This window comes from Sebastes umbrosus, chromosome 14, assembly GCF_015220745.1.
Source record: "Sebastes umbrosus isolate fSebUmb1 chromosome 14, fSebUmb1.pri, whole genome shotgun sequence".
NCBI classification, from domain to species: domain Eukaryota; kingdom Metazoa; phylum Chordata; class Actinopteri; order Perciformes; family Sebastidae; genus Sebastes; species Sebastes umbrosus.
This window is the reverse complement of record NC_051282.1, coordinates 21,132,176-21,204,006: the sequence shown is the minus strand read 5'-3', so window position 1 is coordinate 21,204,006 and position 71,831 is coordinate 21,132,176. Positions and strand designations below refer to the sequence as shown.

The window sequence follows — 71,831 nt, the reverse complement described above, 5'->3', positions numbered from 1 at the left end:
GCAATGTTCAAAGTTGTTGATGCGGATAATGCTGCATCATATCGGATACTGTTAATGTCCATTAGCGTAAGTGGGATCAGAGTCACTAAAGTAAACAAACAAACATTAATAAAAAGTAGATCAAACAACATGTAGGCGATACTGGTGAATCAAAATTCACCTGAAACAGCGGTTACTGCTGAACAACTGATTGGTAAAGGCATAGCTGCTACTGCAAATGAACAACATTAGAGACACTACGATATTTCACTCCTGGTGTCCACGGTTCCTGCTCCTTACCTGTTGTTGAGCAGTATGTTGGAGCATTTGATGTCTCTGTGCAGGAAGTTGTTCTTATGGCAGTAGTCCAGACCCTCCATCAGCTGGCGCATGAAGCTGCGGACGTGCTCATGGGAGAACTGGACCAGGCCCGACTCCAGCAGGCCCATCAGGTCGTGGTCCATGTACTCAAACACCAGATAAAAAGCACCTAAACACAGAGGGACGGTGCATTTAGAAATCAGAAACATGAACCACAAGGCTGGAGGTTAGAGAATTGGGCCTGTGACGAGAGGGTTGCTACGTACTTTGACCAGCTCAGAAAATTTAAACTAGCTTTAAATTTGCTTCTCAGTAGGTTAGAATACTCTACAGTGAATACTCTACTGAAATTGTGCAAACCATTGTGCTTTGTCATAACTGCACAGCCAGCTACAGTACAACGCAATGTATATTTCCATCCATTCATTTTCGTCCGCTTATCAGGCTAAGGCTAGCAGGCTAAGCAGGGAATTCCAGACGTCCCTCTCCCCAGCAACGATTTCCAGCTCTTCCTGGAGGACCCCGAGGCGTTCCCAGGCCAGCCAAGATATATAATCTCTCCAGCGTGTTCTGGGTCTACCCCAGGGCCTCTTACCAGTTGGACGTGCCCAGAAAACCTCCAAAGGGAGGCGTCCAGAAGGATCCTGATCGGATGCCCGAACCACCTCAGCTGGCCCCTTTTGACGCGAAGGAGCAGCGGCTCTACTCCGAGCTTACTCCGGATGTCTGAGCTCGTCCCCCTATCTCTAAGGCTGAGCCCAGCCACCCTACGAAGGAAACTAATTTCGGCAGCTTGTATCCGCGATCTCATTCTTTCAGTCACTACCCAAAGCTCATGACCATAGGTGAGGGTCGGAACGTAGATGGACCGGTAAATCAAGAGCTTGGCCTTCCGGCTCAGCTCCCTTTTCACCGCAACAGTCCGGTACAGCAGTTTTCCCTCACTTGTGAACAATACCCCGTGATACTTAAACTCCCTCGCTTGGGACAAAGACTCACTCCCCACCCAGAGGGCGCAACTCTCGGGACAGTTAACTACACTCACGTAATGTGTTTCCGTCATGGCAGTGCAATCAAAGGAGCAGCAGCCACTGTGTGTTCCATCAGCGCCTCCAAAGTCAACTTGACAAGCAAGCGTTGAGCAGTTGCAAGCGTGCAGGGAGGGTCGAGCTCGCGCTCATTACAGCCATGTGCTTGCGGGCCCGCATTTGTGCATGCGGAGCAGAAATGTTCCCTCTCGAGAATGCTTTTCCACTTGCGCGTACTGTTCTGTGCGCTCTTTTCAGTCAGACAGCAGTTTGTTCTTTATTATTATATGCACATTAATTACAACGAAGCAGTCGTTGGCTTTTGAATCTCAGGCTCCCTTCAACAATGCTCCCTAAATATGTAGGCCAATATAAAAAAGAAAAATCACACAAGTAAAAGCAAACTGAGAATCTAAGACATAAAATAGTGCAAGTTCAAATATAGTGCTAAAATATAAACATAAATATAGAATAAAGTAATATTAATTTTGCGGTAGACAGTATTTCAAATGGATAAATATAAAATGTAAACAGGAATGTAGTAATGTATATGCATATGAGAAGTATTATATAGGCCCATATATACTAGTTTATTTTAATCTGTGTGAATTGAGCTTCTCTTGTGAAGTGTGAACTTGCACAGCACTGCTTTATGTGGGATGAATCTTTAAAGAAAGGATGCTCAAGTGAATCATCACTGTGGACTTCATCTGCTGCCAAAGCCAAACCAACTGTAGTAATTATATCAGTCCTAGTTGTTGTGGGTTTTCTTCCAGACGCAGATTAAGAGTGGGTTGAATAAGAAAAAACACTCCACATATTTCCTGAATTTCTTTGTAAATGAGAAATGGTTGAACTTCTGCTATAAATCTGAGTTGTTAAGGTTTTCTGATGATGCCAAACATTTGTTTACATTAGTAAGGTTTGTAAAAACTGGAGTAAATCTATGATTTTCCATGCACACGTCAACCTCCAAATAATATTTACAGGGGCGTGTATTTATCACTCTCAGATAATTAAATACACATTTTGAAACAAGACCTACAACCCGATACACTGCGTTATAAAGCTGATCTGATTCAAATCACCTCAAATTCCCTATTCAGCTTAGATTAACTATGATTTGATACTTTTAACTATACATGAATTTAAATGTTTAAGTTTTTGACTGACATTATCTTAACTCCCAAACAAGAGTAAATTATGGGCAGTGATATACGTGGTAGGGATACAATGGGCAAAATGATACATAAGAGGTGTAGAAATGTGTGTTGTCCTGTTTTTGCATCAAACAAATCTGTGTCTTTTACACAAGGTATTTACAGGTCTGTCTTTTATATAATAAATTAGTGAGTTTTTCTTTATTCATTTTCATGGTATTATTTAACCTGTGATTATCACTGCAGCTCTGAGCAATGTGCACAACGGTGGTGGAAGAAAATCCACACGACCGCCCTTCTTTCAGACATGTTGCAGTTCACAGCTGGTGTTTCAATGGAAAACATTTCCATCAACATGTGTCACTGATAATAGCCAGAAGTACATCATGTCTCAAAGCTTCAGTTAGACAGCAGTGGAGAAGGATTTTTCCATTTTACCCAGCTCTGGCTGATAATATCTAACCTTCTTACCTTTGTCCTTTTTAAAGTCAAGTGCATCCTGCTTGTCGGTGACGATCTCCTTCATGTTGACAACACTGCGGTGCTTGAGCTGCCGCAAGATCTTGATCTCTCTAATGGCTGTGATGGGAAAACCCTCCTTTTCATTGTCCAAACGCACTTTCTTCAAAGCCACCAGTTCACCTGCCATGTTAAAAAGAGGATTTAGAGAAACAGACAGAATGAGAATTGGCCTTAGCCTAAAACAAATGAGTACTACAGTGACTAAAGTCCAGATAATAATCCCTTACCAGTGTCTTTGTCCTTGGCCTTGTACACTTGGCCGTAGGTGCCTTCCCCTATGATGCCAATGATGTCGAATTTATCTACACAGCGTTTGCCCCAGTCGCTCACGGTATGTTTGCGCTCACCATATCGCGGACAGCAAATCCTGTAAACCATCAGAAAGAAAATCAGATTAGATTTAATGTGGAATTAAGAAAAGGTTGATTGGAAGTGGGTGAGTAATAAAAAGAAACTGACTTTGGTCTCTTCTTAAGGACTGTCTGGGGTAGCGGAGGGGCCTGGTGGATGGCGAACTGTGGGGGTGAGGAGTCACCTCCAGTCAGGGTGGGCGGTAAAGGAAGGTCAATGAGTGACGGCCGGCTCCGAACTTCCTTCTCTTTCCTAGATAGCCTCTGAGGAGGGGTGGACTTCTTTGGACTGACGGTGCAAAATACAAAAGAGTTTTAGAGAAAAGTATACTCGATTAAAGAGACAGAGGAGAAGCAGATATTAGATATGAACTTAAAAAGGTGCACTCCTTGATTGTGAACCCCATATCACCAGATTTTCCCCCAGCTCACTGTTTATTGTAAAACAACTGCAGGAAAAACCATGCAACTCAATGGGTGGGGCAGAGGAGAGCGCGAGCCTTCGAGCTTACATTAACAGGAGCTTTGTGATAATTTATAATCAAAGTTATCAGGTGCAATTTACTCTGTTTAGTAATGTTGACCATGTGAACACCCACAGGTGTTTTCAGTTAATCTGGCTGATTAGACCTCTTCTCAGGACTGTGTGGGCATGTATAGACTAATTGTTTGACATCCTCCTGAGTCTCTTGTTAGGGCAGGACAAATTACACCCTTATCATTCTTATTGGTAGATGAAGATTTGTGACCTAATAAATTTTAATTTCCATCAAAGCTCCTACCTGAGTAGACGTCTAATCAGCCACAGTAACTGAATTTTTCCTGAAGGTTTTAACCAAAGAGAGAATTTGGGTGTGTCAGTTTGATTTAGATGTGTAACGTTATACTTTTTGTAGTATGACAATTATCATAATTAACTAACGCCTAAAGGAGGCAGAAATAATACCGTTTACTCATCACAAGTTACCATATCTAAAGGGTTGTCTTGAAATGTCTTGCTCTTACTTTACATGAGTAATGATGATGAATGGATAGCAACAAAAGAGACAAGCATAGAAATAAAATAGGAGTAGAAGAGATTCAACTGTTTGCTGTGGTAATTTGACTAGTACAATGGAAAATGGCAATAGTTGTTATGGTGACAACAGAACGCACGTCAGTGGTGCAGTTAAGTGTTTGCTCGCAGCTCGCCGGGAAGAGAACGGACTCCCGAACACCTGACTGGCTAGTTAGCTAGGTAGCTTGTCCTCAGGCGGAGGGACCGTTTAGACCCGCTGCTTCCGCTGGCCACCAGCTCGCTGTTCGGCTCATTTTCCGTAATCAGTGCAGCACCAAAGCCTGGCGGAACGAGCACTACAGCTAAGCAGCCAGCTGTCCCCTAGCTAGCTATCTTGCTAATTCCACCATGCTTCAACGTCACACTGTTTACAGGAAGTGAGCCAAACAAAGTTGTCACTCATCTGGCGATAGCCATGTGCTTTCCTCTGCTGTGACAAGAGTGTGTGGATGAAGAATTACATTTTTTAATGCAAAGCCTCACCAGTGAGTCCGCGACTTGCAGAAAGTATATTTAGTTTATATGGAAGTCAGCCCGCTACACTGGTCGCTAGGGCAACGGTAGACATAAAAATGCCCACCGCTCTGACCATCCTGCTACTTTGATTTGAATGGGAATATCCGTGCCTCTCCTATATTATATTTTTATGGAAGTAAGTGATGACTTCAGTGGTGTATTATCATGGATGTACTGTGGGCTATATTTTCTAAGCACAGATGTAAGTTGCACAAAATGTGACCTTCACTCCGTACAAGAGATTAGCATGCATTGAAACTAGTGTCCAGTGTGACATATACTGTTTGTCTGTATCCTTTTGGGGGGGTTACTCACCTGTCCTGAGCGTTTCCCAGCAGAGCAGGCGGTAAAGGCAGGAGAGGCAGAGTCGACGTCTTGTGGAACGGGACCTGGCGGAGAGGGCTGCGTGCAGGAACCGGAGCTGGCGATTTGGCCTGGGATGTGGTTGGGGGTGTAGGAAGCTGAACACTGGGAGGCTGAACACTTGTTTCAGCCTGAGGCGGCGGCGGTGGAACCTGGGTGGCTGGAGCGGGTGGTTCAGGAGGAGAGGGCTCAGGAGGAGCAGGAGAGGAGGTGGAAGGGGAAGGTAGAGGTGCAGTAACCTCATTTTCAGCACTGGGAGCATCCTGGGGTAATGGTGCGGGTGGTGGGGGCAGAGGTTCTTCTGCTTCTGCCGAGTCTATTTCTGGCTGGGGAGTCGCGGGTTTAGTGGGTCGTAAGGAGGAGGAGCCAGCAGATTTACGTGCTAGTGCCGGGGCAGGTGTTGGTGCCGGTGGAGGCGCCGGCGGAGGGGTGGAAACACCACCACCACTAGCACGGGCAGCCGCCTCAGCAGCCTGCCGTTCCTTCTTCCTGCGGCTCAGCTCTGCTCCCAGGCTGGAGGTTGGCGGCAGGCGAGAGGAGGGAGGAGAGCGGCTAGCTGGCCGGCTGCTGTGGGAGCTGGCCGCCGCTGCAACGGAGGAAGTATGCCTCTTGTTACGGGAACGAGAGGAGGAGCGGCGAGAAGACGAGTAGTGCATGGGGGAGCGGCTCCTGGAGCGGCCAGAGCGTCTAAATAAAAGAAATACGTTTTATTAAAACAATGCCATAAACATTTCATATTCTGCTGCACCTTCCTCAAGTCAGAGATTATGATACAACATGTTGCAGGCTTTTTGAGTGGGTAGTAAACTGAAACAACCTCTTCCATCACTAAACAAGATGGCCACTGATCACATCAAAATGAAAACAAAACCATATGGCCTTTTGACATGGGATGTAACAATTTAATAGACGTAAACAAGCCAAAACTGAAACAACTGTTGCTCTCAAAACCGAAGGACAGATTGGATCTAAAACTTTGATAGACTCTGAAGTCACAGCTTATTCTTCCTTGTATAATTTCCTAGTTTACATTTGCTTTGACACACAAGATAATTAAGAAACTGTATACAATTTTGAAAATATCTCTGGGCTTTTTTATTCTGCCGGTACAAATAACACTCTGTTCACTGCACAATAAGAATTTAACACACAAGGTGCAGCTCTATTCATTCAACCAAACGTGCCAACTGGAAATGATGACTGGCTTTGTACGATGTGGAAAAAATATGAACATGGTATTACACATGAAAATATATCTTATTATCTTCTTATTTATAAAACAATGTTAACTGTTCTCACCACCAGGTGCCAGGTATAGAGAGAACAACGGCTTATATCTACTAGCACAGACCAGGGTTGCTGTGCCCTAACCTCCTCATGGTAGCCATAAAGATCATGGTTTATGGATATTTTACACTGCAAAATAAAAAAAGGTAGTGTGCAGTCACCTGTGTGTCTTGACACTATCTCCATCCTTTAATTTTCTCACCCTCAGGATTCTGTCTATGTTTTCTGTGGTCTATTAGGGACTCTAATAGCAAGCCTCCTTTTAAGAGTACATATTTGCAGGAGGAAGAAGGGCTCTGCAAGTTCAACAGGTGTGCCTGACTTTAAACTCACAATGCAGGTTGCTAATGTTTGTTTAAATAGCCCGATAGGTAGTAAGCTAGATAGATGTACTTTATTGATCCCAAATTGGGAAATTCTTGTGGTAAAGCAGTAGGTTATCCAGGCAAGTAACCTAGTTACCTGGAATATCAATATGTGTGTCACTATGCAACCCCACTATGCAAAAATACTACTAAAGATGGCTTGATGGGTAAACTGGCCTTCTGTTTTAAACTTACAATGCAGGTTGCTAATGTTTGTTTAAATAGCCCGATAGGTAGTGAGCTAGATAGCTAAATAGATGTACTTTATTGATCCCAAATTGGGATATTCTTGTGGTACAGCAGCAGGTTATCCAGGCAAGTAACCTAGTGACATCAATATGTGTGTCACTATGCAACCCCACTATGCAAACAATACTACTAAAGATGGCTTGATGGGTAAACTGGCCTTCTCTTTTAAACTTACAATGCAGGTTGCTAATGTTTGTTTAAGTAGCCCGACAGGTAGTTAGCTAGATAGCTAAATAGATGTACTTTATTGATCCCAAATTAGGACATTCTTGTGGTAAAGCAGCAGGTTACCCATGCAAGTAACCTAGTAACCTGGAATATCAATATGTGTGTCACTATGCAAAAATACTACTAAACTTTCATGAAAACACTCATCATGGCCCAATCAACAGTGTGTGTCAGCTTTAGAACATATTCTGATATAAGCACTGTCAATGACCTAGCACTTTTTAAATCTAAACGCAAGACTTTTTTATTTAGATTGGCTTTTAATACCTAGTAGCCCTGTGACATTTTTCCTTTGCTTTTTATGTGCCTTTTTTATGATTTTATGATATGTTGTGTTTTTATTCCTGTTATTTCTTGATGTTAATGTAAAGCACTTTGGGTACCTTTTGGTTATTGTAAAGGGCTATACAAATACATTTTGATTGATTGATTGATTTAATACATCTCACAGGATGACTCTCATCCTCTGTCTGGTGAGTTCCAGCTTCTCCCATCTGGTCGGAGGTTTAGGGTCCCAAGGTGTAGAACAAAGCTCTACAGGAACAGTTTTGTTCCAGCTGCAATTTTTTCACTTAAAAATAAGTCATAGCAGCTTTTGCACATAATTATGGAAAGTTTATCCCTTTTCTCATTTTTATTGTGTTTTTTTTTTTTTGTCCTGACATTTCAGTAGTTTTTTTTATATTGTTCTTGTGGCCTTCTCTTTTTGCTGGGTCCTGATTCCAGTTGAGTACTCTTTGTCATGTTGTTGGTGTGTCTGTCTCTTGTCTGTGCTCTACCTTATTGTCAATACGGATGTCATCCTCTATTTTTGCTGCAAAAACAAATCTACCTACGGGTACAAATAAAGTCACCTGAACCCTGATATTCTCCAAGATTATAAAGCCACCCTGCTGCAAAGCATCATATACTCACCGAGACATGGGACTGGTGCTGGAGGACCTGCGGGTCCCATAGGGGCTGATGGATCGTCTCCTTGAGTACGGGCTGCTGTCTCTCTCGTAGCTGGAGGACCTGTGTCTGCTGCCGTAGGGGCTTTCTGATCTCTGCCTGCTGCGGCGGGACATATCCCCGTAAGGACCGGGGCTCTGCTGGTGCTGGGCCACCCTCCGCCTGGTGGAGTAGCCGTCATCCACCTGCTGCTGCTGCTGCCCATACCCACTGCCTTGTGGACTCTCGCTTCCAGCCACTCTTCTAGGACTTGGCGAGAGAGCAGCAGAGCTTGTTGCCTTCCTGCGAGGGCTACCTCTACTACTCGAAGACTTGCCTTTAAGGGTCGCCTTGTGGCTCTTGGTGGACTTGCGGTGGTGGGCTCTATCTGCTCGGTTCCTCTGGGAGGAGGGGGTGCGGCTGCTGCCTCCCTCTCCTCGGGCCTCTCTCCTCTGCTGCTTGTCTTTGCGAGACTTCCCTGACTTCCCACCGCTCTCCTTGCTCCGAGATGAAGATGTGGAGGACGTGGTGCTGCCTACGCTGGCTGCAGGCTGCAGCTGGGTGGAGAGCATGAGCTTAGACTCACCACCCTCTGCTTGGAGCTGGCGTTTGGATGAGAAGCCTGAAGAGGAGGAGGAGGCAGCTTTCTCCCTGCTCTTCCCAGAAATCTTCTCGCGGTCTTTGCTGCTCTTCTTCTTGTACCCACGTTCTCCATTACCGGGGTCTCTAACTTTATTAGGGTCCTTGGGCTTTTTCCGGGAGTGTCTGTGCCCCCTGTTCCCTTTAACAACTTCTTCTTCTTCCTCTCCTTCTTCTCTACCGATATCGTCCCTATCGTAGTCAGGTGACGGAGGCTCCAGTCGGTCCCCGCCGGCGCCTCCTCTCTCTGAAGGCCTGGAGGACGGCGGGTCTGAGAAAGTGTCCGAGTCGGAGCTGATATCATCGTACTCCACCAGAGGCTTCACCGCGTTGACGCCAGGTGGCGCAGCAGCATCGGTGTTATAATCTCCCGGTCCCGGTGCTGCTCCTCGGAAATGTTTAGCTGATTTATGCCGTTTGCGTTTCGAAGAAGAAGACATTGAATGTTTTAACTGCACCTTGTTGCCTGTTGCTCTGCTTGTCGCCTTGGGAGTCGCAGAGGCCTGGGTCTGGGTCTGGTGTGCCACACCGCTAGATTCCGGCTTCCTCTTGGTCCCATGGTGTCGGTCCGACCCAGGCATCTCCTCCTCCACCTCCTCCTCCTCACGCCGGTACCTCTCCTCCTGCAACTGGGCCTCTCTGGTGGTCCAGGCAAGTCATTCACAGGAGAAGCAGTACTCCCAAAACTAAAGTGTTACTAAGCAGAAAGAGAATAACACAAAATAAACACAACCAAGGCCGCTCACGTCCAGTTTCTCCTCCTTCAATTCATTCCATGGTAGATCACCATTAGTTCGTCAAAAGCAGGAACAAAAAATGCCCAAGGTTGTTTCCCCAGTGCCTTTAAAGTATGTACACTGACTTAGTCAATGATTCCAACCAAACATCGGAGCATTGTGGTGTCGTCTCCGGCTCAATGTTTAAGCTAGCTAGCTAGCTGAAGCTCGGCGGTTAGCGGGGCTGACTCGTACAAAAAAAAGAAAAAGTCCCCTTTTTGTGAAAAGGTGTCCTTGTCCGGTGCCAAGTTAACTTTTATTCCACAGAATTGCGGTCTTTTTAGCATTCAGAAACAAGCTAAAAACGCCTTCATTTTTAAAAAGGACGCTCGTTTCTCGGAACAAAATTTGAAAACTTGACCCGGTTGGTACTGTTTACATGTTTATGTAAGTTTTTATCCCCTATAAAGTCAATAATGATTAGAAATCATAGTATTTTCGTGTGCAGTAGATGTTCCAGTTTATTATCAATGGCTCTGGGAATCAACCAGGCCTATATTTAGGGCGATGCTAGTGGATTTTAGTATCATCCACAGCCCTATCTGAAGGAGACTACAAACGCCATTGTGGCTCCTGTGACTAGCAACCTTCTGCGCAGAGCGGAGGGAACCGGAAACCAGGAACGCTGTCAATCTTGGGCGTATCTTAGCAACGGCCTATCACAACCATAGAGCCCGCCTACTGGATGACTCGTGGTCGCAAAACTGCTCAGAGAGAGAGAGATGCATCCATCTGTTATAAAAAACATGTTTTAACCATTCAAGTATTACAGGATTTTTTTATGTGAAATGAAAAGAACACACACAGCCTTTGGTCACACGGGAAGTATCATGGTCAGGATCATGGTGGGTTTGTAATTTTTAAACATGGCAAAGGCTGGATTACTAACAGGCAAAGTGGGCAACTGCCCTATAGGGCCCTGAGAGCTCCAAGCTTTCCATGTGTCATCCATCTGGTTTGTGCTAATTTAATTGATAATGTGTTTAGGAATATGCCCAATATCAACTGACATGATAAGGGCATAACTTTTATAGTAGGTGCTGCTTAATAGGCTCAAAAGTAAGCAGTAGGCATATAAGGCAAGAAAACTTAATTATATTTTTCTTAAGTATATCTCGATCAAAAGATTAAGTACAAGTAGGCTTATAAACCAAGTATACTTAGACTTTTCTGTATACTTTTCATTATATGCCAAGTATACTTAGACTTTTCTACTAATACTACTACTACTACAGAGCAAGTATACCTTTCTGTAGGCCTATAATGCAAGAATACTTAATGATATTTTTCTTAAGTATATCTCGATCAAAAGATTAATTACAAGTAGGCCTATAAGCCAAGTATACTTAGACTTTTCTGTATACTTGTCAGTATAAGCCACGTATACTTGGACTTTTCTGTATACTTGTCAGTATAAGCCAAGTATACTTAGACTTTTCTACTACTACTACTACTACTACAGCCAAGTATACCTTTCTGTAGGCCTATAAGGCAAGAATACTTAATTATACTTTTCTTAAGTATATCTCGATCAAAAGATTAATTACAAGTAAGTCTATAAACCAAGTATACTTAGACTTTTCTGTATACTTGTCAGTATACGCCAAGTATACTTAGACTTTTCTGTATACTTGTCAGTATAAGCCAAGTATACTTAGACCTTTCTGTATACTTGTCAGTATAAGCCAAGTATACGTAGACTTTTCTACTACTACTACAGGCCAAGCATACCTTTCTGTAGGCCTATAAGGCAAGAATACTTATTTATATTTTTCTTAAGTATATCTCAATCAAAGGATTAAGTAAATCATGCATTAAAACATAAATTAGTTGAACAAGGAATATACAATAGCAAGCTATAGTCTTTAATAAGCACTTCATAATGTGAGCCAAGTCAAGTTGATAACAATGGTAACTGAAGTCAAACTTCCCACACCTGTTCTTCTGGTACTGGATTTATGTTGTTTCAGTTGGGCCTTATATTACAAGACAATAAAGTATGGCATCTCAATGTATGCTCTGAACTTATCAACTAACCACTGTTTAGTAGTTAACTTTGAAAGCAAATAAATAAATAAATAGGGTGACTACATTTAACTTAGCTGTTGGATGGATTAAAATAACAAGTGTCTGCTATCAGCTGGACCTCATAAATACATGGAAATAAAATAAGTGTGTGATGAAACTTACATATTTGATTCTCTTTATTATAACTAAACTTTAATTTCTACGGGCAACATGATAGTTTTACCTGCAGCAGCAATTTCTACAATTACTGTAGGTACAGTAGGGTTTTCTATTACAAAAAAAAATGTTTTTAAAAAGGAAAGAAACACATTAGACATTAAAAAAAGTCCCCATATTACATTTTATTGTGGCACTGAACTGTTGTCAAGCATGTGTTCTTCAGTATGATATATTATCACATAATCTAATTGATCTCTTTGTCTAGGGTGGTGTCAAAATCTACCACCACCTGGGATCAAACTTTTTTTTTGTATTATAGGATCTAGCCCTGAACCCTGTAGGGTTTCTATTACAAATTTTTTTTTTTTAAAAAAAGAGGGAAATAAAACACATTAGACATTAAAAAAAGTCCCCATATTACATTTGATTGTGGCACTGAACTGTTGTCAAGCATGTGTTTTTCAGTATGATTACGCAGTATGACGAGCAGCCGTCCTGGAAGCTGATTGGATCCGCTGTCAAATGGGGCGTGGTCAACGAGAAGCAAGGAAGTGGCGTTTTCCAAACAGCAATAACAAAGTTATATATGTTTGAGAACAATAAATGCAATACAGTATAGACAAATTAATAAGCATTTAAATGGTTAATGTGTCATAAGAGGACAAACCCTCCCCCTCATTGTCTGTGTATGTTATAGTACACATACGAATCTTATTGTGAGAAAAATAATGGCTCAAACTTCAATGACAGGGCCTGCAGGTGGAAGCTTATTAGACATAAACTGCCTATTTGTTATTTCAAGTATGGGTGAAAGCATAAAATATGTATATTATCACATAATCTAATTGGTCTCTTTGTCTTGGGTGGTGTCAAAATCTACCACCACCTGAGATCAAACTTTTGTATTCTTATTATAGGGAGCCCTGAACCCTGTTGCCTCTATTGCCAGGTACTGTATATTCGTGCTACGTGGGCTGTCAAAAGGTTGACACCCCGCTTTGATAGGCCTATTATTTATCTTTTACTCCTCAGCTACTGGGCCCGCATTGCGAGCTTTTGATTTAAAGGGACCAGCCTACAAGTAAGTAGCCTAAAGGCAGTCGCTTTTGCGCAATTTCATTATTATTTCTAAGTGATTGTAGGCGTAGCTCCATTTTAGGGTTGCCAGGTTCTTATATCCCTATTGTGTGTGGATGGATGGATGGATGGAATAGGGGGAGGAGGAGGTGAGAGGAGAAGCGAGCAGATAAGAAGAACTGTCTGCCTTGTAGCTCATATTTTAGCACAAACAAGAACCGTTTTGTTTTTACAGGCCGAAACTCATCGACATCGCACCCCACAGGAGCTACCGGAGAGGACGGTAGCATGATAGTCGAGGAGGGGAATCGGCAGGAAGAGGGCCCGTATCTGCATTTCACTTCTCCGGCTACACCGAGTTCATTGAGTCGGTAACCAGCAGCGAAACCGACATGGGGAAGGAGGTAAACGGGGTTTCGCGGAGCCGGTTTGAGGTGAGTTAGACGCTGACACACATTCAATGGTAGCCGTTAAACACGTTAGGATATCAGGGCCTAACATGGTGACTGTATTTATTGTTAAAACTGCGCTTCATGGTGCTGCAGCTTCCGCAGTCAAACGTTTGGGATTAGCTCTGTTGTTCTTGTTCTAGCTTCTAGGTTTGGCATGTCATTTTAGTTGACACAAATCTGTATTTTTCCACTAAGTTTATGGTGCTGTTTATCAATAAATGTAGGGACATTTAAAGGTCCTAAAGTGTTGTCATCGCTTCCCTTTAGCACCGTCAAAACAAAGACTCTGGCTGGCTAGCCGAGCATAGCTCTCTCTCTGCACATATTAACACGTTTAAGATACAGGGAAAGGGCATTTGTTGACTTTCTAAATAAGCTGTTTTATTTATAATTGTCCTAATATCTGATGGGCTTTCTTATACGACTGTTTTGGGAGATTGTTGTGCATATATCCATGTATCCATGTATCCATGGCCGCTGCGGTTGTTGGTTTGGTCTGTTGTTTTTGTTCTAGCTTCTAGGTTTGGCATGTCATTTTAGTTGAAGACACAAATCTGTATTTTCCACTAAGTTTATCTTGCTGTTTATCAATAAATGTAGGGACATTTAAAGGTCTTAAATGTTGTCATCGCTTCCCTTTAGCACCGTCAAAACAAAGACTCTGGCTGGCTAGCCGAGCATAGCTCCCTGTCTGCACATATTAACACATTCAGGCTTCAATGAAAGCTTTCTAAAGAAGCTGTTTTATTTATAATTGTCTTAATACCTGCAGGGGTGTTGCTTTTTATACGACTTTTTGGGGACTAGCTAGTTGTACATATATTCATGGCCTGGTTAAGTCTGTTGTTTTTGTTCAAGCATATATGGTTAGCTTAGGTTTGGCATGTGATTTTAGTTGACACAAATCTATATTTCCCACTTAGTTTATCTTGCTGTTTATCAATAAATGTAGGGACATTTAAAGGTCCTAACATGTTGTCATCGCTTCCCTTTAAACGCCGTCAAAACAAAAGGTCTGGCTGGCTAGCCGAGCATAGCTCCCTGCACATATTAACACATTAAAGCTATAAAGGAAAGCTTTCTAAAGAAGCTGTTTTATTTATAATTGTTCTAATATCTTAATATCTGCAGGGGTGTGCTGTTTAAAGGACATTTTTCGGGGACTAGTTGTGCATATATCTATGGCCCCTGCGGTTGTTGGTTAGGTCTGTTGTTTTTGCTCAAGCATATATGGTTAGCTTAGGTTTGGCATGTCATTTTAGTTGACACAAATCTATATTTTCCACTAAGTTTAATGTGCTGTTTATCAATAAATGTAGAGACATTTAAAGGTCCTAACATGTTGTCATCGCTTCCCTTTAGCACCGTCAAAACAAAGACTCTGGCTGGCTAGCCGAGGATAGCTCCCTGTCTGCACATATTAACACATTAAAGCTATAAAGGAAAGCTTTCTAAAGAAGCTGTTTTATTTATAATTGTTTTAATATCTGCAGGGCTTTTTTATACGACTTGTTATGGGGGGTTGTTGTGCATATATCCATGGCTGCTGCGGTTGTTGTTGGGGGCCTGACTGCTAACATGTTAGCATATCAACAAATAAGCCATCACCAACAGTTTAACACACCACCAATCTGCACTGATACCAGGAGGACCAGCCTACATAACACATACAGTACTGGTGCTGTTGTTATGTAGTAAGTAGTGTAAACTTTGTGTCGCAGGCTCAAGCATAGCTGACATTATTTTGTTGAAAACGTGTACTTGTGTGTGTATCCGGCCCGGGCACATCGGGCTGTGTGTGTGTAGCTTCGAGCACTTGGTGTTGTTTAATCCCCCAGATAGATACCGTGGGATTTGTGTGTGTGGTTTTATTTATTTTTAACGGTGCAACAGCTGACGACTCAGAAGATTTCAGGCCGTTACCTTCTGGCCCGACAGCTGCGGTGGAGAGCTGCTGGTGTCAAGCTGAAGGGGGGTTTTTTGGGCTAGGAGGAAACCGGAAGTGGTTGCGACTTTGACTTCAAAATAAGATTTTTTTTCTTATTTGGGGCTCCTGTTGAGGTGGTGGCCTCCACCAGTGATTTTCAAAGGCAAGGCAAGGCAGCTTTATTTGTAGAGCACATTTCAGCAACAGGGTAATTCAAAGTGCTTTACATAAACATTCAAGAACATTGTGACAAAGTGCAAAAGAACATAATTAAAACAGTTATAAAAACATTAACTATTAGAAAATAAAAACAAACTAAAAAGTGATGGCTACTGTTGAGGTGGTAGAAGAAGAAGAAGAAAGGCACTTTATTAATCCCCGAGGGCAAATTCAATTTTTTCACTGTTATATACGATACAACTTTATCGTCAGTCTGCACTGAAATTAATTTTGCATCCATAGGCAGCTTAGTTTGAGAAAAAGTACACATACAATATACATACTATTACCATAGATAGACAGACAGACAAGTAAGACCCATCAGACAAAAAGAAACACATTACAATTATTCATACATAACCCATTACAAAATTACCATCTGTCTACCATCTGATTTACATGTCTTTAGCAGCACATTAATTATTATTTAGCAACAAGATGGACTGATGGACAAAAGTGTTCTTTATATACAGGATACACATACACTAACAGGACCTATATACATGCGTTAATGAGAAAGATGTCAGAGTGAGGGGGCTGCCCCTGACAGGCGCCCCGAGCAGTTGGGGGTTTGATGCCTTGCTCAAGGGCCCCTCGGCAGTGCCCAAGAGATTGGCATCTCTCCAGCGACCAGTTCACACTCAGTACTTGGTCCATGCGGGGACTTGAACCGGCAACCCTCCGGTTCCCCAGCCTAGTCCCTATGGACTGAGCTACTAGCCTCCTCCAGCGGTTTTCAAAGTCACACTTTGAGGGGGTTCCAAATGTATATTTTGGTCATTTTTCTGTTTTAAAACATCTAAAAATCCTATAAGATGGGGAACCCTAGGCCATCATTTTATCAAATGGGGGTCTTTGGTCTAATTTGTGTCAGTTTAGGGGTCCTTGATGTGAAAAAGTTTGGGAACCACTTAGGGCTGCACGATTATGGCCAAAATGATAATCACAATTATTTTGATCAATATTGATATCAAGATTATTTATTGATTTGAGTATACGAATACAAATGTGCTACATTCCTGCTAATGTACAAATTAGGGCTGCACGATGTCGGAAAAAGCTGACATTGCAATATTTTTTACCCTACCCTTTTGTTAACTACATTTTAAAGTTAAAATGCTTCAATGTGGTGCATTTCAGAGCAAAATCAGCAACAATAAGAGCTAAATAAACAATTTTATGTTCTTAATTTAATCATAAACCCATTGGTTATATAGTTAATATCTACACTCAAAAGTCAAGCCAAAACATCTTGATCACCGGCTGGTGGCTGGCTGTTAGTTTAGGAAACGCTTTATTTGATATGCAGCAGGGTTTTCTCACATTTTAAACGTCAATATCGCAGGCAATAATGTTCATTTAATTGTGAGAAGCCAAAATTGTGCTCGCCATAATATTCAATTAATGTGCAGCCCAAGAACCACTGGCCCGGGCTATATCTTTTAGTATGAATTTACAATTTCATTGCTAGTCTTCCCTTCAAGTTGTCTAGCATGGCTGTTACATGAAAGGTGATTTCATTGTGTATATTTTTGATGTATTTACAAAACCCTCTTCACAACACAATTTCTTTAAGAAGACACTGTAAGTCAATACAATATGTCCAATGTGCCTATGTATCAACCTGTATTACGCCTGTAAGTATAACAACAATCTGACAAAGGTGCTAATCTTGTCTGAAAAAGTCATGGTCAGAAAAATTTCCGAGCAGTGATGTGATACATTATTCTTTATATATGGGGAACTATGCTGTCAGTCCATAAGAATCCTATATTGAATACCAACCTTTAGGATTTTGAAGTTGCATGTACTGTACTGATTTTGTCATTGTGCGGAATAAGATGTAATATTTTTACATCCGCTCAAGTCTGACATTTGTCTTGCATCTCAGCAGCAAAAAAATTGTAGACAGCAAACAAGAATACATACATTTAACATAACAATACAGTCACCGCAAACAAGAATACATACATTTAACATAACATTACAGTCACCGCAAACAAGAATACATACATTTAACATAACAATACAGTCACCGCAAACAAGAATACATACATTTAACATAACAATACAGTCACCGCAAACAAGAATACATACATTTAACATAACAATACAGTCACCGCAAACAAGAATACATACATTTAACATAACAATACAGTCACCGCAAACAAGAATACATACATTTAACATAACATTACAATCACCGCAAACAATATATTCAAGACCCTTCAACGTACATTTGATCTGCGATTAGGCTCCATATTTAATTTTAGGATTGACTTGTGCACTAAAGAGTGATTCAGCCTAACCTTATTGAATCGTGGAACTCTGTATCTCCGATTTGATGGCAACATTTTGTATTCAGTGATTCAACTCTGTTAAAGAAGGTGTTGAGGACATTTACAAATGCAATACAGTCTATTTGCTTATTTCAATAGTCCAGAGTTAGCCCAGAAGGCTAATTGTAAAAAGCCTGAGATCAAAGATGAAATAGTTACTAATATAGGTCATCAATAATGCACAGTGGTCAAACCCAATTACTACATTGTATGCTAGGGAGAGTTTTACTTTGACGGGCATTTCCAGACATTTCCTGTTGTATTTCATCTGGCTTTACTGCTCTGTAGTACATAATGCTCTGTTGTATACCAGCCCTAAACAAAAGACTACAGCCTTCTGAAAAGGAGACAGGCTTTAATCACCCCTAATCATTTCCCAATTAAAATTAATATTAAATAATAACCATATTGTGATTGACATTACCAATACGTTTTGTACAATTGGGTGTATTGTTGTAAGACTTGTTGAAGCAGTTTAAACATTCTGTTAATTGTTAATGGCCTGTGTTTTGGGTATTTTATATATAAGTTGTCCTTAACTACATCCATGATGTAAACTAAATATCTGAACCAAATTTAGCCACTGATTTAATGTCAACTCATAGTGTCAAACTAATATAAATTTAATCCGAGCATCGGGTCTATTCAGGAAACGGCAAAATAAGTGTTTTTCTAAAAATATAATCACTTTTTGTTGATGTCTAGCTGGAGGTTACAGCTCACCCAGCTTTTTACCTCCTGCCAGGCCTGCTTCACTGGCTATAGCTGACCAGTGGAGAAAACATAATGCTCACATTCATGCAGCATCAGGTTCATTTTATGTTACATTACAAAAGGGGACAGTGTATGCCCGTTGACCATGCGCATCTGGTTCTTTGGAAATGGCCCTGTCTGGATTATTTGGCCAGAAAGTAGTAGCGCTTTGGAGGGCAAGCTGTCAGAGTCAATTTGCTCCAAATCCAAACGCAAAATGTCTGTCCCTTCCTACTCCCTCAAAAATTTTACACGTCTGCGCTGACAGGCAGCCCCTGCACAGACAGCCGTGTGTGGAGTTTGTATGTTTATCAGAGAGACATAAGAGAAGCTTTGACCCAGAGCGACTGGATTTCTAAACAGGCAGACCTGTCAGTTTGTGTTTATGAGCTGATGAATAGGTTTGTTTAAGTGTCAAAATCTGAAGCTGTGTTGTGAATGCGGTTTTAAGACAGACACCCATAATCAAAATAGCACATTCTGTTAGGACCCGTGTTTAAACACAATACATTTATTTTGGGATCATGGATGCTTCATATTTGTACCTATAAGGACGTGCAAATTCCTTGTTGATCTTGTCACAGATGTTTGCCTCATGTGCCCTTTTTATTTACACACCAAAGCCCCCACCCCTCAATTACCCCATCCCTGGTTTAGATTTATCTTTCTAAGTCTATGGAGGAAAATGGATTGGGCCAGATGTCGCTTCATTCGCCTCGTTGTGATGATGAGTGGATGCAAACAAATGTCATCGTCTTAACGTCTTACATTTTACAGTCTAACGGAGTATTATTTCCCAGAAATTATAAGAACCCTGGAGTCCTCAATAATTGTTTGTGTCTAAGTAGCTGGGTCTTAATAAATGCTGATTTATTGTCTTCTTGTGTACGGAGGCTTTTTCTGTGGATTATAGGCTAGTATTTGCACTCGCACACAGCATGCAATTGAATCTGGAGCAATTCGTCTGAGAGTTACAAAAGGAATATTGTAACTAGGGCTGTCGATCGATTAAGATATTTAATCTGGATTAATCACACATTTTTCATCTGTTCAAAATATACCTTAAAGATAGATTTGTCAAGTATTTAATACTCTTATCAACATGGGAGTGGGCAAATATGTTTTATGCAAATGTATGTATATATTTATTATTGGAAATCAATTAACAACACAAAACAATGACAAATTTTATCCAGAAACCCTCACAGGTTCTGCATTTAGTATAAGAAATATGCTCAAATCATAACAGGAAAAACTGCAGCCAAACAGACAACAACAGCTGTCAGTGTGTCAGTGTGCTGACTTGACTATGACTTGTCCCAAACTGCATGTGATTATTATAAAGTGGGCATGTCTGTAAAGGGGAGACTCGTGGGTACCCATAGAACCCATTTTCATTCACATATCTTGAGGTCAGAGGTCAAGGGACTCCTTTGAAAATGGCCATGCCAGTTTTTCCTCGCCAAAATTTAGCGTAAGCTTGAAGCATTATTGAGCCTCCTTCGTGTATCTTCACTATTGCATTAACTTTGACAGCCCTAATTGTAACTAATTACAGTGTACATTCTGTACATGCTGATGTGGAAGCTGCTGGTTTAAACAACACAGGAAGTAAAGGGAAAACATGCATACTAAAAAGATAACATGGAAGCAGAGGCCATCACAGCTCTGTAGTCGACACTACAAAGTCCAACAGTATCCTGCTGATTTTGCATAGAAGACACAAATTCCAGTCTCCTGCGCTGCTTTATCTTCTTGTCACCTCAGTGTTTTCCATGACTTGACATTGAATCTATCTCAGCTGATGAGATTACGATCATTTATCCTTGTTTATATGCCGGGGCCGTCCTTGAGTGAGGTGAGTGGATGGAGGGGAGGCCCCAGCTATGTTAAAAACAGGCTGCCAGGACTAATATTATCCTCTGCAATCTTTCAGATGTTCACAAACAGTGATGAGGCGGTCATCAATAAGAAGCTGCCTAAGGAGCTGTTGCTACGGTGAGTGACGTTACAAAACACTTCAATCAGTATCTCTCAAGCAAAAATGGCATGTTGCATATACTCCACACTCGCCACCCTGCCTTCGCTCCCAATCAGCACATCCAATCATACACAAATGCAGCACCCTCCTCCCTCTACAACCCCAAACACACACACAAACACACACTGTGCATTTCACCATCATATACTGTATGCTCACTCGCCCTTTAGCAAATATTTTAACAAAACTAACCACCAGGATGCGAGTTTCCCCACCCTACTCTGCGCCCCCAATGTTAGAACTGTAATTAGAAACAGATGCTTGAGGCTATAAAGCATTCAAATTGAGTTCAGGCAAAAAAAAAAAGAAGGAGAGCCCATGAGCAAACAGAAAATGAAGGCCATAACTCAAGCCTCGGCCTTGCCAACCGAACTGCCTGTGCTGCGGCTGCTGACTCTGTGCTGCTTTGCCAGGTCCGGCGCCCTGATTTGTGAGGCTGGCATGCTGTGCTTGGACTCACTGCTTCAACCCTTACACATTTTTTTTGCTGCATTGAGGGGATCTTATAGTAAGTTTCCGGCTCTGTTCCTCAAGAAGCAGATTGCGCGTCTTCCTCCTCGCCAGGACCCCACTTTGAGTAAACACATCTATCTTGCGTACAGGGTAAACACATCTATCCTGCCTACAGTCAAAGACAGTATTAGCTGATTCACTCACACCCCCGTTGCTGTGAGTTGGAAGCAGAAGCAGGGTCGAGTTGGGCAGTTTAGTGTAAAGAGGAAGCTTCTGGCAGCGGGGATCAGGGTCTCTAAACCGTCCCTGTCTTTCTTCCAGAATCTTCTCCTTTCTGGATGTGGTGACACTCTGTCGCTGTGCCCAGGTCTCACGGGTGAGTCTGTGTTCACAAGGTGTCTGTGTGCATGCATGCGTGTTTGTCTGTGTGTGTTTTAGAGTGTGTATGTGGTTTGTTTGAGAACCAGCTTGACCCTAAACGTGTGTTTCTCCCTCCCCTGCTCTCAGTCCTGGAATGTTCTGGCCTTGGATGGCAGCAACTGGCAACGAATCGACCTCTTTGACTTTCAGAGGGACATTGAGGTGAGTAAATCTGATCTCCATCTATTTTACTTCTTACCTGTAACTTCAATCTTTGCTGTGTACTTTTTCCCCTTTAGAATCTGTCATTATTTTTACCGAGACACACCAACCCAACAACAAACAACCAGCGGCGATGAAGGCCGACTGTTGCCTTTGTCTCACGTCGCTTTTGTTTTGGCAGACAAGTTGCATGTGAACACACCGCAAACACTACCGCCGACAGCCAGTTAGCACGTACGTTCTGCGTCTGCGTGAGATGTAATAACTCTTCACACCAGCAGGTCACGGTAGTCTGTAATCGTCATTCAAAAAGAAAAAACTGGAAGACAGAGGATGGCGTATATACAAGCCGTTGTATGATACGTACATGAAATAAAGCCGCGTTTGGTGGCCATTTTCACATCACTCTCACTCACCACTTGGCTTCATTCCAGATGGCCATGTCGAAAATATCCGTGTATTGGAATGATCAGATGAGATGAAGATGAAAAATGAGAAGAGCCTTCTGTGTGTGACTTTACTCATTTGCTGGCTTTCCTCACTTCCGTTTCTCTTCTCGTGCACTGATTAGTTTAAGCTTAACAGCCAATCGGAGTGATTTCTCTCACAGACGGGCTCCGCAGCTGATTCAACATGCTGAATTGGCTGAAAAAAAGTCTTGACACGGGCAGACTAGAGCCAACAGTACGGAACACACCGCAAAAACTAAGCCGACAGACGCTCACCGACGGCCCCAAACTGTCCGACTGCCGACCGTCGGCTTGGTGTGTCAGGGCGTTGAAAGGTAAAGCACAAATCAAGGTGTGCTGAGTGGATTGTTTTCGTTGCAGGGCCGGGTGGTGGAGAACATCTCAAAGCGATGTGGGGGGTTCCTTAGGAAGCTGAGCCTGCGGGGTTGCTTGGGCGTGGGTGACAGCGCCTTGAGGTGAGTTTGGCGAGGACTCAGCCTCACAAATATTGTAGTTCTACTTCAGACCCTGGGGAGAAGTTCTGACAAGTTCTGTTTGTTTTCTTTCTGTAGGACTTTCTCTCAGAACTGCAGGAACATCGAGCTGCTTAGTCTGAACGGCTGCACCAAGATCACTGACAGGTACAGTATGTTAGTGCGTTATTATGGGATGCCAGTGTATCATCATAATGCTACTTCTCCTTGAAAAGGCTCATTGTCTTTCTCTTCTGCAGCACGTGTAATAGCCTCAGTAAGTTCTGTCCGAAGCTGAAGCACCTGGACCTCGCCTCCTGTACCTCAATCACCAACCTGTCGCTCAAAGCTCTCAGGTGTGTAGGGTCAGCGTTGTCATGTATACTTATATTATTCAACACCCTCAGATACCACCATCATTGATTTCCTGTGTTAAACCTACACCAGTGACAAATTAAATATTATAATATATAAATACATTATGCATACAGTAATGTATGTGGACTGCACAAAGCGTACTTTAACTCAATATCAGGAAGATTTCCCCATATTGTGTTCTCTCTTTCTTTCTAAATGTCCTACTTTGCATGATGTTGCTTTACTCCTCTAAGCTTTTTATTCTGTTCAGCATGTTTTGCTTACTCCTGTTCTAATTTTATGTGTGTGTTTTATGGCGTTTTTATAATCCAACATCTAGTCCGTTTAAATCGAACTCTGATGCGGTTCGTTTGGGCGGTTGTGAACACAGTAATTGTACTCTGGTTTGGAACTAATTTGTGAACTGTGAAACCTAACCAGACTAAATAGAAAACCTACCAAAAATATCAATTTCACTCTGATTCGGACTAGCCAAACAGACTTTGGCTTTTGAAAGAGCCCTAATTGTTGTATTAATGGCCAATTTTAACATCAGGCCGAAGGACAACAGTTGAAAATTAGCGTTCTGGCTAACACTGGCACATTTACAGTGATGTTGATCAATGTGCATTGAAAGTTGAATAAAAAATGAAAGTCTCCCCCTCTCTCATGGCTGTGCTCTTCTTTTGCCATCTCTTTTCTTGCTTGTTTTCCACCTCTCACATTGTCTAATTTCCTCCCGTCAGTGAGGGTTGTCCCCTGCTGGAGCAGCTCAACATTTCCTGGTGTGATCAGGTCACTAAGGACGGCATCCAGGCCCTGGTGCGTTGCTGTCCTGGACTCAAAGGCCTTTTCCTCAAAGGATGCACACAGGTATGCTTCAGGGCTTAGTAGGATCTGGAGATGCAGACCAGGGCTGATGTTGGCGATGATTAGAGCACAATGATTCAGTATAGAATTTGATTGGATAAATCTGAAAGCAACTTAATTTGTAGAACTGTATTGTTTGGTTTCATTGGAGACTCCTTGAATGCACCATTCTTATTGCTCAACACTGCACTAGGTGGCTCTGTCTTTTGTACGTTTCATCATAGTGGCCATCACTTACCGTTCTCACTACCAAGTTCCTCTTATTTTCATTCCAGTAGAACACAGCTGCCGCTACTGCAAACATAAAATGCATCACTTCCTGTGCAACAGAAGATGTTTCTGAGGAAAGGCACGCCAGACGCTGTTTACAGCAAATGTGAACGCCTTCATATAATCACCATCCTGTTCTATCAACAGACAACACTACAGTGTGAAAATACGACCACGTATATTTCTATGAAGCTGTCACAGATTATTAATTTAAAGAACAAAACAAATCATACTCGGGTCTCGAAGATTTTCATTTTGGCAGTTATTTTCGATTTAGTTTTAAGACGTAAAGCGTTTTAGTTGCCGAAAAGTCATTCCATTTTAGTCATCTTTTAGTCAAAATGTTTTCTCTCTTAATTTTTTCAGCTATTTTAGTAGTCCTTCTTAGTCCTGTGTCAAATGTCCTTTTTTAGTCATTAGAGTATATTGAACATTTCAGTCAATCTAGTCTAGCCAAACCAAAAATTTAGTTTTTTAAGTCAAACTTATTTCACATAAGATTTTATCTTATCATTATCTGATGAAAAACAAAGGTTGAATGATTAAGAATGCAGTTTTGCAGTTACTCAGTTGGTTCAGTCGCACCCATTGGCCCGTTATGAGAGCCACTCCGCCCGCCCAACATGCAAAAATATGCATTAACCAACCGCCCAAACCCGACCCGCAAACTGCCAACTTTATGCATTATGGTAGCACAATTGTCAGGACCGGAGACACAGAGATGGGACTGAGCGAAAGTTTTTATTTTTTACACTACTTCTAGTCTAGTCTAGTCTTTTTTCGTCAGCGATATTGCATGTTTGATATTGTCCCCATTAGTATTTAATGATCTAGATGCCGTCTCGTCATCGTCTCGTCTTAGTCATGGAAAGAAAGTTTGTTGAACACCATATTTCGTCATAGTTTTCATTAACAAAATTAACATTCAACTTTATGGTCCTTTTTAGAAGCTGTAGTTTGTGGTGCCGTCGAATTGTATTGCGCTATATCAAGAGGTGTTTCTAATTTAATGACAAGCCTTTATATCAGTGACAGTAGAGGGATAATCTTAGTATGTTTTATTATACATTTAATGAATGTAATTTGATTTCAGATGTTGTCTTTCCTCCTGTCCATCTCTTCCACAGCTAGAGGACGAGGCTCTGAAGCATATCGGGGCTCACTGTCCAGAGCTCGTCACACTCAACTTGCAGACATGCTCAGTAAGTATACAGTTAACAGATTATTACAGTTAACTAGAAGATGAATCAAGTTAATCTGGAAAAACACATTTCAAGACACATTTCGTATAGTGTAAATGGAATGCCTCTCTTGCTATAAAACTCCTGCATCTGGACTTTTGGCATAAAAGTAAAAAGTACACAAACACTGTTGGTTACTCTCCAGGCTGATAGACTGATGGTACACGTTGTGCTCTACAACTCAAAGCTCATTTTGGATGCCAATAGTCTGTGAAGCCTGTTCACACAATGCATACATATTTCTCTGGTTGTATTTGTCTCTCCTCCTTCTAACCACCTGAATGCTCTTCTCATCCTCCTCCATGTCTCCATCTCCTCCTAATATCACACCTCATCAACTCATCTTCAAATCTTGTCCCAGTTGTTCCTCCTCTTCCTTTTTCTCTTGTCTAGCTATTTCTCACCTGTTCCTCCTCTGCCTCCGCTTCACCGAGTTTTCTTGAGCAATACTTACAGGAAATGTGTGAGAAAAGACATTTCTCTCATTAGCTGGATGTTAAGGCACAGGAGTATATGTCAAGTCACATGTTGATTGCTTTTGATGCGTAGCTGCTGGTGAGCACAGGAAAAGTTTGGATGTTTTCACATATCACAGTTGATGTGGATTTAAGTGACACACACAAACACAAAGTTTCTCTCTCTGTGAGCAGCAGATCACAGATGAGGGCCTCATCACAATATGTCGGGGTTGTCACCGCCTGCAGTCTCTGTGTGTGTCGGGTTGTGCCAATATCACAGACGCCATCCTGCACGCCCTGGGACAGAACTGCCCTCGCCTCAGGTGAATTTACACACCCATGCACCACTTTCCAGACCCTGCAAATGTAAACTCTATCTTTCTGAAAATGTATTTTAAGTTTGATTATTATATTATATAATTTGATAAGTCAATCAGTCAATCATAAATAAATAAATAAAACAAAATGAATACATATTAAACGATAAATTAATTAATTAAATAAATTAAAAAAACTACCGCCTGCAAACTGTACTTCGGAGAAAATTTGAATTTCAACTGTGTGAATAATTAGTCAAACTTAATAAGAATACATTTCCAAAGACCAGTCTGACTTCAATATGACAGTACAACACCTCAGAGATTTCAGAATAGTTTGCTAGAATGATCACGCATCAAAGGGTTAAATCAAACAGTTAATGTTGTTTTAGAGAAAATATTAAAATATTGAGATATATATTGTATATAATGATACAACCTAAAAATATTCAGATTTTATTTATAAGCCATGTCGCCCAGCACTACCGTGAAGCAATTTCAGTTGAGTACAATTTATTTAATTTGATTTCAAGAATGATTGATTGACAATCTGGATCCTGACAGACTGATGTTGTGCTTTTCTTTTGAGAGACTTTTCTGAAATGGGTGAAACTTCTCTCACCAATTTTTGATTTCTTGCAAACAAGATTTTAAGACTCGTTTTTAGATTAAATCGCTTGCAGGGATGAATATTTTTCTCGTAAAATAATTATCATAAAACCTTGATTAATAATTGAATCCTGCAGTAAAGATTTGGGTTGATAATGGAGCTCGTGGAGAGGAATGTAAATAGGCCTTTCTGCAATAAAGTTATCTGAAGCCTTACTGCTGCAGATCCTGTTAAAGTCTTAAAGAGTGACAGACTGTAACAGTATGTATAACTCTCTGCTCCTCTCTTTCTCCTTTCAGAATATTAGAAGTGGCTCGCTGCTCTCAGCTTACAGATGTGGGCTTCACTACATTAGCAAGGGTGAGTGTGGCATCAAACACTTCATGCTTACAGATTTAAACATTTGAAGTTGATGTCACATTAGTTTTTAGTCCCTAAACATCATCACAGATCATAAAGTTTCTTTCTGTTTATCGTCTCTTTCTCTGCTGCAGAATTGTCATGAGCTTGAGAAGATGGATTTAGAAGAATGTGTGCAGGTAAATAAACAAATACAGTTTCCACTGTTGTTGTATGGAGATGCAGTTATGACATTTATCTCTTTTTTTATTTTTGCATCAGATCACAGATGGAACGCTCATCCAGCTGTCTATCCACTGCCCTCGTTTGCAAGTCCTGGTGAGTGTGTGGCTGTCGCTCCTGTCGTGTTTACAAGCACCACATCACAGCTTGTTCTAGCAGACGGTTGAGTAATGGAGCTCCTGTGTTGTTGGTCCTCCTGTAGAGTCTGTCTCACTGTGAGCTGATCACCGATGACGGCATCAGGCACCTCGGCAGCGGCCCGTGTGCTCACGATCGTCTGGAGGTGATCGAGCTGGACAACTGCCCCCTGATCACAGACGCCTCGCTGGAGCACCTGAAGAGCTGCCACAGTCTGGATCGCATCGAGCTCTATGACTGCCAGCAGATCACCCGCGCCGGCATCAAGAGACTAAGGGTGAGTTGTGTGGGCTGATGACAGTGAGTAAGCACTGATTCATATGGACACAGGTCAGAAATACACTTTGGTTTTCACATTCTTCACAAGTTGAAATGAAAGACTTTTCTATGCACACAAAGGGATTTCTCTCAAATTTTGGTCACAAATTTGTTAAAATCTGTGTTAGTGAGCACCTCTCATTTGCCAAGATAATCCATCCACCAGACAGGTGTGGCACATCAAGATGCTGATTTAACAGCACTATTATTACACAGGTGTGCCGTGGGCTGGTCACAATAAAAGGTCACTCTAAAATGTGCAGATTTATCACACAACACGATGTCACAGATGTCGCAAGTTTTAAGGGCAGGCATGTCTACTAGAGCTGTTGCCCATAAATTTAATATTCATTTCACTTCCATAAGCCATCACCTATGACATTTCCGAGAATTTGGCAGTACATCCAACTGGCTTCAAAACCACAGACACTGTGTAACCATACACGAGCCAAGGACCTCCACATCCAGCTTCTTCACCTGCAAGATAGTCTGAGACCAGTCACCCGTACAACTGATGCAACAGTCGGTTTTAATAAAATACAGGAAATAATAATTGATGGCTAAATTCTGTCTTACAACAATACTGATGTACGAGTATAGAGAGCTACAGTCTCCAAGTGAGGAAGAAAGAGTTAAAGTGGCACATAAGGAGCAGTATGACAGACCTGGATCAGGGCTTCATACTGTATGTTTGGGCTAGTTAGTTACTTAAGCTTAAAGCCAGCTAATGAAAGATTTATGTTTGAATGAAAACATACACTTTTCTTATCAGCCTGATAAACGAAGCATCAGAGGAGAATGTTCTAGATGGATGTCAGAGATTTATACACTTTGTCCAAATTAAACTCTCGCTCCACCCACAAGAAGTGATGAATCAAAACTAAGGTGTGAAGTACACGCAGTGAGTGATCACTCTGCCCGGAGAGAACTGGTGTCATTAGCATCAGATCTCTTTGTCTTTTAATTTGAATATAAATCAATCACAGCCTGACTGGATTGGAAGACGTGAGTTTGTTCTCAATAACTTTTATTTCAGAATCAGAAATCCCCGGGGGAGGAAATTGTGACATTTTAGTTGCTCTTATATTAAAGCATTAAGAAATATAAGAAATAAATGGGTATGTAACATGTCAATTATGTACATAATGCTACAATATATAACACACATGTATTTGTATGATCCATTAACACATCTATATTTCCATGTCTCCTCTCCACAGACCCACCTGCCTAACATCAAAGTGCACGCGTACTTCGCTCCCGTCACTCCGCCGCCCTCCGTCGGGGGCAGCCGTCAGAGGTTTTGCCGCTGCTGCGTTCTGCTATGATGTAAAGACAACAACCCCCTCTTTCCTCGCCCCGTGGCCCTCGTACACGCTCCCCGCAGCCCGTCACTTGACCCCTGACCTGCTGTCCACCTCCCGGCGCCCTGTCATAGAGTACATGCTGGTGTGTCCCTCCCCTCCCCCCCACCCTTTGGAGCTGCAGAGAGAGGGAGAGAGCCAAAACACGCTACAGCGTCTGGGGGAACTTTCCCAAAAAACATTCCCGAATCTCTCCACCACACACACACACACAGTACACATACACACCAGGCTTTCTGACACACGTATATACACAGATTAACTCATTCCTGGTCTGTGTTCAGTGGACAAACCAGTATTACAAATAGGGTTATGTAAAAATCAAATGTGGTCACCACTGTTAAGGGATTTAACTCTTCATCAAATGAAGAATTACATAAAAAACATTGTTCCGTATTTGAGGGGGAGTGATACTCTTCACTTATTCAGCACTTTGAGACAGATTACAGTCATTTCCTCTAAACAGAATATTCAATAACCTCTCACACATACTTCCCTCTGTGTTGAAGGTCACTTGACAGCTACCTCTAGACAGGAACTGCACTTGAGTGAGACCTGTGTTAGCTTCGTTCTGCAGGCTGTTTATTTAAAAAAAAAAAAAAGGGGAGGCAGCAATGCAGCCAGTAAACTGCCGACACCTCCGACACACACAGAAAGCAGCATATTTTGTGATTTTAAAAAAAAAGAAAGAAAAGAAAAGCATACTTGCAGCTATTTGCACCTAAAGCAATGATGAGACACTTTACAAAGACGACCATCTCAGAATTTAAGACTAGCATTTTACTAACTACACACAAATCATGCACACACTGAGCTTGCTGCACCTGTACCCTCACCTCTCTCTGTCTCTCTGTTACAATCAGAAGCTTCAATATACTGAAGAGAAAAAATATTTTTCTAAAAAATGGACACCAATTAAGACTCACAAGTGGGGACTTGAGAAGATGCCAAATGTTGCATGTAACACCTCTAGTTTTTTAAAATCTAATTGTAAATATACGAGGACTGTGGAGTCCGAGAGTCGAAGCCAGCGAAACGACAGATGATGATATGAGACGGGGCAGAGGTTTCTGTCCACGAGGTCTTTCTGAGGGAACTATGGCGAAGCTCACACATCTGAGAATATGTGCTGGAGCTTTGGACAGTCAAACTGAGCCAGCACGAAGAACTGTGAAAAGCTCACAACAGAAAAAGTTATAAAGACGCTCTTTTGACAGAAGAAAAAAAAGGTCTGACATCACTACACAAATTCATGCCGTCAGACCAGAACAATGGAAAGAAAAAGCCAACTGAAAACAATCAAAAGTACGTCTATTTTCAGTTAGTTTGATTTCATTTAGTTGCTCTTGTTTTCGCATCAGTGGCCGGTTCTGGTGAACCACGCGCAGCGGTGAGAGGACGACATCGGCGACTCCTCAACACCCATGAGACCTTGCAGGGGACGGAGCGTGTTACACCTGTGAGCTCCTCCGTCTGTCTGGGACCGGCGGCGCTGCAGGAGGAGTGGACCGGATCAGACCGGTGGAGTCACTGCAAGAGGAACTGAATCTTGAGCGCACAATTCTGGCCTGGTGACAGATATGACGGAACGATTTTTGTCACAACGGAGGGCTATAACGAACTTCGGCCCCCCGCCGCCCTATGAAGTATTGAAGCCTTTTCTTATGGATTACCTTCTCCTGCACTTGCACCTGTTTTATTCTGTGTCTCTTTTTCTTCCCATTTTCCTTTTTATAAATGTGTCTTTCTTTCTGATTTTCCTCTGGATCTCTTTTTTTTTTCTCTTCTTTTGCATTTCTGTTTTGGTGTGGTTTGGATTGCGCCTGCTTTTGTGTTTTGAAGTCATGAGTTCAGTGTCTCCAAGTTGAGTTTGAGCCCCTCTTCCAGTCCTCAGTTTTGATCTGATGGTGTTTGTGTTTTCATTAAGAGTTTATTGTTACTAAATGTCCAGAGTGTAGCCTTTGTCCGGGGGAAGTGTTGGCGCCAGTGCAATTGTAATAAATGTTGAGTTTTTTTTTTAATGTGAGTTGAGGAGGAGTTCATGTATGTTTGATGTAGGTTCTACTTATTGAATGTTTCCATCAAGGAGAAGTCCTCGGGATGGCTGTTCAGGCATCGTGTGCCGCTTTAGCAGATTTTTCTCCCATATGCGTGCTTTCCTCTTCTTAATTTGTATGCCTTGCTTTTCCCTCCCATAATGCACCCTGCCCAAATGCACCAAGCAAGACCTAAATTGGTGAACCCAGTGTGGAATGTTGATCACTCTCAAATGTCCTCGTTGTGGTTTTAAGATGCACGCCAGCAGGCGAAACGCTGAATGATGATTCTGTTCAGTTTGAGATTTGACGGCTACGACAAGAAGGATAATACAAACTGAGATGAATCCGGTGTAATCCAGTTGGATCGGTATTGTTTGAATGGGGGTTTACGGGGGATTAGGGAACAACTAAGAGTCAAAATGGCGGAAATGTACTCTGTCGCCGTGCTCCGGGGGGTTAAGACGGTTAACTGGAGGAACTGGAGGATTTAGACTATGAGTCTGGTTGTAACATCTGCTTGCCCTCATCATGCACTGTATGTGGCACGAGCTGAGTCATGAGTGCTTTAAGGCAAACGCTTTGAATGGATTACAGGTAGCGATACTCCACCCTCTCCCTGATGGTTTTATATGTACAAAATAAACAACATATCATCAGTCTTTTCATGGTACAAAATACACTACAAAGCAAAACACCAGACTTCTTTTTCCTCACCGTATCAAACCCCTCTCTGTCAGACCTTCCACCTGTTTACGCGTCTGTTTCATGTCCCAAACACTGGAGTAAGGTCGAGGATTATTAGGACGGAGGGCAGGAGATGAATCTACAGTGTGTGTTCATGGTAGATCGACACCTGAGAAATTTCAAAAACAATTGACAATGACTGTAGTTCATATAATTACTGTAAATCTTTTCCTTTTTTTTTTTTTCTTTCTTTTTTTTTTTTTTTTTTTATAATTAACCGATATAAATGAATATGTACGTATGAATAAATATATACCTATATTATTAAGACTTGTCTGGTTTGTGTTGAGCTCATTTTATGGCTAGAGGTTATTTAGTGTTGTTGGAGCAGCAGATGGCAGCAGTGAGCCAGTTTGTAATGATTCAGTCTGATTTCAGTTCTCAGGATCTCCCAGCTATTCAGAGTCAAATTGATTTGCTTTAGTCAGGAGTCAAGTGGGGTAAACCACCAGTTCCCAGACTGGAATACATTATTTATTTGAAAGGAAGTCATAAAAAAGGAATAGTTTGTTCTCTTTCCTGGCAGTTTTTTTAATTATTTCTAAGGCCGGTTGTAGGATTACTTCTGTTTTGTGTTTTATTATTTCTGTTTGCAAATGTAGCTATTCTGCAAAACACCGCTTTGCAATGATTGTAAAAAAGTGTTGTATGTGTTGACAATTTCTTTCCCCCTCTTCTAACCAGGGTAAAGTTGCCATTGAGGACCTGGTCAAGTAAGCAGCATTAAAACACATCAGTGGACATGCTTTACTTTAACTGGAACTGTGAATTTATTTATTTATTTACTTATCAGTGACAGTGCTCATTAATCAACATTTCAGTTTGTACCTCGATGTCAATGTGCCAGAGTTAGCTAAAGAGCTAATTTTCATCTGTAGTCCCTGAGCAGCTTATTACAAATTAGAAATATTACCAATACAATGCTTCAGCAAGCACTACAGTACAACACAATACAACACAATACAACACAATACAACACAATCTCTTCTCCCAGCTCTTAAGTTTATGATAATTAGTGCTGTCTGTTAATTCAATGGGAAGACTATTCCAGCAGTGGGTGGCTCTGACGGCTCTGACTGTTTGCCCAAACTTGCTACGTCTGTATTGTACAACACAGACCCCTCTGGTATTTGCCCTTGTTGCTCTGCCGTTACTATCCTTCTGCATTATGAATTGACTCAGTGTGGGAGGTGCAAGCCCACGTAAAACCTTAGCGATGAAACTACATCTTGCTTGATTAGAACTATAATGGGGTTAATAGATGATGTTGATGGAAGTCAGGCGTCGTAGTATAGACAGTGTGAAACCAAAAATGTGTGGTTATCTTCGTGTTTGTAGGTATTTTAACCCAAAACAATGTTTTCACCTAAACTTAACTGTTTTTTTTTTGCCTAAACCTAAAGAAGTTGTAGTTTTATTGCCTAAACGTAACTGTGTTTTGCCTAAACCTAAAGAAGTTGTAGTTTTATGCCTAAACCTAACTGTTTTTCTGCCTTAACGTAAAGAAGTTGTAGTTTTATGCCTAAACCTAACTGTTTTTTGCCTTAACCTAAAGAAGTTGTAGTTTTATTGCCTAAACCTAACCTTAGCACAATTGTCCCTATGGTAGAAACAGAAAAAATCCTAAGAGCACAGCCTTTATCAGCTGGTTGTTTGGGGTTTAAACTGTGACTCTCTGAGTGTTTGTGACAAGCTAGACTCTCGGATCTCATGGGACACTGCATGCAGGGTCAAGTCTCTGTGTTTGTGCATGCTTACGTACAAATGTCTGAGGTGAAAGCACAGACGAACAATCAGTATCAATTTATTCCAGTGGAGAGAGCAGCAGCAGCAGCAGCTCTGGTCCTGAGACTGCACCATGACGACCGCTGTCACGGCTGGGATCCGTCTTCCGCCGCATGGGACTCATTTTGTGTCTCTCTCATCCTCCTATTGCCTCCTCCGTCTCTAAATCACCGAGAGATCAATGTGTCTCCATTCCCGTTTTAATGCTCATTTTTAGCAGCCGTGTTCCGGCACCTGGGGTATCACACGGAGGATGAAAGGGTGGCTCAGAGGGAGACATTTAAGTGTGTGTATGTGTGTGTGTTTCCCTCCTTCAGCTATTCTCTCAACTGTTCTGTATTTTCTGCATCTGAACACAGACGGATCAGATCACAGCTCGCTGCACACCGCCCCACCAAGACATTGTGTTTCGGTTTATTTTTGACAGCAAAGCCACAGCTACACCAGAAAACTTTTGACTTGGCTTTTGTTTTGTATTTTTTTATTCGCCGAGTGTTCCTTTCAGCAGTCACTCTGCTATCTGCTGTGCCCTGGCTCTGACTGAAGCAATAATTATTGTGATAACAGAGGCTCTCTCTCTTTGTCTTCCTCCTGTCTCTTTTCTCCAGCACACCCACGCACAAGGACTTTCTGAAAGCTCAGAGCAAACTTTGATGTTGAAAGCTTATAGGTGAAATAATGCAGTGCAGATAGACCCCCCCCCCCCCCCACAAAAAAGAAACTTTAATCACATTTAAAAGTCTTTCCAGTCTTGTCTCACACTGTGAATGGTGCAGCAGCCTTCGCTTAGAATTCACTTTAAACTACAACTTATTACATTAACTCTCCCCGTCCTTTTACCTTCGTCAGGTTAATACAGAATCAGAAGCTGTGACCACAACCTTATTGCTTCGTTCTCTTTCATCTGATGTGTTATAAAGGGGGCGATCAATAGAGACGTACCCAAGAGGAGGGTAAACCAGGTAGGAATGGAAATGAGATTGCATTTGGAATCAGAGTACCAATCCTTAAACAAACCGTGCCAACCCTGATGCAGCTCTAACTCTGCAGGGCAGCACCTACATGGCAGCTGCTTCAGAGGGCAGGTGGGAAATGACAAGGAATTAATGATAACAGAGTACAAGTGTGGCTAAAAACTGAAAGTAGTGCAGCTCATCCTATATGGGTCATTTTTCTGCTATACAGTTCGGACTCACAGCTTCATTAAGCTGCAGAAACACCCACTTCTGTCACTATAACATTCCTCTGACATTGATTCGTAATAATGGCATACTTTCTGTTGTTTTTCACTAGTATTGCATCTTATGTATGTAGTGTCTGTGGTGGCTTTACAGTGGTCTGAAACCCCTTTAGCCTTATGAACTATGGACAGGAACATGGGCAGGTAGGGGAGAACGGGGTTGGTTGTCACATGCATTGGTTGTCTCACGTCGGTGAGCGTCCGTCGGCCTAGTTTTTGCGGTGTGTCCCGCACCGTCCGCTCTAGTCTGCCCGTGTCAGAGGTTTTTCGGCCGATTCAGGATGTTGAAAAGGCGGCAATGCAAGTCGGTGAGATGAATCACTCTGATTGTCTGTTCAGCTTAAACGAAGCAGTGCACGAGAAACGGAAGTGAGGAAAGCAAGCAAATGCTTAAAGTTAAGAGGGTAAACACAGAAGGCTCTTCGGATATTTTCACAACGACATGGTCATCTGGAATGAAGCTAAGTGGTGAGTGAGAGTTGTGTGAAAATGGTCGGCAGATGACGCTTTATTTCATGTACGTATCATAACAACGGCTTGTATATCCGCCGTCCTCGGTCTTCCGGTTTCTCTTTTCGAAAGGACGAATACAGACAACCGCCACCTGCTGGTGTGGAGAGTTATTTCCTCTCACACAGGCGTAGAACGTACGTGCTGACTGGCCGTCGGCTGACGTCTTTGCAGTGTGTTCAAATGCAACTTGTCGGCCAAGACAAAGGCGACGTGAGGCGACGCCGTCATTTCCGCTAGTTCCTTGACGTCGGCTTGGTGTGTCTGGGCCTCTAGATCTCGTTCCCTAGAGGACGCTGTTAAAAAAATGTTAGTTCTTAAATTTTCAAAGTTGGGGTCAGAGGTCACCTACAGAGTCATTTCAGGAGTAAGACAGTTAACATTGAGGTGAGAAGACTTTTAGTGTTTTTCATGTCCAGTTGTAAATATCCATCTCCTTTGTGTTTGTCTTCTAGGCTTTTACACAATTGGTTTTATAATAAAGGATTACCATTAAAAAAATATGAAGGGAGAGCTCTCGTTTAGATTTGTTCTCAGGTTGTTAGCTTAGCTGCTAGCAACACCAACAAATTGCCCCATTAAAATAACATGGGGACAACCAACCCCATTGTGGCGATGGTTGTCACAAGATGTATTTGACAGTCTGTATCTTTTGAACAGATTAAGCTTAAGGAGAGTAAGGTCATTCCTTTCAGACACTTTAGGCTGTCATTGGTCTACACATTGAAAAGGAATCTATTAATAAGGATACAGTTTTTGAAAGTAAAAAGTGTGACGACCAACCCCGTTCTCCCCTACATATGAGTTTTTAATAAAAGCCAGATGTGACATTAATTAACCTGTTGGAACAAGAGCCTGAAATGAACCGGTACTAACCAGTACTGACTACCAGCACTTGTGATTTTTGTCTAAATGAGTAGCCTTACTTCTTATTGTGTACCGCCACCTCTTTGTGAGTGTAGTTGCACAGCGCTAACTGTGTGTCTGTGTAAACGCAGGGCTTAATGCTGAGCAAACAGCACTGAAATTGTCTGTTCATTATCCAATTTAATCTGTAGGCCAACAGATATCATATTTTCAGTTGGTTTTATTGTAGCATATATGCGATATTATATTTGTGTACAATTTGATTTGTCTCATTAGCGACATAAAAAAGTTTTTATTAACCAAATATACATTTATGTACAAACTGTGGGAATGTATGTTGTATGTAGGCCTAATGCATGTAATGAAATGCATAGAAAAATTGCATTAGAAGTGGGATATATAACTAAGATATACATGTAAATATAAATATATCAAAGACACGTGCCATGATCATGTCATGCAGCTGCTGAATTAGGCTACTGGCACCTTTTTTTGGTCTAGTTCGGGCATTAGTTGGAACTAAATTTCTTATACCTAAATTTCCTTCGGGATTAATGAAGTATCTATCTATCTCTATCTATTTGCATTATGTAGTTATAGTTCATTTTCATAAGTATTTTTGATTTGCACCAAGGGCGACACAATGTAGAATTAAATAGGTACCCTAACCCTAAATTTCCTTTGGGATCAATAAAGTATATATCTATCTATTTATCCATCTATCTATCTATCTATCTATCCATCTATCCATCCATCCATCCCTCTATCCATATCTCCATCCATCTATCCATCTATCCATCTATCCATCTATCCAGCCATCCATCTATCGCTCTATTCATCTATCTATCTATCCATCTATCCATCCATCCATCCATCTATCGCTCTATTCATCTATCTATCTATCTATCCATCTATCCAACCATCCATCCATCTATCGCTCTATTCATCCATCCATCTATCTATCCATCTATCCAACCATCCATCCATCTATCGCTCTATTCATCCATCCATCATCTATCCATATATCTATCCATCTATCCATCTATCCATCTATCGCTCTATTCATCCATCAATCATCTATCCATCTATCTTTCCATCTATCCATCTATCGCTCTATTCATCCATCCATCATCTATCTATCTATCTATCTATCCATCTATCCATCTATCCAGCCATCCATCCATCTATCCATCTATCCATCTATCGCTCTATTCATCCATCCATCATCTATCTATCTATCTATCTATCTATCTATCTATCTATCCATCTATCAAACCATCCATCCATCCATCCATCCATCATCTATCTATCTATCTATCTATCTATCTATCTATCTATCTATCCATCTATCAAACCATCCATCCATCCATCCATCTATCCATCTATTGCTCTATTCATCCATCCATCTATCCATCTATCAAACCATCCATCCATCCATCCATCCATCATCTATCTATCTATCTATCTATCTATCTATCTATCTATCTATCTATCCATCTATCAAACCATCCATCCATCCATTCATCCATCCATCTATCCATCTATCTATTTGCAATTATGTAGTTATAGTTCATTTTCACAAGTATCTTGATTTTTGACACAATGTAGAATTAAATAGGTACATTGAGCAGCTTTGACTGCAGGAATCGAAGAAAGAAAACGCAGAAGGAAACATCCTGCTCTTGTTCCAAAACCTTCATCACCTCAAAGAGAGAAATCTGCTCTCTCTTGTTTGCGAATAGTGAGACAGTCTATATTTGGGCTTAGACTAAGCTCCCGCCCACGACTCCCTGAATCCTGATTGATTCCGTCTAAATGAATCCTGGCACAGTTGTAAAAATGTACCCAATCACGCGCCTGAGACGCGCGTGGAGGCGTGCCTCGAGTTGCGCTTAAATTTAAGTGTGTGCATCGGCGAAGGGCACAGTTCGCTTTGGATGTACACCTAGATCACAAGCTACATTTGGATCTAATCATACTAGAAGATGATATTCATTTTGCTGCTTTGAACCTTTTTTTTCAGCCAAAGAAACGGAATTGTGCCACATTGGAGTTTTCAAGGGACGATACAAGCCTCAATCCTGAATGTCCTCGTGTGGCATGAGCGAGATATAAACAGCTGGGTGTGTGTGTATGCATGTGTCTTTAGAAACTGTTTAATCGACCTGCAGTTGGTGTGTTTGTGGAGAGCAAATGGCCATAATAAGGCGTCCTCCTCGCAGCGCGCACACATTCCTGTGATGTGGATCTGTCACACTTTGCAGAGCTTTTTTTGTGCGGATTTCCTACCTACGACTGGACACAGTTTGAGGAGTTAAAAAGTTGTTTTTATTGTTTGTGTCTTGAACGTGTCTTTCCATCAATCATCATCAATGATGACTGAGAATAACGAGATGGAGAGCGACTCTCAGCTCCAGCGCTCTCCAAGCACCATGTCCATCCAGCCCATGTCATCCAAGGTAAGAAGAAGCCACCACAGCTGGATGTGTGCACTCTAATGGCTCACATAGTTCATACTCTAATATCTAATCTAATATCTAATACTCAACTTTACACAACAGTTTCCTCCACACACATAAAATAAGAGATTATTTTTTGTTACCTGTTATTTATTTATTTATTTATTTAACTGTTTATTATTGCAGTTTTGTATTCCTCTTCCTCCTCCCCATCGTCATTATTCCACCGGTTTGTGTAACATTGATGTCAATTCTTCACAATTGCAGCTGTAAGCATCATCATGACTGCGTCACTAGGTGTAAACCTCACACGTAAGGTGTGATGTCACTCTGTCTCTGTCTGCTCCTTTCTCTCTGCCTCTGGACACACACACACACACACAGACACACACAGGAGGGGGATATTTAATATGGAGGATGTAACCTGTCTAAATCAAAAATGAATAAATAAATAAATGAATATACCCTTAAATGTACCAAAAAATAAGTAATAATTGAAAGTAAATGTAGACATTAATTGATAAAATGGGACATTATTTCTGTTTTAATTTGCTTTTTTTTTTTATTTACCATTGAATGGCAGCCCCCTGATTTACATAATGAGGCAGAAATGCATAAAGAAATGTAAAAAAAAAAAAAAGAATACAGAAATAAATAAGTCTAGGGAAATAAATAGGGAGGGTAATGCTAAGGGAAAATCCTGCATAAATAAATAAATACATACAATTTGATAATTAATAAATACATTTAACAATAAATTATAAATAAATACAAAATACATGCACAAATAAACACATTTAAAAGTTTATAGAAATAAATAAATAAATAAAAGTGGAAATTCAATAAAAGTGTAGATTGATAGGGGAATTAATACAAAGGTAAATAAATAAAACAGAAATATCAATTTATGTCACATTTGATCAATTAATTAATGCCTATATTTATGTTTAATATTATTTTTGATACATTTTAATGGCATATTTATTTATTTATCGAGTAATTTATTTGTTCATTTTTTATTTTGGCAGGTTCCGTCCTCCATAGATTTATGCTTAGTATTAATTCATAATATGCATTTTAATGAGTATAATTTACGTAGAAGAATGGTTGCAATGAATGCCTTTCAGATTTTTTATTGGTGATTACTGACACAGTTATATCTTACCCATTCCCATATTGCTGAACTCAAACACACTGTGTCAAATAACTTTTACTTCTGTGCTCTAAGAAAGTTTTCTATTGCAATGAGCATAAATGGCCACACTTATTTATATGTGCCTAATATGTATATCCCTTTTACCGTACAGGGTGGGCCTGTCTGCGCCTCAAGTGTCCTTACAAATTGTCCTTATGATTCCATTCAATTTGTTGACTTGACTGTATAAACAAAGATCTCGAGGGCTGGCGTCCAAGTGCAGGAGCTGTGAAAGCTTTCTCACTGCTATTGGAAGGCTTTTAGGACACTTGATTCATTAGGCCCAGACACTTGATACAACTCTCTCTCAGCTGAGTCTTTGTCTCCACCACGCCGCCCACGCACAAAACACACGCATGCTGTGGACATGTTTGAAGCAAAGTGACACTCAGACGCTTCATCTAAATATTTGATGTCCTCCGTGAGAAGCATGGAAGTCGACATTGTGGCGAGCTCTCTCCAGCGTGCTCCGCTCCAGTTCCCCGCTCTTCACCAGCTGCTACTACAGAAAATGAGGCGATATTCTGCCAAGCAGGACTGATTAGTATTCACATGATTCATTGGGCAGCTTCGCCACATCACAACCATTTATGCCACAAACTAACCAGGCTGGCCATTCAGTCACCAGCTCTCGCTCCTCATCTCCTCTCTGCTCTCCCAATCGATCGGCTCCGTGTGAAATAGATTTTCACTTTAACCTTCAGCCCACATGCACTTGGCACGGCTCATATATGTTTGATATTCAGGTGAAAGGTTAAATGTAACATCGTTTCATCTCCCTGGAGGGTCAATGAGATGTTGCAACCATGTAGGAGTCTATTAGGGAATCTTGTAGGACAATATTGAAGTTAAAGGGATAGTTTGGGTGTTTTGAAGTGGGGTTGTGCAAAGTACTTATCCATAGTCGGTGTATTTCCTACCGTAAATGATGGTCGACACTCGAATTACCGCACCGGAGCAAAGCAATGTACTGCTGTGGACGGGGCCGGCAGCAAAACATATTTTAGCCACCTAAAAAAAATCAATATCAGATTAAAAGTACGCTATATTTAGAATATTTTCACCACTTTACCTCGCCATGAGACAGCTAAACGGTCTATATTTCAGACAGGGAACTGTATCTATGCTCTCGCCAAAGCAACCAGACTCCATTGAAAATAAAACAACAGTAATGTTATCCGTAGAACACGGGAGTTGCTGGTCTACCGCTGCCTTGATCGGTTAGTTTGTTTGTGCTATTGTGTGACTTTAAATCCTAACTAGCGTGAGCTATTTGGTGTGCAGATCTATTTGTTTTATTCTGCTATATTTCTTTGATCCAGCACCTATTCTATCGAACACTGGATGACTTACTGTGTTTTATTTGAAGCCGAACTAACCAAAGTCACACAATAGCACTAACAAACGAACCGATTGAGGCAGCGGTAGACCAGCATGTCCCGTCTTCTGTGAGGTAAAATTACAGGTCTTTTGGCGAGAGCATAGATAACCGCTTCAGTTCCCCGTTGTAAAAATAGACTGCATAGCCGTCTCACGGCAAGGTAAACAAGCGGAAATATTCTAAATATAGCGTACACTTAAACTAATATTTTTTTTAGGTGAGCCTTTCTTTTAGGTGGCTAAAATATGTTTTGCCGCCGGCCCCGTCCACAGCAGTACATTGCTTTGCTTCCGTGCGGTAACTCCTGTCTGTTTCTCCAAACTGGGGGTGTGCCGACCGTCATCTACTGTAGGTAATACACTTACTATGGATAAATACCTCATACAACCCCACTTCAAAACACCCAAACTATCCCTTTAATGTCAACTTGACTCTGATACACAGGTGTAGCCCCAGGAGATTGAAATTCCTTCACTTCAATATTCCACCCATATCTTCTTTAAACACTTAATCAAGACCATTCCTAAAATTAAAAAAAAAAACACCGCTAGAGGGTTTAATTTTTGAAGGAAGCTAATCAGACACGTAGCCATGTGTCCATGATGTTTTTAATTAGATAAGGATGGCGGGGAGCTTGCTCTGATAACAGATGCTCCCTGAAATCCACCAGCAGCAAATTCCCACAAAGATGGATATCGGAAATCAGGAACAGAGGAATACAGCGCCAAAGGATTAAGAGGAAAGGAAGCATGGACTTTCTCCCTGGCTACCAACAATGTGCTGGTCTGCCGCCAAGGCTGGCAGAAATGTGATTGGTGGAGCTGATGAGATGCCTGAGCAGCAATCAGCAGCGTATAGTGTCGCTCTTTGTTGAGAGCTGTTTGATCTCTCGGGGGCTGTTGATGCTTTGGGAGCATTTTCTGTGATGGAAGTGCACGGGTAAACCTGTTTTTTTTTTCTCTAATGATGAGTTCACAGGACCATCTCTGAGCGCAGAGATATAAAGACTTGAAACACCCTACACAGATTGGTCCATTTGTCAGCTTGCCCATTATGTGACAAGAACATCACAGTTCTTCCACGTGTCTTCATCCAAAATGTGAGCACTTGAACGCTCACACAGCCGGTTGTGTGATAAAAGGTGACTGGGATTGCCTGTAGTGTGAAAATAAGAGATTGTCACAGCTCCAAAGCTAAACGACGAGCAACCATGCAGCTGTTTTGTGGTATGTTGAGTGATGGCAGCTTAATCCAAAGTAAAACGGATTTAGCATTTTCTTTTTTTTTTTTTTTAAAAGGTGTTGTTGTATTTCTACACTTTCTTGCATTTTTTATGAAATATCAAAGAGTAGATGATGTAAGCAGACATGAGGGAGATAAAGAGGAGTCTCTCACTGGAAACAAATCAAGGAAGTTGCAATTATTTGCTATTAGAGCTGGGCAATAATTCAACATCATCATGTGCAATTTATATTTCCAAGCAAACTGTACGTTTTTATCCTTTTGAATGGACTCACGTGAGCTCTGGCAAGCTCTGCTCTGATTGGTCAACCAAACCAAACCCTTTGGATTCCGCTCCAGCTCCGCTCTAACTAGCTTTGTTTGAGGGCATGCCAAACTAGCTGCCAGGCAGGTATTATGCAAATGTGTTACTTGATGACATCACCACGTTACGGAAGAAAAGGCAGGACTTCATGCAAGTTGTTTCAGTTTTTCAATGAATATGAAAATAATGATGTAAAAATGATCATTCCCTCTAATATCGCAATCGCAAAATCAGTCAAATACATTCACAAGGGGAGAGTAACTCCATTTGGCCTGGACTTTGTAACTTTGCAGACCTTTTACATGCACAATAAACAATATAACACACTAAAGGAACAAAAAAAGCACAATAGGTCCTCTTTAAATCAAAATTAAAGTGTTGACCTGTTGATGGTGGCGTTACAGGAATAGCCAGGGGATCACCAAAAGTTAGAAGGATTCATCATCTGAATTCCTGTGCAAAATTTCATGGCAATCTAATCATTTTTATTCAGATATTTCAGTCTGGACCAAAGAGGTGGACTGACAGACGCACAATGCCACAGAGACACGCTGCTAGCTTGAATATCTTCATCCATTTAAAGATAGAGGGCAGGAAAAGATGATTGGGGCATCAAATATGGCGACAGGGCATCTGTCAGCACTTTGGGAAATAAGTTGGATTCATCATTTATATTAAAAATGGTCTTTATCATGCACACCTGTTTACACAGGGCAGTGTTAATTGCAGTCATCTACAGTCACTCAGCATAGTGAACATTGAAGTATTGCTAACGATCTGCAGGATGATTTCTAGAGTCTTCGCTGTCATTACATAAATGAATCTCGATACGTGTCTTTGAAACCACGCACTTTTTCTTTTTAAGTCCACGTCACATTTTATTAACTAACACTTCACTTTCTCTTCAGATGAAGGGTGGATGACACTGAGCATGAGTGACGCGAGCAGGAGAGTAAAGACGCAGAGGGAGGCTCAAGTGGGCCAAGGTCTTCATTGATTAATGTAACACCTTCACTGCTGCCATGGTTATTAATGTGACTCTACGGGGAAAAGGTGTGAGCTGTTGAAATACTGGACACTGTATATCTATTTGTGTATCGCTGACGAGGGGAGATTTATTTGTTGCCACCGATGCTCGCTCGGAAACAACATTCTCCCCCCCCTTCGTCAGACACTGTGTTGTGCTTTGGGTGTTGTGAACAGTGATTGGGCAAGTGAAAATGTGTGGATGATGAGTTACCGGGGCAAAGCTGCATGGCGGGGTTCGCTGAATGTGGGGGCGAGGAATTGCACTCCGCTGAGTGAAGTGGTTATAATCCACGCTACTATTTCACACACAGTTTCTCCTCCATTAAACAACCACAGAGAGAGAGAGAGGAGGAGAGGGAGAGGAGTCTGTGTGTATGAGCAAGCATATAATTGTCTGTCTGTGCTTGTGTGTGTGTGTGTATATGCATGTGTGTTGATTTATGCATCTCTTATCTCGTATTCAAAGCGGGAATCTGCCAAGCTGCCGTGCATAATGACAAACTTCAGCCAAGAAAGGGAACGTTGGGACATGAAACTGGTTCACCCTCCTTGTAATGATAACGCTGTGCTCTTGTAATGATGATAACGCTGCATAGTTTTTTTTTGTTGGTCTCGACCTGGGATTTTTGATATTCTAATGAATCCTTCAGGTTGTCATTTTACCCCCCTGTTAAGTCACAGCTGTTTCCTCAGTGTTGCATCACCTGCCCAAAACAAATGAAGCCACACAGGGAGGGTGTAAACACATCATGTATTACCAGCTACCTGACGGTGATCATTTCCTCTCAAACCACATATTCTGTCTAGAGCCGGATTGAGCCAGGAAACTGCTTCTTTCACAGCGCCGTTATCCTTTTTGAAATATCTCTTAGAACAAGGTCGGACACTGTGACGTCAACCAATTCTGCACTATTTTTGTGTGTATGTGACTAGCCTTAAATGTGGGGGACAAAGCTGGGGAGAATTTTAAAGCGGAAATTACAGGCACTTTGTTCAAGACTGGCTTTGATACTGTGATTTAAAAAGTGGAGTGGCGGTGTAGATCTGTTGCAGTGGCTGTTTTTTCCACTATTCCACGTGATAGCGGTAGAATGAGAGAAATTTGGAGAAAAGAGCACAAATCTATCCGTTTTAACACCCATGCACACCATCCCACTCTCTACATAAAGACAAGTGTGACTGTTGGGTGATGCGCACCCTACTATCAAGACCTTCTCACCAAATTACAACCTCTACACAAAGACACAGCTGGCATAACTGGATAACCTTTTCTTTGGTAAATGTTCTCCACTGGGTGAACCATTTATAGTCCACACTAAAGCATTATGGCCACAAGCTGTATTTATAGTCACTTTCCCAGTGGGACTAAGCCTTTGTTGCTCAGTCTTGACCTCTGGACAGGCTGGAGCATCCCGTATATATCTCAGCCTGGGCCCATTAAATTCTGATGGAGGAAGGAAGAGCCACATATTCGGGTGAAATAAAAGCTTTATCATTGAATTATGTCCGCTCAAACGCTGCTGTCCCTCTATGGGGCATCGATTTTGGACATTTATGTTGGCTACATGTGAGAAAAACTGGATCGAAGATGTGAGAATTATGGGCTTTTACACGTCCGCTGAGACAGCTCGTCAAAATCTGGTCTGCAGCAGTGAGATTGTTGCCGCTTGAGGAATATTGACTGTGCAGGTGCGTGTAAATCTGGGCTACGTTTTGCATTTTGCATGGCATTGTGAGTCATTTGTGAATTCTCTAAATAATTTATTGAGAGAGAAACACCAGTGAGCTAAACTAAACCCAAATGTTTCTTTTGGGAGAGCAGCATTTTCTGCAGATGAAAGGCTTTACTCACTTGTAAGAAGTGCAGTTAGTAGAGCAATGAAAGAAGAAAGAGGCCGTTCTCTTAGCAGGCATTGCCATGAAATGCGTGGGATCACTAATACATATGGGACTAGATCATACATCACGACCATGGTATCATCTGCGGCGAACTTCAGCTCACTCTGACTCATCGTCATCGGCCTTTCACCTGCCACAGAAATTCATGTGACCCGAATCGAGCGCGGTATCACCCTGGCTTGAACTCTCTCAGTATGACACTCTCAGCTAATGTTCAAATGGAAGCTAACGGGAATGCTTTTTAGGCTCCGCACACTGACAGATGATTAGATTAGCTGTAATTGAGACATGTGCTCTAGCCGGAGCTGTTATGCCAGCACTCATCTGCTCTGATTGAGAGAGCTCGGCTCGAGACTGTGATGCTGCACAGGAAACGTTGAGACGTGTGTTGAAGCACTGCACCATGAACAAACACGGTTCTAAAAAAAGCATACCACCTTCTGATAAGGTGTTCTTCATAAAGAGTTTATGGGCTGTAATGGTGCATAGATTGGCTGATATGATATATATCCTCCTCCAGCTCAACTTCCTCTAGCTCTTCCAGTTCATCTCGGTTATTTAATAGACAGTGAGAAATCTTTGATTACTAACATTTATAACTGCAGAATTGATGGCTTGATGTGCAGACCGACTCTTTTCACTGAATCAGTTCCTTCAAGTTGATGCATGAAAATTATCCTTTCAAACCTTTTGAGTTTTATACTTTTTGCACAATTGAGCGTCATTTCCTCCTTGAGTTTCCGTTATAGGGGGCCATCCGAGGAGCACTGGATTGCACCATTAACCTGCCGTACCGCCCGTCTTGACTAGAGTCCGATTCAATCGGTCCTCACTCGTTCATTCAGTGCCGTTGAGTCCGTGTACGCCTCTTCCTATATTTTGAGCAACTGCACCACCATTGCAGGCAGCGTGAGCAGTACCCTATGATAAAAGTCGGGGATTCATGATCACTCGGTCCATTCATCAGACTGACCCGGTACACATCGGACACTAAAAAGAGTCGTTCAAAAAGATATGTTCGTTAATTTTTGCACATCACTAAAAGGGAGTAAGGTCATGAGATCATTAGAGGATTATTTCCACATAAAGTATAGATGAATGTTCACAAAACAATTTCACCACAGTGTCCATTTCATGATTTCAGGAGCTTTCCACAAGCTTCTTCAACAGATGGAGTTTGCCCAGCCGTGTTTGGTTTGTCTGTTCTGTGCTACTGTAGAAACATGGCAGACTCCGTGAAGAGGACCCGCTCCCTATGTAGATATGAAGGGCTCATTCCAAGCTAATGAAAACACAACGATTCTTAGTTTCTCAGTTTAACATAGTTATGAATATTATATTCCATTTCTGCTAATAGATCCCCTGAAATTTTAAACACTGTTCCTTTAAAGGAAGCTATTTTTACACATCAAAGTCTGTTTACAGAGACTGTGAAAAGGAGTGTATATAAAGCTTTTTGTTGCTCCAGAGGGAGCTGTGTGAAGTCTGATAAATTCCCTCAAGTGATGCCACTTCATTACAACATATAAACCCTTTATAAGGCACAATATACAGAGAACAATACCATTCTGTGCACCCAACACAGCTACAATAACAGCATAATGCAATTTATTAGTTATCTTTGCTTGTCTTCATCAGTGTAATCTGATGAAGGGGAATTTCTGACAGGAAGCAAATGAACTCAGTCACATTGACTTTTGTTTCTCTACCTCCAAGTCTGCCTCACAGACACACACACACACACACACACACACTCTCACTCTCACTCGAATAGACAAACTGTTTTCATATCTTATTCCCAGACGCGCGGAGCTGTAAACAGCATGTCCCTGTAAAGTGATTATGTTTGGCGCTGAGCAGAGAGTGAGCGCAGACGAGCAGAGACAGTGTGCACACGGAGTGTCTGTGGCCTACTGATTCTCTGTCTGTCTGCGTTGATCCATTCATCCCCTGCGACACGCGACCACGCCCTCGCACTGCATGTCAGGGTAACAAATGGCTGCCTATCCCTCGGGGGGAAACTAGCATCATTATCATTTGTACACAGAGCCGGAGGGGAACGTCAGGAAACATGCATTTATCTGGCCAATCAATGCTAGATGGCTGCAGAGACTCTGTTGCTGGTGTGACGTATTGTCGTCTGATTGCTCCGCTTCTCAAACGCAGCAACCATCAATTATTGTTTGGTCAATGCAGTTTACGAGATACGAGCACGGCCGGTCAATACACATGAGAGACGGCACAGGCAATTTGATATTGTTGGATGTTGTTGGCATGTTGGGAGGGATCCATCTGCCCTGTATGTTTAGTACAACCCTGTGGCACGATCAATCTGTCCAATGAGCAGACTCCATCAGATTAAGAGCCCTGGAGATAGGCTGTTGATAGATGATAACGCTGTGTAAACTGTCTTGTTTCATTTCATCACAATAGCCCCCCCGCGACCACTATCAAGGAACACACAGCAGTCCTCGATGTATGGCTGTGGGTGCTCTCGAAGAGAAAACGCTTATCTTGTTTAACCATGGGCCAAGCTGCCCCGTTAACCCTCCGAGACCCACAATAGACCGCTTTTGTATTTTTAGGGGGGCCAGGTTTTTTTTACAGGGAGATAGCAGGTCAACAGCAGATAGTCACATAAAAGTGGTGTACGTCATCTTAAAGCTGAGTAACTGAAGATTAATTTGAGATGCAGCTCAGCACTGTGTGTCAAGTTGTTCTAGTCATGAATCAGAAATAAATAGGAATTAATTGATTATTTAAAATAGATTGTAAAAGTATATAAGGGTTTAGAACATTATGATCGAAGTATATGAGGGTCATTCTCATGCTGTAGTATGTCTCATAAGTTGTTGCAGCAATTTTTGGGTTGATACCATTTGTTACACAGATTTAGTGCTAAATTTATAATTTTTTTTTACCACTCGAGAATTGATAAAAATGATCAATAATGCCTCCAAAATACCAAATTAAGACACCAAGACCTTGAGGAACACCATAGAAAAAGCCATGCTGTGATTTGGTGTAAAACACTTTTGATATTTTGAGATTTCTGCAAGAATTACATTTTCCGGCGATTAGATGCTGGCGAGCACTTCTGTTCTGGTAACTGCTCAGAAACCCGCTTATTGTCAATTTGAGCCTACTTCCAGACAAGCTAGCATAATATGGTTGTTACCAATGGATTCCATAGGATTTCTAGTTTCATATGATATCTGTACCTTTACTCTAGCTCTGAAACTGAACCTGCTAACCTCTGAAAGACCGCAGAGTCAGTCAGGATTGGTTAAATGTGGCTGTAGTGTGTAGAGTATGCTTGGTCTTACACTAAAGGGAACATACAGGTATATTAGCTATTAATGTGCTGCTTCCATATGTGGTGATATTACATTTCATGACTCACCCTCTTTCCCCATGGTGCACAGATCAGAGTGCCGTGCTGTGTTTATGGATGCCGGGATATTGCCTGTGCTGCCCTCAGGCCGTATTGGACATTTGTTATTGCTCCAAAATGTGCCGCTGCGTTCTTGCTTATCTGGTGTTTATTCTGAGCGTACCCTCTTTCTCTCTGTCTGTGTGTGTGTGTGTGTGTGTGTGTGTGTGTGTGTGTGCAGCTCCAGAGACTAAAACGCTCGCTGTCCTTCAAGACCGTCATGCGCAGCAAGAGCGTGGAGAACTTCTTCCAGAGGTCCTACAGCGACGCTCGCCTGCCCCCGGATTTCATCACCGAACCGCCGCCTCCTTCTCCCCCGCTGCTGCCCGGCTCTCCTCTCGTCAGCGAGCGCTCGCCGTCAGTTTCGCCGTCCCTCAGCCCCAACCCTTCCATCTCCTCCCACTCCCCCTCTCTCAGCCTCTCCCCGTCGCTGCCCACCAAGCCGCCCCGACCTCAGATCACCCACAGTTTCCAGGACCACATCTTTCGCAAGCCCACCAACTGCCACCACTGCAAGCACCTGATAGTGGGTAAGGTCCCCGATCTACTTCCTAGACTCTCTTTGCAGTTTTTTACAGGATTTCAGGCCTCCCTGTCTTTAGCCCTGTTCACACCTGGTATTAACATGCGTCCTGAGTGATCGGATCACAAGTGGACTGCTTTAAGTACAGGTGTGAACGCACTCAAGACGCATTGAGATCCGATCGCTCAGACCACATTCAGTAAATGTGTCCTGGGCCACATTAAGGACCGCCTACTCTACTGAGGTCCCGCTGGGCTCCGCAGGTTTCTGCGTTCCTCAGGTGAATAGACAGACAGACACGAGCGCTTGTTTGCCTCGCAGCATGGAAACGTCTTCTACTGTCAGAGATGTGTCGTGTTTTTGTTCCGCCCGTTCGCTCGCTCGCCCGCTCTCTGAAGCTCTGTTACCCCGCTGTTGTCTGGTAAAGACAACCGGTACAATAACCTTATATTTTGATATTAATAAATTGTACCAGAATTCACGAATATGTAGGATATTACTACTGACATTCATGTTATATTACGTCACAACATCTGCTTTATTAGCCGTGTGTTTATTACATATTTATTTGCATATAGAGCGGGGAAGTGAGATCAGATCACAAATGGTCACTGGAGACGCATGTGGAGACGCATTATAATGCCAGGTGTGAACAGGCGTACTTAGAGCTGTCCACTTGTGATCCGATCACTTTAGGATGCATGTTAATGCCAGGACTGAACAGGGCCTTTGTCTTCGTGGCAACTGTAACACCACCTATTGTGCTAAAATCATTTAACATTGTTATATAAAGACAATGTTTTATCACCACGGCAGGATTTAGGAGTCTATACAACTCCTTAAAGCAGAAGTTCGACCTTTTGGGAAATACACTTATTCACGTCCTGGCGGAGAGCTAGACGAGGATATCGTCTCATCTGAGTCTGAATTTCCCAAAATGTCAAACTGTTCCTTCAGGTACTGTAGCATGAAGATAATAGCATCACTTGTTTCAAAGAAGAAAAAAACACCCTGAAACAGATGATTTTTTAAACTACCTCACCTCACTAGCTGATCCTTTTTTTTCTGCTCCATTTAAGGAAAATTAGATTTCAAAGCAGCTCTCTCAGTGTTTAATCAGTAAAGAAACCATTAGTGATACAGATGTGTGAGTGCTCTCATGCCTAATTTGCCGCTTGTATGAACTATAGCTGCTGCTAGTATTTTTGCTGAATCTACTTCCTGTCACCATGATTGATTACAGACTCCAACCTGCTCCTCTGCTTTTTGCGCCTGTGGTGTTTTTTTTTTTTTTGCATACACTGTGGGTTTATTTATGTGATGCATCACCTCAATCTAGCTGCAGTCCCCAAACACAGTCCAGCCTCCTTGTTAGGCTGATGAAGTAGAGTCCATGTTCCCTCTTCAAAGTAAAAGCACTGTTTTTATCGAGCCATCCAAGTTGTTTGTTGTTTCTGCTCCATAATAGACCTGTCGATGTCATCCACGACAAATCCAGGAAATCTTTTCATCTTTGGTTTGCAGGATAAAAAGTGACTCAACCCCTTAATCGTTAAAAACATTCAACAATCAACAGAGGATTTGTCATCGCATAAAAAGATGAGAGGGGAACATCTCAATGCTCAGAGCACTTGAAAGATGAAAAAGCGAGATGACTCGATGCCAAATCGATTATGATTGAAATATCTCCAGCTGGTTTCCAATCTCTCCGGGTTGATTATGAAGCTGTTGGTGTCATTGCCAGCTTGATAGAACCACAACTCTTGATTACTCTCTACCTGAGCAGAGGGAAACCTGCTCATATGATCTGATCTGGTTTGTTAGGACTCTCTGTCTGTTGCAGATCTGCAGCCTGCTGTGTGTTTCTTTTCTTTTTTGTGTGTGTGGCTGCCTCCATGTGTGCGTGTCATCTGCTCTCATTCTCTCATCTCCGTCCCTCTCTGCAGGAAACTCCAAACAAGCTCTGCGGTGTAAAACATGCAAGATGGCTGCTCACCTGTGGTGCACCTCGGAACTGTCGCAGCAGCTCTGTCATGGGAAGGTGCGAATACACTCACTGACTTCTGATGATTAGATTTGATGCTCTTTTATATAACATTGGTAGTTTTACTCAACATAGTCATTGACTAAATGTCTTTGATCAACGTTTTATCTGTAATCTTTTTTTTTTTTTTTAATTTGGCGCCATTTTTGGCGCTAAGCAGTTGCGTTAAGACTTCATTTTAGAGACCTGCAAATTTCAGCGTGTGCGGCTCAGAGGGTAGAGCAAGTCGTCCACCAATCCGAAGGTCGGTGATTTGATCCTCGGCTTCTCCGGTCACATGTCGATGTGTCCTTGAGCAAAACACTTAATCCCAAATTGCTCCCGAAGGCTGTGCCATCGGTGTGTGAAAGTGTAGTATTTAGATTAGATCCTGATGGGCAAAGTTGGCACCTTGCATGGCATGCCTCTGCCATCACTGTATGAATGCGTGCGTGAATGGGTGAATACTGACATGTAGTGTAAAGTGCTTTGAGTGGTCGGAAGACTAGAAGATTACTGCCAAATTACCCCAATATTTACCTCAAAATGTATCGAAAATTACTTTATTATTTAATAATTATATGCTAGAATAGCATATAATTATTAAAATAGGGCCCTTAGTCTTGAGAAGCGGCTGTGCGCTGCTCTTCATCGGAGGTGAGAGACCAAAACTAATAGAAGACACTTCTGATCAGGCACAAATCTCACCATTGTGTGACTTATTGTCTACACAAATGTAACCTGGTATAGCTAATGTAATGATTCAGGGAGTTTTTGAAGAAGGGACCATAACAGCACAAGTTCCTCCTCCTCAGTTCAGTCTAACCTGCAATTTCTCTGATTTTCCCAAGACATTTTATCAGCCAGGTTATAAAAACACCGGCAACAATAACCAAGAAAGGTTATCCCTCCACCCACCCATGTGGCAACCCCTCCCCTCCCTTCCCACGATTTTGGATTGCAATCATGATTTGAAATACCTGAGCAGAAACACTATTACCATGGTAACTTTACCATGATGAACCTGGACTTCTGGATCACGCATTTTACCTGCACTTTGAAATTCATTTCGATGCATGTTGTGGGACAGTCTTAAGTACAGTGTTTAAATGAAAAACTTGATAAGAAAGTGGAAGTTTCAACTCACAGACTCAAACACTCTTGACCTGAGGAGTGTAGTGCAATTGGGAGTGATTTCAGACAGAGCTTTTGTGTTTATCCTCTAGTGCAGGGCAGAGGACATTAGCATGCAGCGAGAGGCGAGACCTTCTGAGAGGCACTCGGACAATTTTTAAGAGCACTGTGCTCAAAACGGCTCAGTGCAGTTAGATAGAAACGCACAAAGACGGAGAGAGGGCGAGCTAGGGGAGTGATGAGGGCAGCCAAAGGTAATATATCGTCAGACCAGAACTTGGATATCTTTACAGGAAAAAAGGTGTCTCGGAGTGTTTCTCTCGTCAACATAATATGACAAACTGAGTGGCTCATTTGCAAGTCAAGGCAAAAACAAACAGAAACACTTACTGTGCTGAATTCAGTGTGAAATTGCACCCGTACAGACACACACAGAATCACATATCCATGCCTGTGTGTAAGCCATGTGCATACTGTACGAGTAAGTGGCTGAGTAAATTTATCGTTCATAATTAGCAGCAAAGAGAGCTTCACGTTGCTTCAGTTTGTGACTCGAAGGCAGAAATGAACTCTTTATCCTGCAGTATGTGCATCACTCAGCGGATCTTGATGCCTTTCTGATTCAGTAATTTCCAAATTTCCATTAATGCTCTACATGGAGCCAGTTTCATCAGCTCAGCCTATAAACAAGAAGTAAACTAAAAATAAATCCTTCTTTCTGCTCTCCTCCATTAGTCTGGGGCGTTCAAGCGAAACTTCAGCTCGCCGATGCTCGTCAATGACCAATTGTCTGTCGTCAAGGAAGTCCAGCCGAGCCAAGGTGAGCGTACCCTGAGTGTCTGCGTGGGTGTGTTTTATGAGTGAGTGCACACGTGCATTGTTATGTATGCGTCCCATGTGCTTTTGTTTCGTGACGTTGCTCTCGTCTAGCCATTTGGTTTATTTGTAGATTTCTCTGTGTGCTTGTGCATGCCACTGAAATAAAACCCAGAACTGTCTCCATCTCACCTGACGACCGAGGAAGTGGGAAAATATAAAGAGGAAGAACAAATTCAGCTTCTCTTGGAGGCTGACGGACGGTCTGCACCCTGGAAGTATGTGAATAAATATTTATAAGTTCTAATGTTTATGTTTTTATATTTCTGTTTATGCTTTGTACTGTTTATCCTTGGACTTGATGAAGGGTATTACTTCGTTGTCTGGCATGTTTAAAGCAACGTTGAATAGAGAGGTGAAGTCCTCTCCCCTTCCGGTGGACACCATGGGACCTTATTATGGAAAAAATATGAATGGGAGTCAAAGGCGAGAGACAGATATGTTTTTGATCCCATGTGAATTGTGCCATGAATCACACATATGATGTTGGTCAATTTAAAACATCATTTTTGCAAGTCGAGAAAGTCTCAGTTTGTCGTAGTATCATTTAGTTTTGTGTGAAACCGCTCAGTGAACTACATCTCTCGTCTCGCACAATATACTTCACCAACACTAGCTAGCTAACTAACTTCCACACACAGATGAAACATTATCTTACCTGATGTGTTTCATCCGGCGACTCCTGGTCTTTTTATCATCCGGGAAGAGAAAGAACGATCAGACCTGTTGCTGGTGTGAGTACATCACAGTACGAAATAGAGAGGCACACTTTTGGGTGTATAGTCTTCCTAATTATGTATTTTTACAGTCTTATACTTCAACAGATTTACAACTGCGACTTTCTTGACTTGCAAAATTATCTTTTAAATTGACACACACCATATGTGTGATTCATGGCGCAATTCAAACAGGATCGCCGTTGACTACCGTTGATATTTTTTCAGAAATACGGTCCCATGGGGTCCACCAGAAAGGGGTAGGGCCTCTTCTCTCTATTGCTGCTTATTTTCTGATTAGTAACTAGCTTTTTGCATCATAACATCCCCCTCTATTTCACCAAAACCACATTTTGAATACAAATCATGTTTTTACTAAGTGGTAGACAATTATGGAAGTAAACAAATCTGACGTTCCCTTGTTGTGTCTTTGTCAAGTAAACCTGCTGAAGGTTGAAACACAGTCTGTTTTGTCCCTAAAAGTACCTGAATTTGTTCTTCCTTTCATCATCATCTCTGAATGGGAGCTTGTTTTTCTTTGTCATACCTTTTGGATGAACATCTGTGTAGGTGATACAGTCCTTCATCTCACATACTGTATGCCTCGCTGAATCAGGGTTAGCACCTCGTGCTGTCACTTCCTCGCACCGTCCATGAATCAGGGTACAATTGACCTACAGCTCTGTCATCGCCCCGAGCTGAGCGCCATGACGCCTGGGACTCTGCCAGGGCCAGCTGAGACTACAACCTGCCAAAACTCACAATCACACATTGCAAAGTGTCCTCATAATTACGCTAACTAAAGGCTTGGAAAAAATCCAAAATACATTTTTACACACATTAATATTAGCTGGCATTTTTTTTTATGAAAGGATTTACTTACAGACCCTGTAATTTCACATCAACTCCCTTTTGGCAAAGCAGTTTATTGTGTCATATTAAACCTCATTTATGAGCGGGAGCGTCTAATAGCTGCAGGAGTGAAGTACTTAACAGTAAACGCTTTAAGCTGCAATCTTTCAATGTCAATTAAAATCTGATTATAGTAGAGCTGTCAGTCGATTGTAGGCGATATTACGCACCTTAAGCAAAACTAAAAGAAATGGTCAACCAATTCTTTTAATTTTGCTTAACGGTGCTGTTTTGACAAAAACGATTAATTGATTATTTGGCAGTTGGGCTACCTCTCGTCTCGTAAGAGCCTGGAAGACGTTTAAATCAGGCAATAAAAAACATAAAATAAAAACTAGGGCTGTCAATCGATTAAAATAGTTAATCGCGATTAATCGCAAATTAATCACACATTTTTTTACCTGTTCAAAATGTACCTTAAAGGGAGAGTTTTCAAGTATTTAATACTCTTATCAACACGGGAGTTGATAAATATGCAGCTTCATGCAAACGTATGTATATATTTACTATTGGAAATCAATTAACAACACAAAACAATGACGGAAATTGTCCAGAAACCCTCACAGGTACTGCATTTAGCATAAACAAATATGCTCAAATCATAACATGGCAAACTGCAGCCCAACAGACAACAACAGCTGTCAGTGTGTCAGTGTGCTGACTTGACTATGACTCGTCCCCAAACTGCATGTGATTATCATAAAGTGCTCATGTCTGTAAAGGGGAGACTCGTGGGTACCCATAGAAACCATTTTCATCACATATCTTGAGGTCAGAGATCAAGGGACCCCTTTGAAAATAGCCAGTTTTTCCTCACCAAAATGTAAGCGAGTTTGGAGCGTTATTTAACCTCCTTGGCGATAAGGACATGGTTGGTACCAATGGATTCCTTTGGATTTCTAGTTTCATATGATACCAGTATCTTCACTCTACCTTTAAAACTGAACCCGCAACAACCTAAAAATCGCAATTTGCGTTAATGCATTATTTTCATGTTAACTTTGAAAGCCCTAGATTATACCAATTGAAATATATACATGGATTCGTTCATTTATTGAAGTTTGTCAAGGTAAGCTCAAGTCAAAGGGTTGATAAAGGTACATATGAAGAGAGATGTGAAGCCATATCACATATACGATCCTCCGCTCGGCACTTAAAAGAGAGCTGAAGGTCAGAGACTGTGAAAATATTTATTTGTATAGAGGAGTAGAGATTCTCTGAGCACGACTGTCTGTTTACTCTCTTCCCCCGCTTAATTAATTGCTCTTTGCAGAAAAGCCTCCTGCACTGAAAATGCTACAATCAATTAAAGCACACTTGAGCTTTATCACCTCTGAATACGTACACTTATATGCACCATAGTCACATTAAGCACACTAGTCTCGCTGCAGGATTTCTGTTAATGTTTGTTTTATTTATCACCCGACGAGAGCATGGAGGCACTGACTGCAATATGAAACAGAAAAGCATTACGACTTCATCCTGCACACACACACACACACACAGACACAGACAGAGCGCTTCAGGCCTGGCAGAAAAAATTCATTCTGCCCTCTTTTCGACTTGTGTTGAGCTGGGTGGAAAAAGGAGCAGAAAATTTAATTCCTAACTTCAGAAATACTGTGATAGCACCGAGCGCTGCCATCTACATGAAATGTAGCAGAGAAGGCTTTCTGAGGATTTCCATATTTTAAATCTCATCTCTTATTCCCTTTCTACTCAACTACAGCTCCACGGCTATTAAAACTAAGACACATCTCCTGCCAATAAGTAAATGTATAAATAAATCACAGCGTGTAGAATTATTGGAACGTCTTGATATCTCCTTAACGTCTGGCTGCTGTCCTCTGTCAGATCTAAAGTGGGTCACTTGGGTCCAGGACTGTTATATTTAGACCTTCTGGTTCCTTCAGATTGGCACAATAATAATGATGTACAGTGTAATCTCAGCATGTTGCCCAAATTGTGTGAGGAGCTGTGTCTTTGCCTGAATAATCTATTTTTGTAAATAAAGTGAACCTACGAAAGTGTGTGTGTGTATGTGTGGTTTCAGAGGCGACGCAGAAGCGTGTAGACCCCGTGTATGCCGCCTTGCGCTTTGGGACGTCCTTGGCACAGATGAGCCGCTCCAGTTTTGGCAGTTTGTCAGAGTCGCCAACACGCAGCCTGGTATGACATCATCACCCTGTGGTCAGGGGGTAGAGGACAGTACGATCAGTGTGATTAACACATAAACGTTTTTACGACATTAGATCACTCACTGGTGAAGTATTGAGACCAAAGGTAGAGCAGTGATTAGCACAACACTCCCTAGTTTGTAGCGCTGACACATTTTGTAAAAACTTTAGAAATATTTGCCAGAATTGGCTGGATGATTTTAAAGTAGGGATGCACCAATACCCGGATCAGATATCGGGCTGATACTGACTCAAATAGCTGGATCGGATATCGGTGACAATGGGTCCTATTCAATTTGATTCTATGTTTATATTATATACACATTACATACTGGAATGTTTAAGTTTTGACTAATTTGTTGCTACATCAAACCTGAATTGTAATTCCTGTTAATTATGAAGATTTTTTACCAAGTTGCTGGTGTACGATTTATTATTTGAATAATAAATAATTCAGTAAATTTGTATTCATGTATTTATTTGTTACATTTAGTTTTACAAATTTAAGAAAGCAATGTTTAAGTTAAGCCTGATGTTGCGTTACACATAAAATAAAGATCCCAGTCACTTCTACACAGAGAGGCATACAGCTTATTAATTAAACACCGGTATCGGATCGGTACTCGGTATCGGCCGATACCCAAAGCCCAGCTATTGCTATTGGTATCGGGACTGAAAAAGTCGGATCGGTGCATCCTTATTTTAAGGATAACTAAGCAATTGAGCTTTAAAGGAATAGTTTGACATTTTGGGAAATATGTGTATTCACTTTCTGGCGGAGAATCAGATGAGATGATTGCCGTTGAAGTGTTGCTCCAGCGCTCGTTGACGTAGTTATGTCGTGAAATAGCACTGAAGCTAAAGTTTACGTACTTATTTTAAGGTCAACCATCATGTTTTTTCCTAAACCCAACTAACTGGTTTTGTTGCTTACACCTAAGTGAGTGGTTTCGGCTACTGCACCTTCATACAGGCGTGTACTATTCACGCCTCAGTGAGGCAAAACGTGACACTGACACGCTTTGATGGACGGATGGGTCTATTACACGCTTTGGTGTGATACCAGGTTGCTTATCTTCTCCGCTAACGAATGAGAATGATAAGAAAGCGAATGAGGCAACGTAATTCCCAAAATGTCAAACTTGATTGAAAATTAATTTCAAAGCTTTTCAGAAGTTTCCTCTCTTCTGAGGTTGTGCTAGTCCCCTGCTTACTGTAAATCCAACTTGGCATATGGTGAAGTGTTATAATTGAGCACCAGGGTATCAAGAGGAGCATAATGGACGACACTGGTCTCTGTGTTCTTCTCATTAAACATGTAGTTGAACCAGTGTCCCTAGATCCCCCAAAACGTGTTTCATACATGACGGTATATATCTCATGTATGCAGGTCTACTGATCTGTGTGGTGTACATTCTGAATAATTCAGCGCAGAGAAAAGTGTCACTCCCGACTATCGAGTGCACCCTCTTTGACATCCTGGTGCTAACATTTTCCTCTCTATTTCCTCCGTTGATAAGGGGGAGGGAGGTGAGGAGATGCAGCAGAGACAGTGCAGCATGGAGGAAGAGATAACTCAGGAGACAGGGGGTAAACACTGCTGCTGTGTGTCCGTGTCTCCATGTATGTGGAAAGGCATATGCGTTGTTTGGCCATGCCCGTGTGTGTCTATGCATACGTTGTGTTTACCTGTGCATGTCTGTCTGTGTGAGCGAGAGAGAGACTTGCTTGTGAAAAATGGCCTGCCTGATTAAAATGTGTGGATGCGTGCATGTCTGACACCTTCTAAGAAAAATTTCTCGCCACCCTCAGACATCCCCGACCCCGACGACGAGGTCGAGAAGGAGGAAGACGAGAGCGGCAGCCAAGATCAGGCTGCTGCAGAAGCTCAGCCTCTTGCAGAAGCTCTGCCTCCTGACGAAGCTGAGACTCCTGCAGATGCTCAGACTCCTGGAGAGGAGAGCAGTTTGATGGTACCGCTCTTTTAAATCACCCTGTACAGACTTGATGTTTTCCCCCTCAAGTGTTTATCTCTGTCTCACGCTGTCCCTGTGTCTCCTTGTGTCCAGGTGCCAAAGCGCATTGAAGTTCACTCCATCCACACCTATGTAGCGCTCTACAAGTTTCTGCCTCAGGAACAGAATGACCTGGAACTTCAGTGAGTAAAAAGCCACACAGACCTCCTTTGGGCAAGCACCCTCATGTGTGTGCACATGCTGGAGTGCTTGTGCGGCATTGTGTTTTCGCTATTATGTGTATTTTTGCCCGGGCTGTTTGTTCCTGCAGGATGAAAATGTCCCCACCATCTGCAGAGGACGGTGGCGGGGCGCCCTTAAGGACGACTAATTATAAACTCAAAGCCCATCACTGTCCCCTTACAGAGCTAGAGACTGAGCTGTGTGCCCAGCAGGGGAGAGGATAAAGACACTGAACAACTGAGAGATGAAAGGGCGGACAGACATAAGGGGAGATGGCATGAAGCTAAAGATTATCATAGACAGAGAGAGGGAGAGGATGGGAGAAATAGGCAGAGAAAGCAAAGTGCAAACATAGAAATAAAAGCTATTTAAGATGAGGAAGGATGAGAAAAGAGAAGAAAGGAAGAACAGAGCACTCAAATGAGGGCAAAATGTGTGAGTATGCATGGTTAGGGGACAACAGTGGTAGATCCGTGGGACTGTTAACCGACATCTTTGCTATGTGTATGCATTTAGCATAAAAATACGCTCAAATCATAACATGGCAAACTGCAGCCCAACAGGCAACAACAACTGTCAGTGTGTCAGTGTGTTGACTTGACTATGACTTGCCCCAAACTGCATGTGATTATCATAAAGTGGGCATGTCTGTAAAGGGGAGACTTGTGGGTACCCATAGAACCCATTTTCATTCACATATCTTGAGGTCAGAGGTCAAGGGACCCCTTTGAAAAAGGCCATGACACTTTTTCCTCACCAAAATTTAGTGTGAGTTTGGATCATTATTTAACCTCCTTTGTGACAAGCTAGTATGACATGGTTGGTACCAATGGATATATATATATATATATATATATGATACTCAAATCTTCACTCTAGCTTTAAAACTGAGTCCGCTACAGAATAGAATTTGCGTTATCACGTTAACTTTGACAGCCCTAATGTAACCTAATGAAAGCATAATGTGTCTCTGTGCTTCTGTCAGGGTTTGACCAGTATAGACTGCAGAAGACCAAATCTACACAATATTTTGGAAGGAATCATGTATCTTTTTAAGTTAATGATTTCTTTGTAATTTGGCCGATCGCCCATGTTCAATATTAGGGAACAATTATTGTATCCAGAGTGGATACATTAATTGTACAATTGCAGAACTAAAACATAAAATATTAGCACTCAGGTTGTTTGAGTTTAAAAGCCCTGCACACCCACACAGGTGTTTTGAGTTGTTCTGGCAGATTTAATGGAGCTGCGCTGGTAATTAAGCTCACCAAATCTCCATTTCTGTGACCGAAATCACTCTTTATTCGTTCTACATTGCACTACATTTACACTCTGCCATTATATTTGAGTATAAGAGTGAATGGTTAATGTGTGAAATGTATGCACTATGTAGTGCCCATGAAAAAAACAGGTCTCACAATAAAATGAAAAAAGCAGGGTCCATGGCATGTTCACTATTGAGTAATGTGTCTAATCTATCATTATTTCTATTGTGAAAGAGTGAACGAGGCAGTGATTTCAGACACATGCACTAATAAGAGTGATGAAGGAGTAAATTGCCCCACCCTAACAGGTGCAACACAACTAACCCCAATCCCAATGTCCACATTCAGAGACTCACAGACTTTGAGGCCCGAAAAGTCTGTGAGGGTTTAAGGCTGTCCCACTGTTCAATCGTCAAGTGCATGAGAGCTCTCTTGCAAACATTAGGCTTGTTCGCGATGAGCCAGGCCTACACAGAATCGATCACCGGCGATCGACGCACAATGCATGCCGGTTAGATTTGTGTCCGACTTGCTCTGATGTTGTGCACACGTGAGCAACGATAACTTCACGAGATCAAAGCGCCCGCAGTTTTTAGAGCCAGGTACCGCAGTTGGCAGTTGTAGTAACCTACAAATCGGATCTAACAGGATGTAACTTTTCCTGTGACTTCCTGTAAATTCTTTGAAGGCTGCTGGAAACTGTCCAACTTGACCGCAGCTTCTTGTCAACACCCCCTGCTGCTGCTCACGCCTGATCTCGTCCACTTTCCTATTTTGAGCCCTTTATGAACACTTTCCATTAGTCCCTATTTCTGCGGACTTTACCAGGGGAAGCTCATAGGCGTTAAATAAAAAAAAAGGTGAACAAAGAGGACGGCATATTGGTGTTCAGCCTGGCATATTAAATTAACACAGAAACATTAACATTAAGGATTTAAGATGGAACATAAAAACAGTTTGCAAATTGATTATTTGGCAATTAGGCTTACTCTGGTCTCATAAGAGTCTGGAAGACGTTCAAATCAGGCAGTAAAAAAAACAAACCAATTGGCGTTGTCAAGGTAATGTGATATGTTGCCACAAAGTGCTCTCCCATTCGTATTTATACCATTTCAAGCCCTTGCAGCCTCTAACACTCAACCATTTACCAGTTGATGTCAGTAAAGTCCCTGAGGGTTCAGGGCTTACGGCCTCAGGGGTGACATTGGGATTGGGCCAGTGTCAATCAAGCACAGACTTCACCATATTACCACAGTCCTGAGGACAGCAGAGGCCTAATTGGGCAAAATAAGTCAAAACACCTGATTGTAAAATTGGTGTGAGTAAACGATAGACCTTTTTCCCAGCAGACAGTTTGGCTTGTCGTAGCAGGAAAACAACAGATGTACTTTATAACATTAAAAATGACTGGATTGGACTAGTTCCAGTGGCTACCTTGTGATTGACAGGACATTACCACGGCGTTGTCCGGTCTGGGAGTTGTCTGCGTTTTCGTCTTAGATCTTTAACCCTTTCACAGTTTGTTTTCAGTTTGTGAAAGTTAATTGTAACATTTTTGGTCACCTAAAAAAACTCTTATTCAGTGTTTGGTTTTACTTGGCTCCACCGTCTTGTGTCACATCTGGTTGCAAAAAACCAAGATGGCGACGGCCAAAATGCCGAAATCATGGCTTCAAAACCGTAGCCCTCAAACCAATGGATGATGTCACAGTGACTATTGGTGCTTTCAAATGGGGTCGTGTTTACCGTGTTCACGAGAAGAGTATGAACACCCCCATCTTGTGGTATTCAAGATCTTGTAAGAGGAAAGTTTCTGAAAGCTCTGAGTTTACGAGGTGTGACGTGTTTGTTGATGTTGTCAGAAATGGCGGAGGCCTTGGAAGTTAATTTTTCGGTGCATAATAAGTGAATATATTGTAAAATATTTTTGTAATTGTATAATAGGTCTGAGGAAAATGTTGATATTCCCAACGGCCTCATCTTTTGCCTCTGCTATGCCTTTGGATCTAATGCATTATGTTACCCACTTGCTAGCTTGCTAAATTCTTAGCCTCTGTGGCTTCGAGACGCCGACAGCCATGTTGTAAAGATAAGCTCACGAGTTTCCTTGGAAAGCACCAATTGTCCACAGTCTATGGTTGGCTCACTGTTATGGTTGGGACACTGGATGTATCGTTAACAAAATTTGTTTCATCTGCACATTTCCTGCTTTCAAAAATCAAAATGCCTGCTGGGAATTGTTTTGGTTAGGGTTTGATTTTGGGGTTTATTTTTCTATTTTCCCCAACAAACACGGTACCTTGCTTATGTTTAATCTTGCAGTTTGAAGGGGAAGTAAGATTGGTTTAGCTTTATTCATAGATTTTTATAGGATCAAGTAGCAGCTCCTCTCAAAAGTAGGAGAGGCTGAACGTTTAATACTTTCTACTCTTTCGACTATAGTTGCCAGTTTTCATTTTCCCTCATGGAAAACACACCACATCCAAACCCTCGCTGGCTGTGGGTTCACAGAAACAGGAAAAACTGATGCAACATTTGATATATTATGACCAAATGTTAAGATTGTGACATTTTTCTGACACATGAGCAAAGCTGCCGTTCCCACAGACATCAGTTAAACTAGGCTAATCCCACTGTTCAACCTTCAAACTGCACACAGAGACCTAAAAGAGACCTATAGAGACCTATTTTTGATATAGCCAAAAACCAAACTATATGCAGAATAAATGTTTCATATCTAATAAATGGCCAGTGTCAGTTGAGATATGTGGGTCTCACCCTAGTTTGTAAATTTATGCAACTGTGTGCAAACTTATGTGTTGGTGAGCGATGATCATATAGGGCAGTAGTGAGAGCAGACACCCAGGAGACGCGACGTATACAGAAGTGCATTTGGGGCAGCAGTTTGTACCTGTGTATCTAGGACAGTGTGTACACTGTGTGGGTAGAAAAGTCTCATCAAAAGCTGGTAGCATCATTAGCATTCAGGCCAGGTTGGCTGCAGATTAGGACCAGCCTTCACCACTGCAGTAGACGCTACAGAGTCGTATTTCATGTAGACCTCCTGACTTTGGTGTCGGCTGCTCTGTAACCTCTGCAGAAGGACACAAAGACTCATTTTAACCTCCACAGCTTTGTAACCGTGGGTACAACAGCCTTCCGTGGCAGTCTGATAATGTAATCTTTTGTCCTTGCACTCAACTCTATCCTTGCCTCGTTCATCTCCACATCATGTATCCCATCCTCCTCTACCCTTTTTCCTCTCCACCTCATCACCTCCCCTTCATGCCTCCTTTTTTATGTGTCTTATCTCCTCTAGTCCCGGCGATCGCGTGCAGGTCACCGACGACTCTAACGAAGAGTGGTGGAAGGTGAGTGATAAATCATTTCCAAACATATATGTGTGTGTTGGTGCGTACCTGTGTGCATTATGTGTATTCGAGTGCACAGAAATGTGTGTGTGTACATTTATCGTGCTAATTCAAGTCTGTAAACAAGCCTCTAATGCACAACACCTGCTCCACTTTTGCCTGTCATAAACACGCAGGCAGACACAGACAGAAATAGAACATAATTTCCTCTGAAAATTACCAAGAGTTTAACATAATGAACTTGACCAGTGTAGCAGCCTCAAGAGGTCTTTATTGAGTCTGTAATGAGCGTCACTCGCTCCCGATGGAAACAAACGTGCGTCCGTGTGCGTCCGTGACAGAAAAAGGAAGACGCACGCTGTATCTTCCATCAGCGGACCACTATTTACTAGCACTTATGTCACCTAAAGTGAAGCAGCAGTCATTAAAACACTTTAAATCAACACTGCCGCTCCGAGGAACCTCTGAATTATGTATAATTTGTGAATCATCTGTTCATCACTAATGTATGGTTTATGAATCACTTTGATACACACATCAACACCTGAGGCAGGGGATGATAAACTGTGAAATATGGCTGCACACTGAACACTAAAACATCATCTGTTTTCACCAGCAAGCAAAGCGCCATAATCTGCTGTTTCTTTAAATACACAGAGAATTAATTTGACATTAAGGTGAAGCAATTTCTTGTCGGCATTTAAAAAACAATTATTACCTTTAATTTGTATAATCCAAGCATTCTGTCTTCTTAAATAGTTTCTTGTCTCTGCAGCCATGATGATTCGTCACTGCACAGTCAGAAATGTGTTGCCGTCTGTCTCACTTTGCTTTTAATTTCCCATTACTATTCAGAACGGAGGAACTCTTTGTTTCTACCAACTTTAACAGATGATGACTACTCTGAAACATTTCAGTACGTTCAGAAATGTTCAGCTGGTCTGGACTTCTGTTTCAGACAGAACAGACATTCATCAGCAAAACAATTAAAACTAATGCAGACTCAATGGATCGGTAACCATGAAAAAAACAGCTGTGAAACTATTTCAGTACTTTATAAACAGTATGTAATGGTCCTCTGATTGTACTGTTATCCTGTGTTTTTCAGGGCAAGAGTGGCGACAAAGTGGGCTTCTTCCCTGCCAACTTTGTGCAGCGGGTCCGGCCAGGAGAGAGAGTGTGGCGGGTCGTCCAGGGTTTCCCCGGTAACCGAGGGAGAGGACACATGGCCGTGAGGGAATCCCAGGTACACCAATATTATCAGACCGTTTAATGACTTTTTCTTCCACTCATTTATTTTTATACCCCTTAAAGGTTTAATAAACCCTCTCAATCATCACATATGCCCCACTAGAAGTTTGTGGTGGTGGTGGTGGTGGTGTCTGTTTCTGTCCTCTGCCTGTATTTTCGTCTTATTTTGCTATGTTATGGACTCTTCTGGGCGTCTGCAACCAGCCTTTCAGCCCCACGTGGGCGTGTAACCCCCAGCTAATAACAGCGCGCAGGGTGTGCAGCCCTTTTATGTCGACAAATACCGCCACTCTGACACGCCCTTCGGCTTCTGATACCGAGGCATTAGCCCCCCTTTAACTCTGTCAGATACTGACGGATGAGAACAGGGCCCTGTACTAGAAAAAAGCAAGTTCAACAGACCCGGGGTATCTTCTCGTTATCTGGCTTAACTAACCCTAAGAAACGAGATCCTGCTACGACAGTCCTGACAGTGGTTAGCCTACCACCTCGGTAAATCAACCCGGGGTTTCTCAGTCTGGCTGTGAGCGCGTTTACATGAAAGGGGCGGTGTTTGCAGCATCTGACTAATCACAAACATGGAGAAGGCTACTGTCAGCGGAGCGGCACGTTTTTTCAAAGGAAGAGGAAACTGTTATATTGGACAAATACAAAGAACACATAATCCAGTCTAAAAGTAACACAGATGAAGCTGCCAGATGTAAGAAGCACAGCTGGCGTAAATTCCCAGACTTACTAATGTAACGGAATACTCACAAGTCGGATATATTCGTCTAGATGGGGAAGTGATATATAAATAGCTGAAAATAGAATAAATTAATAGATTACACTTCATTATGCTCTTTGTTAACAATATGGTGTGTATGACTGTTTCAGCCTTCTTTCAGCTGTGTTCCTGACTCCTGTGGTGTGAAATGGACTTGAGAGCAAATAAATAAATATTTTAAATAAATATTTAAAAATAGATATAAAAGAATAATTCAAAGCGGTAAACTCCCACAGCATGCAGCCAGCTGTCCTTACTGCATTTGGCAGTTTGAACTGTGTTGCTTTTAGCCTGGATTCTGACTGCACCTTCTTCGTATTTGTGTAATATTATCGTATGATCTGCGCACCGAGCTCTGATTGGTCAGTAGGCGGTGCTTTTATACGAGTTGATCTCTTATCTCAAACATAACCTGCTCCGGAGCAGATTAGGTGTTCAGCATAAAACTCAGGGTTAACCATGAAGTTGACTCGCAAACCTCAAATCCTGCTTTTATAGTACAGGCCTCAGGTTGTGTATTGTTATGTACATGTCCTCCAGACCGTGTCTGTCCTTGACCAAAGGCTGCGTTCATTCAAAATCTGGCAACTCTGCACCTTCCCGCCGAGTTGTGCACAGCTGTGGTCGTGTATATTTGTGCTTTAGAACGTAACCGCCGTGAAACAATCAGAAAATAACCTTATCTGGAGCAATGGTTACATATTATACCTTTAAAGACCTACACAGACATTTTGGGCCTCTCAATCGTTTGTCACCTTACTTAGTTTGTGATGATCTATTTGTGGTACCCACTTTATGCTGTGCAGAGTTGCAGGGGGCTGGAGCCTATCCCAGCACACACTGGGGTACATCCTGGTCAGGGCGTGATCAAAGGATTAACACCAAAATTATCTCTGTGTCTGTGTGTCGACTATAAGACTCATTATTTCCATTATTTTTTTACAGACTTTCAGCAAGAAATTACACTGATTCTTTTTTTTATATCACTTTCAACCAATTCTCACCCACAATTATGTCCCCACACATCCAACAATTCCTGTTGCAACAAGACCCAGTGCATTGTTATCTACATTAAGGCTAAATCCACACAAACATTTTTGTTTTAAAACACATTAAAACACCGTTTCTGCCCATCCAAACTAAAACGGCATCAGCAGCATTTTCTAAAACGCTGGAGTAGTGTGGAAGCTCAGCATAAATGTAGCAAAAGTTATGCATTTTAAAATGAAAACGTATTAGTATGGATGTAGCCTAAGAGGTTCTCTTTAGCACAGGTCAAAAAATATTTTTGTTATCACAAAATGAAAAGAAAAAACACAAATGAGCTGCTGATTTCGCTCCAATTTCTAAATTATAGTATTTTTAAATTCCAATTATTTACCCAGGTTTTGTGTTTTTTTTTTTTTTTATTTATTCAAAATTAATTGTGACAAATTAAGATATACTAAGCATAAATTACATTGAATGACTGCAGGCAACTGGCACTACCTGCCGGCACTGTTCATTCACATATTAAAAGGAAGATTATGATATCAAGTCCCATAATTTTCTGCCAAAATAGATATACCTGTTGGTAATTCCCCCAACACCCACCTATGTTCTTGAAGATCTATTAATGTGTCAAATTAATTTAGTATCTGTTACTTTATAGAAAATAGAGAACTCAGTTTCTGTCTGGTTTTAGATCTGTGTGGGGAAGCAGGAAGACGGCGAGATGTTTCTGAAGCTGAGCAGCGGGAAGAAGAGAGGGCTGGTCCCAGCTGACTCCATAGAGGAGATCTGAGCCTCTGTGCTCACATCGCCATCCTTCCTCTTCTACTTCCCCCTGGGAGGCTTCCCTCTTCAGACCGTCACCTCCACCCCTCCTCCACCCCGCCCTCTGCCCTCTCCATCCTTTCCTGACTGACTTAAACCAAACACAGATAAACTGGACGAGAACCACACACTTCTCCAAAGAGCTGGAACCACCGCCCCCGATGGTTTCCAGTTGAACTGATCTAATGTACAGTTATGCAGTAGTCCTGCTTTCAGAAAGGAACTGTTTCTCAGCAGTCTAGTTTTATCTTTTCCGATACAAAAATCAATGTTTAGTTAGACAAAGTGCTTTAAATATGCTTGCCAGATGCCGGTTCACGTCTAAAAAAAGACGTCTACCAACGTGGGAGGAGGCTGAGGCCTGTCATGGGAACATGATGCCTCTTGTTAGCATCCTTTTCTTGTTTCTGCCCACTCCGCGTGTCTCATCCCTATCTGCTCATGTCAGGGTCTGTGGCCTCGGGACTGCATTCAGCTTCATGGTACTAACATGAGGCAACTTGCCAAGGACAACTTCTGTCAGCCAGAGAGAGCTGCTGCCATTCAGACAGAAGAGGAGAATCAGATGAAAGGAGTAGACACGATCCGAAAATCCTCAGCAGTGTCAGGCGGAGTTATAACTGCACTCGCCAACTTGAGAGTGCAGAAATGAGAAGATTTTCAAAGAGAAATTGGGAGGCTCTGAGGATTCACAGGAAACTCAAACTGCAACTTTTCCCACTGACTTTTTCAGTATAATATAACGATGAAAATGTGGTACAAAAAATGAGTCAGCATATTTTATTTTCTGGTAAGAGAGCATAAATCAGCTGGTGGACCCAAGGCTCCACAGAAAGGTCAACTCAACACATTTTTGCAAAACACACCCTTTTAAACTATTCTACAAGATACTTCCAGGAATTTCTTGAAAATCTTCCCTTGCCTTTTCATTTTGATTAATCCATACAGGAATAAGTGTTGGTGTAAAGTATCTTGTTGGTAACTCAGAAACAGCAGTGATTGTCTTGTGTTGTCTTATTGTTTTAAGCTAAGATGATGCCGGAGAAATCAAAAAGGAAGGGAGATGAAACTTGCGAGTCTCTCTAGGAAAACAGAAATGGTTGTCCTCCCTCGTTTGTCTGGTTATCGAGAGCGTTGAGGAAGACCTTCCAAGTGTAACAGTGGCAGCTGCTGTTCCTATGGTTTCACTCGACAGGCATAAAAGGGTTGCTTTCTGCAGAGGACCCGCCGAAGAGCCGCAGTGGGTGTTGCAAATGCTGCACAGCATTATTACACGACTTCACCAGAGCTGGAGCAGTGGGAAATAAACCAGAAAAACAACACAACGGGGACTCTTTCTGACCGTGACGAGGAGTCTAAGTTTCACTGACAGCTTTGGAGGAGGACGCAGGAAAACCGAGGTAGGAGGAGGTGCAGCGAGAGGAATGACATCAGCGTTGAGACCGTTATGAGTCAGTGTGTGCATGCAGGTAGTGTTGTACCCATGGGTGCACCAGTCATCATCGATAAAATGTCAGCCTGTCATCTCCATCTTCTGCTCCCCGTTTGGCCTCTCGCGTCCTCTCTTTTTTTGATGCGGCTGTTCAGTTATGACTTAAGTGAAGGCATCTTTTTTTTCTTGTACTGTATGGAGGTACACTTATAATGGTTTGAGCGTCCATCGATTCATTCAACCGTTACTTACGAAACAAGTTTGATGCATTGAAAAGGACACCTTGTTCCAGAGAGACGCACGAACGTGAAGAAAATATTTGAAGCACAGAATGCAGCAGTAGAATGATGAAATGATTGAACTCATGTCTTCTTTCAGAGCACACAGATCGAGCTAATACGATCCTTCTTTAGTCTACATTTCAATATATGTGAACGCCTTTAGAGACTGTGAGAAATAAACTTCTCTTCTTCTTGTAATAATGAGAATAGCACTTTATTTTGTGTCATAAGTTGTCCTTTTTGTTGAAGTATCTCCTTCATAGTGATAGCTGTCGTATTCAACAATACTTTTCCTGCAACTTCATGAGAACTGAGAACTACACGACAATACGACCATCGTGGAGAAAAATGGCGTCAAAGCAGAACTGGATTTATGATTTTTACCCATGTAAACCCTTTGTTATTGTGTCTAGTTTTATGTAGCATCTTGTGTTCACACCTTTGAGAATTCAAATTGTTAAGTATGTGTTTGGATGTATCCTGAGTCCAGAGTCATTGGTTGGCCACATACCTCAATAAAAGATCTTTACAAAACAGTTTCTGCCTTTCTCATGTATGCAGATGACATGATTGCACACGTGTGGATGCTGTTTATCACACAGGTTTGCATGACGGATAGCATTTGGTGTTTTCTGCATCTGTAATGAGATTCAGATAGCGGGGAGCTCCTATATAAGGCTGCTTTAATGGCGATATTTATTGGCATCCATGCATAATGCACCATCCTCCATCGTCCAAACAAACACTGCTGTGCACAGAGGAATGCCAAAATGATGAAAACACACCCAACATAACTATCACGTACTGTCACTGCTGGAGGGAGAGCAATAAAGATATTTTCATTTAATGACACACATAAACCAGAGGAAATGTAATGGCATTTTCAGCAAACAACAAACCAAATCAAATCAAAGAAACCAACACTGATTGGTTTTACTGATTTGGATTTATTTGGACCAAAAATAAAAAATATTAATTCACTCACTCAATGGTGAAATTTGTTTGTCAGCATAGCTAATTGTAGAGCCGTCTGTGTGTAGCTGAACAGCTGAACACTGTTGATCCTCAAGAGTGCATGTTATGTAGCATAAATCCTGAGCCAAACAGCTGCCTTCAAGTTAAAAATAATTCATATTTACACCTGAATTTAAGCTGCTATTGAAAGTATATATGCGTACGTTCATTCTCTAGTTGATGTGAATGATCAGATGACTCAACCTGTTTTCATGTTCAAGCTATTATCACACAAGAGCTCAAACAAACGTTTCACTCAAGACTAATTTTACCTTTTTGTGTCATTTTTTTAGCTCCACATTGCTGTCATTGTTGTACCTATCAATGTTTATCAATGACAGTTTCTAAATAGGCCTATTTCCTGGACATATTGTGCTTTTCCTGAAAGATACAACAGACTGAAGCTTGCGAGGCTGAATGTGTGCTTGTTGGTTTTTGCTTTTGTTCGTACTTAAAGCGAAGCAACTGGCACAGACGCGCCTTTGCCTCTACGAATTTGTGTGTATTTACGTCTTTCCATTAAAGGTACAGTGCGTAGGATTTGGCGGCATCTAGCGGTGAGGTTGCAGATTGCAACAAACTAAAACTTCTCCACACGTATACACTTTTTACCCGCTATTATTGCTTGATGAAGCTAAAGAGTACAGCTAAATGCTAGTTGCCTGCATGTCATCCTCTCCTCTGACTCTTCACATGCACT

The 71,831-nt window shown here is 41.8% G+C and overlaps 3 protein-coding genes across 9 annotated transcripts in view; 2 read left to right on the top strand and 1 right to left on the bottom strand.

Annotated features, from left to right (window-relative positions):
- Nucleotides 1–10,428, bottom strand: part of cdk12 (cyclin-dependent kinase 12) — a 19,723-nt gene extending 9,295 nt beyond the window's left edge. For 2 of the 5 annotated variants that reach the window (XM_037791727.1, XM_037791726.1), the window contains exons 1-6: nt 8,341–10,427; nt 5,249–5,983; nt 3,470–3,649; nt 3,238–3,377; nt 2,960–3,130; nt 280–469 (exon numbers count right to left, since the gene is read on the bottom strand). In XM_037791727.1, coding sequence (XP_037647655.1) covers nt 280–469; nt 2,960–3,130; nt 3,238–3,377; nt 3,470–3,649; nt 5,249–5,983; nt 8,341–9,575 — 2,651 coding nt within the window. In that variant the 5' untranslated portion in view covers nt 9,576–10,427. Of the gene's footprint in view, nt 1–279; nt 470–2,959; nt 3,131–3,237; nt 3,378–3,469; nt 3,650–5,248; nt 5,984–8,340 lie in introns of all 5 variants that reach the window. The other 3 variants (XM_037791728.1, XM_037791725.1, XM_037791724.1) reach the window with 3 other exon arrangements.
- A 2,463-nt stretch (nt 10,429–12,891) lies between these two features.
- fbxl20 (F-box and leucine-rich repeat protein 20) lies at nt 12,892–32,283 on the top strand. 2 transcript variants are annotated; one of them, XM_037792096.1, is made up of 16 exons: nt 12,892–13,038; nt 13,270–13,468; nt 20,661–20,722; nt 21,540–21,594; nt 21,726–21,800; nt 22,631–22,725; nt 22,822–22,890; nt 22,983–23,078; nt 23,826–23,952; nt 25,347–25,421; nt 26,111–26,241; nt 27,145–27,205; nt 27,340–27,384; nt 27,467–27,523; nt 27,630–27,842; nt 29,104–32,283. In XM_037792096.1, the coding sequence occupies exons 2-16, from the start codon at nt 13,427–13,429 to the stop codon at nt 29,209–29,211; spliced, it is 1,311 nt and encodes a 436-aa protein (XP_037648024.1). In that variant the 5' UTR covers nt 12,892–13,038; nt 13,270–13,426; the 3' UTR covers nt 29,212–32,283. The 2 variants fall into 2 exon arrangements, with proteins under 2 accessions (XP_037648024.1, XP_037648025.1); XM_037792097.1 differs by lacking the exon at nt 12,892–13,038 and adding an exon at nt 13,064–13,183.
- Nucleotides 32,284–38,332: 6,049 nt separating this feature from the next.
- LOC119502372 (SH3 and cysteine-rich domain-containing protein 2-like) lies at nt 38,333–70,654 on the top strand. Of its 2 annotated transcripts, XM_037793313.1 has the most exons (11): nt 38,333–38,891; nt 49,556–49,904; nt 51,844–51,938; nt 53,790–53,874; nt 57,612–57,727; nt 59,256–59,325; nt 59,548–59,708; nt 59,805–59,893; nt 64,521–64,572; nt 65,681–65,818; nt 68,274–70,654. In XM_037793313.1, the coding sequence occupies exons 1-11, from the start codon at nt 38,805–38,807 to the stop codon at nt 68,370–68,372; spliced, it is 1,341 nt and encodes a 446-aa protein (XP_037649241.1). In that variant the 5' UTR covers nt 38,333–38,804; the 3' UTR covers nt 68,373–70,654. The 2 variants fall into 2 exon arrangements, with proteins under 2 accessions (XP_037649241.1, XP_037649242.1); XM_037793314.1 differs by lacking the exons at nt 57,612–57,727; nt 59,256–59,325.
- Nucleotides 70,655–71,831: the final 1,177 nt, after the last annotated feature.

What these genes read in the sequence shown, in the direction of transcription:
- fbxl20 (XM_037792096.1), top strand. Translation starts at nt 13,427, where the DNA reads ATGGGGAAGGAGGTAAACGGGGTTTCGCGGAGCCGGTTTGAG. An exon ending in TTTCGCGGAGCCGGTTTGAG is followed by an intron (nt 13,469 to 20,660) that starts GTGAGTTAGACG and finishes GCAATCTTTCAG; the next exon opens with ATGTTCACAAACAGTGATGA. An exon ending in CAGAACTGCCCTCGCCTCAG is followed by an intron (nt 26,242 to 27,144) that starts GTGAATTTACAC and finishes TTCTCCTTTCAG; the next exon opens with AATATTAGAAGTGGCTCGCT.
- LOC119502372 (XM_037793313.1), top strand. Translation starts at nt 38,805, where the DNA reads ATGATGACTGAGAATAACGAGATGGAGAGCGACTCTCAGCTCCAGCGC. An exon ending in TCCAGCCCATGTCATCCAAG is followed by an intron (nt 38,892 to 49,555) that starts GTAAGAAGAAGC and finishes GTGTGTGTGCAG; the next exon opens with CTCCAGAGACTAAAACGCTC. An exon ending in GAGAGGAGAGCAGTTTGATG is followed by an intron (nt 59,709 to 59,804) that starts GTACCGCTCTTT and finishes CCTTGTGTCCAG; the next exon opens with GTGCCAAAGCGCATTGAAGT.